The sequence below is a fragment of the Zingiber officinale genome, chromosome 4A (genome assembly GCF_018446385.1).
Source record: "Zingiber officinale cultivar Zhangliang chromosome 4A, Zo_v1.1, whole genome shotgun sequence".
NCBI lineage: Eukaryota > Viridiplantae > Streptophyta > Magnoliopsida > Zingiberales > Zingiberaceae > Zingiber > Zingiber officinale.
In genome coordinates this window covers 54,510,577-54,582,665 of record NC_055992.1, presented here as the reverse complement: position 1 = coordinate 54,582,665, position 72,089 = coordinate 54,510,577, and the positions used below count along the sequence as shown (strand labels likewise).

The 72,089-nt window shown below is 38.0% G+C and overlaps 1 protein-coding gene and 1 long non-coding RNA gene across 6 annotated transcripts; both read left to right on the top strand.

Annotated features, from left to right (window-relative positions):
- The first annotated feature begins 14,417 nt into the window (after positions 1-14,417).
- On the top strand, positions 14,418-15,081 carry LOC121973303. Its single transcript, XR_006109490.1, has 3 exons — positions 14,418-14,556; positions 14,629-14,721; positions 14,973-15,081. It is a non-coding gene; the product is annotated as an uncharacterized LOC121973303 (long non-coding RNA).
- Positions 15,082-33,717: 18,636 nt separating this feature from the next.
- On the top strand, positions 33,718-69,777 carry LOC121969918 (GLABROUS1 enhancer-binding protein-like 1). 5 transcript variants are annotated; one of them, XR_006108735.1, is made up of 4 exons: positions 33,718-34,167; positions 34,229-34,824; positions 66,379-66,593; positions 69,491-69,777. XR_006108735.1 is itself a non-coding variant. In XM_042520238.1 (3 exons), exons 1-3 carry the CDS (start codon positions 33,773-33,775, stop codon positions 69,538-69,540), a joined length of 1,041 nt encoding a protein of 346 aa, XP_042376172.1. In that variant the 5' UTR covers positions 33,718-33,772; the 3' UTR covers positions 69,541-69,777. The 5 variants fall into 5 exon arrangements, 1 of the variants encoding a protein (XP_042376172.1); XR_006108732.1 differs by having other exon boundaries at positions 66,361-66,593; XR_006108733.1 differs by having other exon boundaries at positions 66,361-66,641.
- Positions 69,778-72,089: the final 2,312 nt, after the last annotated feature.

The following is a 72,089-nucleotide window of genomic DNA, read 5'->3' as shown; positions in this document are numbered from 1 at the left end:
ATCATCATGGTTGCTTAAGTGGGATGCCACCTCATGGGAGTTACCAAGAGTTGTGACTCTTGGCATCCCATGGAGGTTACAATCTCTCTTAAAGTGGCCAGCCACTTTAGATGAGGGAGTTAGTGCATTTGTGTGCTTTGGTGAGTAACTCCTTCTTCTTCCTCAAGCTCTTCTCTTCTCTCCCTCTCCTCCACCATTACTGATCTTCTAAGGTTGCTAGCACATCCTTAGAGGTTCTCTCCATCGAGTTATTCGTGTGGATACACATAGAGGAGTATCTACTTTGATACTCTCGAGATCCGGCGATGAACTTTGGACGAGCGAGATTGCGAAGAGCTTCGCATCAAGGGTAACCTTTCTAATCTTGTAGATCTAGGCTTAGAAACTCATACGTGAATGTTTTTCGAAATTTTATTTCTTCGCACGGATCCGTGGCATGGGGGTTTCGGGGTTTCCGCAACGCAAAAAGTGGTTTTTGCATCCCGAAAAACTCAACAGCCTCTAGCTCCTTTGCGCAGCCATCTCCTGCCTTGCACCCGAGGCGCCTCCAAGCTCCATGGAGGCGCCTCGGACACTGTTCATCCGAAACTTAAGGTTGCTCCTTTGCACCTATAAGATACGTTAGTCCCAAACAATACCCTGCAACACAAAGTTAGCACAAAATACCATAAATATGATAAATTGAATACTTGACAGTCACTGGATTGTCCGGTTCTAACTTCAGATTTCCAACCGAAAACCCTAGGTCGAACCGACGCCTATGTTCCCTCTACTGGGGAACGCGTCCTCACCTGCTCCACTTAGGAGAGTTACCTATTGCCAGTTCGGTCCTCCAGACCGACTGGACTTTTGCTCAACATTCGATGCTTCCAGTCTTCATGTTGGACGTCCGATCCTTAACCCATCCAGACTTCTACCCAGTTCGTGACACCAGGATTTTAACCTAGGGTTACCGCCCCCTAGGATTTTTGCCCGAAGCTCAGACCCGCCAAGGCTTTCCGCATAGGATTATCGCCCCCTAGGGTTTTCCCTTTGCCTAACCGCAGCTAGGACTTTTGCCTAAGTAAACTTATGGCTTTCCTGCAATGCTCATTCAAGATATCAGATAATAAAACACCTTAACTTTGAACCCTTTGACATAATCAAAACATAGGTTCGATCATTGATGCTTCCTGCACTAACAAACTCTACCCGCTTGGCTATTTTGCAATCCTAAAATTACAGCATATTGTCTCTCTAATCTGTCGAGGATTTGATTGAATCTGATTTCCATGCGTTCCAAGTGTTGTCTCAAGGCTCGTTGTTCAAGTGTTTCGCTTGGTTTTGCTTCCTCTCCACTTGTCACCATTAATGCAATCTATTGACACTCAATCACTCAACTTACTAATGTTAGCTCTTTAAAGAACTTAGAATGGTGGCAATTTCCCTATAAGCGTTCGTTGACTAATTTAAACTCCCAAGGGTATTAGGATAAAAGATAGGAATTGATATAAAAATACAAGTTGCAGAATTGAAAACTGATATTAACAACTAAAAGGAAATTTGCCAAAATTAAGTCTTGGCAGAACTTAAATGGAAAATATGGAATTGGAAAATACAAGTATACTAGGCAAGACTTTAAATGAGATGCGGAGTATACTAGGCAAGACTTTAAAGAAAATATGGAATTGGAAAATGCAAGTATACTAGACAAGATTTTAAAGGAGATACGGAGTATACTAGGCAAGATTTTAAAGAAAATACGGAATTGGAAAACGCAAGTATACTAGACAAGACTTTAAAGGAGATGTGGAGTATACTAGGCAAGACTTTAAAGAAAGATATGAAATTGGAAAACGTAAGTATACTAGGCAAGACTTTAAAAGAAATGCAGAATTAGAGAATGCAAGTATAGAAATAACAATTCTCTATATCCACCTTCTTTTTTTTCTTTCTTTTTTTTAAATTTTCGGCCTTTTTTTGCTGAAAATATTTTTTTCTTTTTTTTTTTTGAATTTTGGCCTTTTTATTTTTGATAGCAACAAGATGACTAAAAACTCACTAAGATTGAGATGATATCGATAAGTAGATAATGTTGAACAAAATAAACAAAGATTCAAGCATAAAAGAAAAAGGATAACGAAATCAATTTAGAAAAACCAAAGCTCTGATACCAAATGATGTGAACCCAAAGAGAAAGATATCTTAAGAACCCACAACAAATGGAAGACCCATAATCGATTCCCTCTTTCTGAGTATACCCTTTTGCAACAAGCCTTGGTTTGAAAGTTTCCACCTTCCCGTCTGTCCCTCTTTTTCTTTTGTAGACTCATTTACACCCAATGGCTTTTATACCATTTGGTCATTCTACAAGCTCCCAGAACTGATTAGAATACATAGATTCTATTTTAGAGTTCATTGCACTTTGCCAAGATCCTGCATCTTTATCTTGGAATGCTTCATTATATGTGTAGGGATCAGGTTCATGTTCACGATCAAGTCCAAAGACTCTCCTAAAAACATGAATCTATCATGTTGTCGAACAACCCTCCCACTACGACGTGGCATTGCTTGTAATTGTGCATCATTTGTGACACGTGTTACAATTTCTTGTGGTATCTCATCTTGTAATGTTGGTACTAAAATAGACGTGTCTTCTCTTATTTCTTCAAGAACAATTTTACTCATAGGTTTGTGGTTCATTACATAGTCTTCTTCTAAAAATCGGGCATTGGTGCTAACAATGACCTTCTGATATTTAGGACTATAAAATAAATCACCTTTCGTTCCTTTAGGATAACCCACAAACAAGCGAAATTCTGTTCATGATTCCAACTTATCAGTGTCTCCCTTCAGCACATGTGTTGGACTACCCCAAATCAGGATATGCTTCAGACTAGACTTACGCCAATTCCATAATTCCATGGGAGTAGAGGGTACTGACTTAGAATGTACCATGTTCAGAATGTATACTGCCGTTTCCAGAGCATATCCTCAAAACGAATTTGGTAATTCTGAATAACTCATCATTGAACTAACCATTTCCATAAGAGTCCTATTCTTTCGTTCTACTATACCATTCTATTGGGGTGTACCAGGTGCAGACAGTTGGGATTGAATCCCGACCTCTGATAAATAACTCCTAAACTCTCCTAAAAGGTACTCTCCACCACGATCAGATAGTAGTGTCTTGATACTTTTACCATGACGTTTCTCCACATCAGTCTTGTACTCTTTGAACTTATCAAAGCATTCAGACTTGCGGCGCATCAAGTAAATGCACTCATATCTCGAATAGTCATCTATAAAAGAGACGAAATATTCGAAACCACCTCTTTCCTGGATAGTCATAGGTCCACACAAATCAGAATGAATCAATTCCAATACATCTTTGGATCTATACCCCTTAGCCTTAAAAGGCCTTTTGGTAATTTTTCCTTCCAAGCAAGACTCACAGGTTGGAAAGTTTTCCACCATCAATAAACCCAAAAGTCCATCAACTATTAACCTTTGAATCCTACTCAAGTTAATATGACCTAGCCTTAGATGACAAAGATATATTTGGTTTATTTCTAAAGGTTCCTTTCTCTTATTAGAATTATAAGATGTGTTATTAATTTTCATTTGTTGCATCATGGGAGTTATTAGATTTAGAGTATATAAATTGCCAACCAACGTACCAGAACAGATAACTTCCCTATTTTTCTTGATAACAACTTTGTCATCAAAAGAGACAGAATATCCATCCTTAAATAGTTTAGAAACTGAAATCAAGTTCTTTCTATAACTTGGTACGTAAAGACAATTTCTCAAAATCAATGTTTTATTCATATCAAAAGATATCTCCCACTGCAACAGCCGCCACTTTCGTAACATTGCCTATGTAGACGATGATTTCCCCTTCATTTAGTCGTCGGGTTTCCTAGAACCCCTGCAATGAATTGCAAACATGATCAGTGGCTTCCGTATCTACACACCAAATACCGGTAAATAACACCACTAAACATGTTTCAACAACTAATGAATAGGATACACATTTGTTGTTCTCAATTTTGCGAGGACAACCCACCTTTTGTTTCCAATCAATATAATTGGGACTAGTAAATTTGTTTTCTTCTAATATAATAGCTAAGGGATTGAAATTCATTTGAAATCCTAAGAATTACAAAATATTTGGTCAAGACCTTAAAATAATATTGATTCCTCAATATCATTTAAATTCACCAACACCTCAAAACACTGTGAATTTTGTATGTCACCTTAGTGTGGACATATACAAATTCAAACATTGTAAGAGGAGGTTTTACCCATTAATTTTATTATCTTGTCAACTTAACTTTATGACAAATAAAATTAATAGTTGGCATGTCTTCGATCAAATATTTAGTCAAAATTTTAGAATTTAAAATAATATTGATTCCTCAAACAATATCATTTAAATTCACCAACACCTCAAAACACCGTGAATTTTGTATGCCACGTTAGTGTGGACGTATACAAATTCAAACATTTGTAAGAGAAGGTTTTACCCATTAATTTTATTATCTTGTCATCCTAACTTTATGACAAATAAAATTAATAGTTGATTTTTCTTCAGTCACACAAATAATAGCAGTGACTCCGTTGGGGAGGATATTATTAAATGCGCCTAAGTGTATACCATTACTTGATACTTAATCCATTAAATAGGATTGTGCCCCTTCAGTTGGAGAAGATCACACACACCCAAATAACTTCCTATAATCATCTATAAAGGAAGTTTGATCTAATGATCCGCAAACAAACTCATCCGATGTGGAGGAAGACACTCAAAGCCAACACGCAAGTTTGAATGCATCACTTACAAACCAAAAATGGAGACCATGGAATTTAAATAATTCCTCTCCCACTTAGTTATTTAGAAACGAGGAATTTTAACATGCAAACAAACATAGCACACACATCACAGCCTAAAAGGCAATAAATATGAAAACTAATTTCCAACTATTATGGCCTCATCCATAGCTATCCTCCGTATGTCGCTAACCCTAGCCGCCGGCTCTAGGGTTTATGTCGTTGCACCATTCTTGCTTCCTTTTCCGCTGCGCCTCAGGTCTTCAAATAGCACCATGTCTTGCAAGGATACGATCCGCAATAAAATAAAATTTTACATTTATCGATCCTATATTCCACGAAGGAATGTACATGTAATCTAGATCGAACAAAAATGTAAAATCCTAAAACTAATACAACTCATGCTGTATTTAATAATTATAATCATGCATATATATAAAATGCCCTCGACATGTCCGAGGGTCCAATCACACACAAACACAATAGGGTCATAATAGTTGGAATTAGGATGTCTGCAACCACGGAGTTAATCTATTTGCACATCCTACTATTATCTTACCTAAATTTATGTATGAACCGTGCATAATTTAACTGAAAACCAAACACACAGAGGCAGAAAACTAGCTCTGATACCAATTGTTGGTTGCTACACTTGGATTCCATTCTGCTTCCCCTGTATGAAAATTTGTACAAGCACAGAACTTTCCTAACAACCTATGTGTTCCTCATGAGTTAAACTTGAATTGGAAATAAAATTTAACATTCTTACTTCAAGTTCAACTCATGTGTTCTTCAGTAGTTAAAACTTGGATTACAAACGATACTTAACATTATTAATCCAATTTCATCCTATGTTACAGAAGTTAATTAAATATCTATTTCAAGGATTGACTTCCAAGTTAAACATAGCGAGACACTTGACCTTCTTGGGTATGGTATCATCCACCACTTCCTAGATAAAGCCTTTTAAAGAAATAGGATATTTAAACTTCCTACAGTAATCTCAGGTTTAATTACAAAGACCTCAATAGAAGCACAAGATCAAAACACTAAATCGAAACACAAAAACAAAACACGAAATCGCTAGCTTCCTGTGTTCGCCCCAACACCCAATTCAAGTTCATCAATAATAACTTATACCACTAAAGAGTTATTATTGAACTACCGCACCAAACCCATATTACATTATGGGCTCCTTCTTATTATGAGTGTGTTAATCTCCCTGTGTTTAAGATATCGAATGACCATTAATTAAATGAGTTACTGACACTCACTTAATTAACATCTAGCTCCGAGAGTAGTACCATTCAACTTTATTGTCATACCGGACTAGGTCCATCTGTAAGGTTTACATGACAATCCTTATGAGCTCCTTAAGGGGACATCATCAACCTAGATTATTAGGACATAATTTTCTTCTATAATCAACAACACACCATATAAATAATATTATTTCTCAACTTATCGGGCCTATTGATCCAACTGAATAAATCTCACCCATTGATAAGTTAAAGAAATAAATACAAAGTATATGTGCTTGTTATTATATCGGGATTAAGAGCATACACTTCCATAATAACAGAGGTCCTGTTCTTTTTATGTAGTTAGTATAAAAAGAACAACCTCAAATGGTCCTGCTCAATACACTCATAGTGTACTAGTGTAATTTTATAATTAAGATAAACTAATACCAAATTACACTACAACCATTCCAATGGTTTGTCTCAATCCATCTTGGTTATGAGCTACTATTTATAATTTATAAGGAACTGATAACATGATCTTATGTGTGACACCACACACCATGTTATCTACAATATAAATTAAATGGATAACTACATTTAACATAAATACAGACATTTAACCAATGTGATTCTTATTTCAAAATAAATGTTCATACAAAATCTAGACTTTTAGTATACATCCTAACATGTTTCACTCACCAAGACTCAACATTGGATCAACCCACTAGGGATTCAATATTGGATGCTCCAGACCTATCAAATCTACCTGGCTTCCATGATTTATCAAGATTTCCCTTGCCTAGTCACAATTAGAACTTTCCTTGCCTAACTACAATTAGGATTAGTCACTCGGTTGACTTCTCACCCTTACCTAGCTGCGACTAGGACTTCCTTTGATTAAGCTCCACTAAACATATTTGTCAAACATTAAAACCTTGGAGGTCAATTGCACCAACATAAGCCTCCTTCGACTAGACTCACTACAAAAAAATTGGACATTAGGACCGTAATATTAGCAGTGGTTGATAAAGCGCTTGTAAAAGCATACCTAATAGAATCGATCAAGTTTAACCGCTCTTAAAACCGCTTCAGTTGAGTTTTTTGAAGTGGTTAGTAAACTGTTGCTATTTGATATATATAGAACCGGTAATTAGAACCATTCCTATAAGTTTCTTTTAGGAGCGGTTCGAAATCGCTTCTAAAGGTTACTTACGACCGCTTCTAAAGGGTACATACGAGATTAATAAAAAAAACATGCTCACATCTCATATTATTTTCACAATTCCAGCAAACCTTTCTATTTCGGCGACCCTCTTTGTTCCAGCTACCTTCTCTTTTCTATCGACCATCTATGTTCCAGCGATCCTCTCTATTCTAGCGACACATCAGATTAATTGCACCCTAGCATCATCCTTCGACATCAACATCATAAATCATCTTTGATTTTTGTTTCTCGAGGTAATTTCTTGGTTTAGTTTTCGTACGGTGACAATGTTTTTATATGTTAATGGTGATAAAAATTATAATCGATTATGTTTTTATTTGTGTTGGTCGGTAGATTTGTAAATTTTTTCAATAAATCCCTTAATTTAATTTGTCTTTTTCTGTAAGTTATCTGTATTATCTTTCAAGTTTATTATTGTAGTTTGCTTACAGCGTGTCTATGATGCTAAGCTTCATTTTTATATTAGGAATTGTATTTATATATATGTTTATTGAGTTCTTTGAAATTTTATCTACGAAGTTTCTTTAATTTTGATAAATCTTGCTTCAATGTGTTAACTTTTATAAATTATTGAACAACATCAAATTATGCAGAAGCAATGGATGGCTGCGTCACATGGTAGTCTTGAGTATCGGGTGGGAATCCTATATTTTTTACGTTATGCATTTGGTGATGCGGCTCCAGATGTCACGAGACCATGTCCTTGTTGCAAATGCATAAACTCATTGAGTCATGATCGTGATACAGTACACGAGCATCTGATGATAAATGATATCTTACAAGATTATCGCATCTGGAATTTTCATGGAGAAAAACTAATTGTACAAGATCATGATAACAAAGAACTTCATGATTCGGTGCGACAAGTTTCTGAAGTAACTAGCCATGAACCCATGATACAAGAAATGTTACATGATGCATTTGGAATGCATGAAGGATCTACAAGTAATGAAAATTACATTGGAGCATCAATGAGTCATACACCGATGAATTCTAATGTGAAAGATTTCTATCAACTAATAGAGGAAGGGAAACAACAGCTATATACCGGATGCACAGAGTTTTCTAAACTGTCATTCCTTGTTGAGTTATTTCAATTGAAAGTGAATGGAAAATGGAGTGATAAGTCATTTACAGCATTGTTGGACTTCCTTTGTCGAGTAATTCCATCTGAAGCTCAAGTGCCTAAGTCATTTTATGAAGCAAAGAAATTAATTTCTAGTTTAGGATTTCATTATGAAAAAATACACGCTTGTCCAAATGATTGCATGATTTATTGGGGGGAAAGTGAGAATGAACAGGTTTGCAAAGTGTGTAACCTTCCAAGATGGAAAAATTTACAGAAATCATCAAGAAGATCATATAAAGGTGGAAAAAAAAATGTCTCGAGGTTAAAATTCCAGCCAAAGTCTTTTGGTATTTTCCGTTAAACCCAAGATTGCAACGGTTATTCATGTCATCCAAGACGTCTGAAAATATGCAGTGGCATTTCAAAAAATGTGTTTCGGATGGAAATCTAAGGCATCCAACTGATTCTCGTGCATGGAAGGAATTTGATGATCATTATTATGAATTTGCATCTGATCCTAGAAACGTACGCTTGGGACTCGTTGCTGATGGGTTTAATCCATTTAAAAATCAAAGCACTTCACATAGTACTTGGCCTATTGTCCTGATGCCTTACAATTTACCACCTTGGGAATGCATGAAGCCTTATTCTATTATTTTATCCACCCTTATTCCAGGTCCAAAAGCACCTGGAAATGATATCGATATATATTTGTGCCCCTTATTGACTGAATTGAAAGATTTATGGGAAAATGGGATTGCCACATTTGATTCTTATGACAAAAAAATGTTTCAACTGCGGGTTGCATTACTTTGGACAGTCAGTGATTTTCCTGGCTTAGGTTGTTTGTCTGGATGGAATACATATGCCAAGAATGCATGTCCAACTTGTGCTGATAATACAGATGCAGTGTACCTAAAATATGGCAAAAAGTGGTCATTCAGAGGGCATCGTCGTTTTCTACCACCAGATTCAGAACTGCGAACAATGTCAAGTTATGGCAAACCAGAGCAACGTGAGTTGGATTTGGTGCCATTGTCGGGATCTGACGTTCTACGAATGACCTTAAATAAGAATGTGATTTTTGGTAAGAGTAATGCATCAAAACCAAATGTGAGAATAAAAACATGATCAATTGAACAAATGTGGAGAAAACAAAGCATATTTTTTAGCCTTCCATACTGGGAATTTAATTTGATTCGACATAATTTGGACCCTATGCATATTGAAAAAAATGTTTGTGACAACATTGTTGGAACACTTTTAGATAATTCCAACAAGAGCAAAGATAATTATGCAACACGTAGAGATTTAAAGAATTTGGGTATTATGAAACAATTATGGTCCCGGGCACAATCAGATGGTAGAGAGTATTTGCCACCTGCATGTTACTCTATGTCTAAAGATGAAAAAAAGATATTTTGTTCTGTATTAAAAGATATTCATGTTCCTAATGGTATGCCATCTGATATCTCAAAGTGTGTGGATGTTGGACGTTGTAGGATTATGGACTTAAAAAGTCATGCTTGTCATATTATGATGGAACAATTCCTTCCAATTGCTCTTCATCGCGTGTTGTCAAAAAAGGTAACTGCTCCACTTATTATTTTGTGTGAATATTTTAAAATAGTGTGTGCAAAGACCCTACAAGAAGAAGAATTACAGAAGGCTGAAGAAGGAGTTATTTTTATTTTATGTCAATTAGAGAGAATATTTCCACCATCTTTTTTCACAATAATGGTTCATTTGGTGGTGCATTTAGCATATGAAGCAAGATTTGCTGGGCCTGTACATTATCGGTGGATGTACCCAATAGAAAGATATCTGGGGAAACTTAAAAATTTTGTTAGAAATAAAGCACGACCAGAGGCCAACATTGCAGAGGCATATTTAGCAGATGAATGTGTTGTGTTTTGTTCTCGTTATGTAGATGGTAACAACTCATTAAACAATCCCGGAACACGACATAAAGAGACACCAAATGATGAGTTTCCCACACTACCGATGTTTCCACATGTAGGGTGACCAACAAAAGGGCTTCAAGTAGTTACCTTGGATGACAAAACTCTAAGTCAAGCTCATAGATATATTCTCTCTAATTGTACAGTGTTGCAACCATATTGTGAGTAAGTATTACTATTTTTTTAATTTTTGGCATAATGTTTTATTGTTTTATGATCAATTATTTTTTCTAATTATATATTAATGTTGATATTGAACAGTGAAATAAAAAATAAACTGAAGAGAAGACATAGATATGACCAACGCCCAAGTAATTCTCAGTTGGATGACATGGTTAGAATGCAATTTCCAGAATGAGTTGCAAGACGAGTAAGTAATATATGTGATTTATTTTATACTATAAAATTTTAATAAATAGACTTGCTAATTTTTTTTACTGTAAAAATTATATGTGTATCTTATAGGTTGATTGAGTAAATGAAAGAATCGATGACTTAGATCTTAGGGTGCTTTCGCATGGTCCAAATCCAGTAGCATTTAGTTATCATGGGTTCAGAATAGCGGAGTTATGGTGCAGGTGATGCATGATAATGATGATCATGAATCAATCTATTATGGTCGACTAACTGATATCATCTCACTTGATTATGGTGGTTGTGGACGAATTGTTCTTTTTCGATGTGATTGGGTTAACACTGCTACAGGTTTCAAAATTGATCCATTTGGATTTTCAATGCTAAATTTTTCATGCTTGATACATACGGGAGAACGTGAGGAACATGAACCTTTTATTTTGGCTACGCAAGCTCAAATGGTTCATTATGTTCGTGATCCAAAGGAGGAAGATTGGTACTGTGCCATTCGTCACACACCAAGAGATACATACAACATGGGCAATGAAGATGATATGGATATGATGCATTTTATTCATAATAATTTTTCTAATATGGAATCGATATTGGGTGATGTAAATAGAGTAGATGTTGAATTAATTAGAACTGATGTAGAGGGCTCAATAGTTGATGTTCTTCCAGTTGTGAACAATGAAACAGATGATGAAAGCTTTAGCTGATTTTTGTATTGTCGTTCATTATGTTGAAACTATCTTTAGAATTCTAAAGCTCTATCAACAGGAATTGTTACTTAAAAAAAAGAACAAGAATCTTTACTTCATGTGTTAGCTCTCTTAGGTTGTGTGTCATGTGCTAGTTACAAGTAATTGATCATAAACAAATCTAAATAAATACATGTGCTGTCAATTAAGAGAGTTGACAAATATATTAACTAACAGTAAACTTGGAATTCAGTCAAAGAGTTCTGAATCTGTGTTAGAAAAGAAAAAAACCATTTGATACAAAATCCAAGTGTTTCTGATTAGCAATAACTAGAATTCAATGTCCTATTATTTCAGTGCTAAATGGGATTATTTGCTGAGCTCCACTCTCCATGAACTAAGCTATAATCACCTGGAAATCAAAATTCTGAAACTGAAGTGAAGGTATTCTGCTGGGTTTTATTTCAATAGTGACATTTTAGGAAGATGAATGCAGGAATTAGAACCTGAATTCTAATTTCTGAATGTGGTTTTTGAGCAATTGTAATTCAGGAATTGAGAAGCATGTTTACAAAATGTTGCTGTTGTTGAGTTACCTTTGTGCCAATTTGGAGGAATGTGTGCAAGAACTAAACTATGCAATTAATGAATTCCAAACATTATATGAAGCTCAATTCTAAATTCTGAATTCAAATTTCTTTCACACCGTCTCCTGGAATCAGTAGCTTCAGCAACAGCAAATGCAGAATTTGAATTCCTTAGTTCAGCTTTTACAGTATCAGAAAATGACAATGAGGATTTGACTACTACTTAGATTTTTCTCAATTAGAAATATTCTCTTCCTCCTTTTCATTGCAGAATCAGCTTTGAGTTTCAAAAAATGACACTTGAAGGAATTTAAGTTTGGATCATGTAGTGTCAAGTTTAAGAGAGAACTTCAGTTTAAGATTAAAAATCAGAATGTAGGATTCAGAGTGCAGTTTTATTTCTGAAACTCAAGCTTGATTTTTGATCTTCAGTTTTAAAATTGATAATTCAAGGAAATCTCAGTTTAAGTCAAAATTGATAATTCAAGGAAATCTTAATTTATGATCTCAGTTTATTTCAACAACATCCTTGATCACATAATTCAGCAACAGATTCTATGATTCTTTTTCCCAATCTGGCACCATATGAATCAACAACACTTGTTCCAAATAAATCTCACAAATTCATAATTCAAGACCCCATTCAGAATGTCCAGATTTGAGAATCCAGTTCAAAATTCAGATTCAGACTCAAGCTTGAAAAATTCCTGCATATCTTAACTTAAGAAACAAATTCAGCAACAGAATCCAGTAAAATAGTTTGAGAAATTTAGTTTCAGTTCTAATTTCTGGATGCCAGATTCCAGCTCCATACTTTTGCCCTTTAATGAAGATAATCTTCTATAATCCAATCTGTTTCATGCTCCTGTTCCTTAGGCATATCAGCTTACTGATTCTTAGGCTTATCAACTTTTGACTTCAGAAATTTAATTCTGTTCTTGGCAAGTAAATTTCTGCATCTAACTTGCTAAGTTAAGCTGCCACAGATTTCAGAAATTACATCCACTGAAATTTCATGCTTTAAACCATGAAAATGAAATCTTCTCCATTGCCTTTAGTTTCACTTAGATTTTAACAGTGACCAAGTGGCCATCTTGGAGTGAACCATTGAATACAGAACCATAACCACCATTCCCAAGCTTATCGCTGCAGGACGTTGTCATTTGATTTCAGTGTAAGTGTATCTCTTCGGAGTTGTGGATTCGTACTGAAGTATGACACCTTGAATAGCTTGGTCTTTTTTCTCGTTTGGCTGTCTAAAACATAGAAGGTAGCTTGAGATAAAACATGCAAGTATAAAGCCAACCATTGTCCCTGCAGTTTTCCATGTTCATTAGGATTATAAAAAATGGACAAACTATATATGTGTGTCATGTGTGTGATTGAACCCAATATAAGAAATTCTGGATATGATTTAGCTATTTTGGAAATTCACTACTTGTATTTTGTCCATTAGTAATCATTGAATAAAAGATTTTCATAGCTACCGCAAACTTAAATAAGAATATTGATTAAATTTGAGCCAACTGTTTACTTGCCTATTACAATTCCAATTATCAATTTTGTATGCTTCTTCTTTTGAGCACCTGCAGGAGGCCTTCCAGCACCTGCAAGAGACAATCAGAAATTTTTTTTTGAGAACATCAAAAATAATAAGGTCGATTGAGAAGAATGCTAACATTATTCTTTTGTAATTCAATGAAAGGCTCTATATAGTCAATCTTATTGGCCACCAACCATGCATTATACCTCCCTATTGATCCATTTGTAATCTATTTGACTATATTGATGATGGATGTTCACTTATATTTCTATATTGTGTTATGTAGGTAACTTTTGAAAATGGCAAACAAAAGAATGCGAAAGCTAATCCAAATAGCCAAAGACGATCTAGGAGAGAAGAATCAAGTAACAGAGGAGTTGATGATGAAAATGAATCACAATATACAACATCCCATTCACCATTGGAGATACAAAATGAGGAGGTTAATGAGCAAAGTGAAAAATATTTTTGGATATGGACAGTAAATTATTTTTGCAACACTAAGTGCAAATTATTTTTTTCAGTTGAAAATGAGGTCATGTCTTCATCCCAAAGTCAGCAAAGAAAACGTGGCAAGACTATCATGAGAGATATTCATGCATTACATCCTGATCATGTGCTCGTTGTTGAATTCAATGAAAGGGGACAACCTTACGGTGATTTACAACTGACGCTTGCAAATTTTATTGGGACTATTGCACGGAATGGACTTGTGTTGCCCCTACATTTTTTAGATTGGAGAAAAATGCCGACAAATCGCTTGAATGATGCATGGAAACTTGTTACCGTAAGTTTACAAGAGTTTAGCTTCAATTTTAAATTTAAAGCATGAACATATTTCATTTTATGTTTATAGGCACGTTTCTATATTCCCAATCACCATAGAAGAGTTATAATGCAAATGATGGGGGTCACATGGAGACGGTGGAGGATTGAAGTGAAAGCTACATCTTATGATTCAAATACTCCACTAGAAGAGCTTGTTGCAATACAACTCATTCCTCATGGATTGACACCTCAAACTTGGGAAGTTTTATGTAACTATTGGAAGTCTACTGAGGTACTACTAGTATGAATTATTTTTGACATAAGTTTATAAATGTTATAATTTCATTATAAATTTTTGTGCCAGAAAACTTCAAAAATCAATAGAGAAAATGCAAACAAAAAGAAAGGGACTCATGCACAGGGACACACTAATATTCCGTCATTGGAATATAAATTTGTAAGAATCAAATTTTTTCTTTTCTTCTTTATAGTTAGTTTCTCAATGTTTATTTATTGTTTTACACTTTAATGCTCTTATCGTTGAAGTTCCAAGGTTTTATGAGATTCTAAACATTGATTACAAGCAATGTAATTTATATTAGTTAGCTTTTGATGAAATGTATAAATTAGTAATATAAGTTGTTGCACATATAGAATAATTTATTCTATTAATATTTTGTGTTAAATGTGGATTTCTTATCTTGTTAGTCTCAAGAGAATGGTAGAAAACCAAGTCGTATTGAAATACAACAATTGAGTCGGAGAAGTAGAAAGAAAGGAGGTGCCGCTATTGACGATGAGGCAATACGAATTGAGGTAATAAAATTTTACTTTTTAAGTTAACTTTTATATATTTTTTATTTATAGTAACAAATTATTTTCTTGTTAGAATTTACTTAAAGAGGCTGTAGATCGTCTCCTCCAAGATAAACCTGAAGGAACACAACCATTGGAAGTCCATGAGGAGGCATTTCGGTAACAATTTACTTATAATTTCATTTCATTTTTGTAAAAGTTGTTACATATGGTTCGACTTTAATTATATTCTTTATATAGTGAGGTTTTTGGACCTGAGCATTCTGGTCGGGTACGATGTTTAGGAGCTGGTGCGCTACCTAGCCAAGTTTTCCCAAAGCAATGTAAACGCAGCTCAATGTATTGGCAAGATTATCACTCAAATTCAGATTTGACAGACAAATTTAATGAAATGAGAGAGAAAATTAAAGATATGGAGTTGCGAGAAGCACAACGACAAACAGAAATAGAGCTAATGAAAAAACAAATGCAAGATAATGATCAGTTCCAAAATTTTGCACGAGTAATGTTAAGTATGATGTCGGGAAGTGTTGGGGGCTCTCGTTGACCCAAATTATTACCGGCACAAGTAATAACATTTCTCACTAAAAAATAATTATTTAAAATTATTTGTATTGTTAAGTACATTAATAGCAAATTTATTTGTTTTTGTAGATGGAATTTATGTTTGCAAATATTATGTAACAACAAGTTCCATCACCTGCGGAAGAAGATAGGTGTAGATCCTCCCCACCATCAGAATCAGATAATAACTAGAGAGGTTGGTTTTTAATTACACAAGCTTTTACTTTGTACATGCTATATAGTATATACTGTACTGTTGCCAAGCTTTTACTTTGTACACAATTCTTCCTATAGGAGTATATAAAACTGTGTTAATTAGAGCTTAAGCTCTCAGTGAAAGTTATTGTGATACCTGGCCCAAAACCTATAAACATAAAGCTCGAAGAACTCGTTCTTCTAGGTCTACTGAATGTTCCTTCTTGCATTATAGTGGGAACAATAAAGACAAGCCACACATTGTTGAAAAGATTTTATATTGATGCCATGAAGATAGCTGACAAAATAAATAGATATCTAGATGTTTTTTTCAGCATTTCTTGTCTAGTTGACAGTTTCATAGCTTTTGAAGTTTTAATTTGGTACAAGCTTTGGTTAAATATTTTTTTCATAGGGTAGAGTATTTATGGATGGATGGATGGACGAATCATTAATTAATCAACCTCTTAGCTTCCTCCCAGCTCCCAATTCATGTTGCCAATATCAGGGCACAAGAAGTTGTTGTATCAACCCTACTGGTGCGTGCACAGTTTATACTTCCAAGCGTGCCAAGACCCCACTCGCAGAGGACAACAAAACTTGTCTTCTGTTACTAATATATATCTTTTGGCATATATATTGGCATGATAATCTAACAAGGGTGAATTGCTTAATTTAGTTTAGATTTTTATCCTAAGTTTCAGTAAACATCAATTTCATCCAAAGTTAGAATTTGATAACAAATCTAGGCAATTGTTTATTCCCTCCTAATTCATCATTAGTTTTCTATCTCCATGTTACAATTGCAAATTTGAATTTTGCTTAATCAGCAAGCTCATTCACAATGTCCCAGTTAAACTTATTGAATTTAGCTCTCTACTGTGGCATGAGGTTTGGTGACCTAGTATAGGTTTTATTTTGGTTAAACTTTATTAGTTTTTAAACTAATTTAGTTGGGTTATTGATTGGTGATGATTGAACATACTAACTAAAGAAAAGTCTACAACAAAACTGCCATCTTGTTAAATATTTAATTGTCTTCTTGTTTGGTACAAGCTTTTGTTAAATATTTTTTTCATTATATATTGAAATATGTTGATAGAATATAATTTGGTGGTTCTATTGAAGGTTGCTATTGAAGGTTGGAGCAAATGTCTTTTGTCGCTTGAAGCATATGTCTTTTATCGTTTGGAGCGCATGCCTTTTGTTGTTTGGAGGACATGCCTTTTGATGTTTTTTTTTGTAGAGAAAACTTGTTATTGAAAGTTGTATATATTTTGGAGATTGAAGAAAATATTATGTTTGTGTTATAGTGTGGAGTTAAATGTTATATGTCATGAATATTTTGAAATGAAATACAAATTCTATGTGTTGATTTGGTAATCAAATTTATATTTATGTGTTATGGAAATAAATTAGATTTGTGAAATGAAATATGAATATTGTCAATTGATTTAATTTGAGCATTTGATTTGGAATTCTACAGGTACAATAGAAAATATGATTTTTTTTTGTAAAATTGTTAATTCAATAATAGTAGCGGTTTTAACCGTTCCTATAATTACACCTTTAGAACCGGTTATAACCGCTTCGAAAGAGTAGTTTTCTAGAATGAAAAATTCTATAGAGATGATCATTAACCACTTCTATAGGCATCCATCAGGATCAGTCGTTACCCGCTTCTATAGGTATACATCAGGATCGGTCGTTACCCGCTTATATAGGTATACATCAGGATCGATCATTAACCGCTTCTATAGGTATACATCAGAATCGGCTCTTAGTCATGAACCACCGGTCAACTTTACCGCATCTGTTGGCTTCAGCGTCGCCAACATCTGCGAACCGGTGCAATAGATTTAGCAGCGGTTTTCAACCACTGCTATAGGTGTCTACTGCTTCTAAAGATTTTTTTTTGTAGTGACTTAAAAGGGAAGCTTGTGATATGACATATAATGGAGGGCCCTAGTAATATGGGGAGGTCAATACTTAATATAACATGGTGGTCAAAAGTTAAGGAGAGGAGGCAATCAAGGCTTAGAAGTTCCTGGCCTGGTCTAAAAATGGAAGCAACAGTCAAGGCCGGGAAACTCCTCTAGGACTTGGCTCTCCCACCTCATAAGCACGACTCTTGATATACTCTTGGTCGACTTTTTAAATGGTCGGGCCCTTGGGCTCAATCCCCTAATTTCTCCTAAGCACTACCTCAGTCTACTTCCGGTTGGTTTCTTAGTTGGTCGGACTCTCAGGACTTAGTCCCCTTATTTCTCCTAGGCACCGCCCAAGTCTACTCTTGGTCGGCCCCAACACCGATCGAACTATTATTATGAGACAACATTGTTAGATAATCACAATGACTTGTCAAAGAATAATAATTATTCGTTAGAGAATATTTCGATACTCTGCTACACGCATAATGCGAAACCTTCCTCTACCCAATGAGAATCTGTCGTACTTTATCCATCACTGACATACCTTGATACCCGACATTCTCTAATACCTCATCATTACGAAGATTATGAGAGACAGTATAAAAAGGGAGGTCCTCACTGTTGGTGCAATATCCCCTTGGTCAAGGTTGACTAAGCTTGAGTTAGCTCAAGTTAGAGTCTTGATTTGGTTTCGATATTTGACAATATATAGAGATTGTAGGAGCAATCATCTTATTAGGGATATTGTTGGTGCAATTCCCCTCTGGTCAAGGTATGACCAGTTTGATGTGAAGAAGAATCAAGTAGGTCAAAGTTGACTAGATACTTGACTGGAAAAGTCCTAACTGGAGGTTAGGCAAGGGGAAGTCCTAGTGAGTGAAGCCAGGTAGTTGAGAAATCCTGGTGAGTGAAGTTAGGTGAAAGACCTAGTGAGTGAAGCTAGGCAGTTGGAAAATCCTGGTGAGTGAAACTAAGTGAAAGACCTAGTGAGTGAAGCTAGACACATGAAAGTCCTGGTGAGTAAAGCCATGTAAATGAAAAGACCTAGTGAGTGAAGCTAAGCAGTTGGGAAATCCTAGTGAGTTAAGTCAGGTGAAACACCAAGTGAGTGAAGCTAGGCAGGTGAAAGACCTAGTGAGTGAAGCTAGGTAGTGAGAAAATCCTAGTGAGTAAAGCTAAGTGAAAGCCCTGGTGAGTGAAGTCAGACAGATGAAAAATCCTAGTTAGTGAAGCTAGGTGAAAGTCCCGGTGAGTGAAGCTAGGTAGTTGGAAAGTCCTAGTGAGTGAGCTAGGCAGATGGAAAGACCTGGTGAGTGAAGTTAGGCATGTGGATATCCAGATGGGTCAAGGGTGACCAGACATCTGGTGGAAGGAAGTCTAAGTGAATCATGGAGGACCGGGCAATTGGCACGAGACGATAAGTCCAAGTGGATCACGGTTGACAGGTCACTTGGCGCGAGGAGAAAAGTACAAGTGGGTCAAAGCATTGACCAGACACTTGGTGAAGAAGTCCCAGTAGGTCAAGGTTGACCGGTGCTAGGCATGGGGAGTTCCAACAGGTCAATAGGTCACTGTTGACCAGATGTTGGATTTGGAGACCCTAGACTTGAGATTAGGCAAGTTAGGGTTGGTCAATTTGATCAGATGATCAAATTAGACCAAGCCCAATCGATCAGTCGATCGATTGGGAGAGTGCTACGATAAACAACAGCTCAATCGATCGATCGATCAATTGGGAGCCTGAATCGTGAGCACAGAAGTTTCCTCAATCAATCAACCGATCGATTAGGCACTGCTAATTGATTAGCCGATCGATTGAGGCTGGAATTCTCACGCGATACGAGGAAGACTGAATCGATCGGGCGATTAATTCAAGCCTTTTCTAGTAGAGTACAGAGGTGCTCTGAATTGATCAGCCGATCTATTCAAGGCTCCCCAATTGATTGGGATATGACTGTTACGAAGGAATCGCACAGTTAAAGTCGTGGTGAGCCTTCTTCATTCGTAACTCTCCACCTCTTCTCTCACAATTCTCTTAGGTAATCTTGCCAATTCTTGAAGCTTCTTGGAGCAAAGTATTGCTACACTTCCAAGGTCAAGAGGAATTCCCCACAAGAAGAAGAAGTTAGCTAGGGTTTTATTTGTGTAAATCTTGTAAGATTTTCTTTGCATTTGCTTCTTCTTTTTTCTTGTCGTATTGAGAGTTTGTACAAGGCTTCTCCACCTTTGGTAGTTACTGAGGAGTGTTTTTCTTAGTGGAGAGCGTGTCGTGTGTGGATCTTTGGATTAGTCACCCCTTCTTGAGGTGGATACCAAGTAAATCCTTGTGTTAGGGTTGTGAGTCTTGTTTCAAGTTTATTCTGCTGCAAATCAACAACACCGAAGCAAGCAAACAAAGTGTGACGAGCTATTCACTGCCCCCTTAGCTACAATCGACCCTAACAAGTGGTATCAGAGCGAGGTCGCTCTTCACCGGAATCATTGCTGGAAAGGGCAATGAACTAGAGGGAGAAGAGCTCAACTTCAAATGGAATTCCAAGATGGACTTGGATATGACACAAGGGTGCCTCCACCATTCACAATGATAAGCTTCGATTCTTGAAAATCAAGAATCGAAATTTTTTTCATGATGGAGATAGAGCAATGGTTTGCTCTCATGGAATGCTTTGAAGCTCCAAAGATTTCAAAAGGCAAAATTCTCAAGAAAAGAAAATGGAGCCAAGAATAAATCCAAAGATGTGAGGCTAATGATAAAGTGACTAAGCTATTGGTCAATCTATTGTTAAACAATATCATGGAGCAAGTGGGAGAATTTGAAGATGCTAAAGAGCTATGGAGTAAATTGGCTAAAATCCATGAGGTCCCCTCCACTGCACCAAACCAAGAAGAATCCAAAGAGGGTGACTCATTGGATCAAGTCCAAGGGGAAGAAGAATCCGAAGTTGAGAGGTGCTCAACATTAGAAGAAGAAGAAGAAGAAGGTCCATCCTCAAGAGAGTATGAAGACGAAGGCAAAGGAGTATACTCCTTATTTCATGTGCAAGAGGATGAAGATGAAGAGGCATCCACCTCTAAGATTGAGGGGGAGCATCTTTCATTGACATCAGAGAAAGAAGAAGCCTCCACTTTCGGGTCAAATGAAGAGGGAGATGATGTCACCTTCACAAGTCAAGAAAAATCAAATGGAGGATCATGTGTCACCCCTACATGCAAAGGTATAATAATTTCAATTGTTAATAATAAAAATCACATTATATGCTTTGAGTATAAGGAAAAAGGACACTATATGAGTAAGTGCCCTAAATTAGTTAAGAAGAAGGGTCAAGTGACACTCAAGGCTAAGGAGAAGGCCAAGGAGGTCAGCTCCATAACAAAGAAGAGCAAGGAACACATCATGTGTTTCTTGTGCAATCAAAGAAGGCATTACCAGAGTCAATGCCCTAAGGGGAAGAAATCGGCCAAAGCTAAGGGAGGAAGCTCAACTCAAGGGGGAGCTCTCAAGAGCAAACCCAAGGTATCATTTATTGAGCATATTCCTTTAAGTCATGATAAAAAACATACTAGGTTTAGTTTATATCATTTTAATGCAATTTATCATGAAAATAGGAATCATGATAGAGTTAAGGACAAATATGTTGCTTATCATGCCAAGTCCACTTCACCTAAGATTAGGAAGGTAGATAACAATCTAGGCAAAAATTCTATGTCTAAGGATTTAAGGAAAAATTCAAATCTAAGGATTTAATGATTGAAAACCAAGCCTTAAGGTCAAGGCTTGATAAATTAGAGAGGTCCCTAAAGAAAATAAAAAATATTCTAAAAGGGCAAAACGAGCATTACCTAAGTCTATGAACACAAAAGTCATCAAATGACCATAGAAGTTTGGGATACAAACCTAAGGTTAAGAAGGATGTGGCTTCATACCATAGGATTCCATATAATTATGGAACTAACCCTAGGTCTAATGGTTAAATCAAAAATACAAGGGAAGTTATCCCTAAGAGTATTTTTGGAAAGACTATTGTGACTAAGACTTATAAGAAGTCTAAGCAAGTCACCAAGAAGGTCACAAGGGAAGCTATCCCTAGATTTAACCTAAGTGAGTCAAGTGTGACTAAGACTTCTAAGAAGCTTAGAAAGGTCACTAAGAAGGTATCTAAGGAAGTCATCCCTAGTGAATACCTAGAGCATCCAAGGAGTACCAATAGGTTTTGGGTTTCTAGGAGCATATTCTCTACACCCTAGATGAGTTTAGAGAGTGTCAACTCTAAATGGGTAAGGGTGGTTAACCCAACCTTGATAAAGTTGACACTCGAAGGTATTTTCAAGATTTTTGTTAACGTTTGAAAATATAAAGGATTAATTGATTACTCTTTGGAGGAGTAAATGTGCCAAAATTTGAGGAATTATACTTGATTTAAATTGGCATAACTAATCAAGAGTAAAAGAAACGTCAAGTTGGATTTTGACATTTTCTTGAGAAAATATGGGCAATCAAGGATTAGATTTTAATTAAGCTAAGGCTTAAGGATACTTAGATAGATTATCTAGGTATATTTTATCTATGCAAATTTGTCATGAGTGTTTGTACATCATATACCATGACATCATATTTTACATTTTTGCCTATTATGAAAAACAAATAAAAATACCATGTCATGTCATACATACATCATGTAGCTATAGTATGTTTTCTTTTAAAAATTATTTATTTTGATATATGCCATAAAATCATCATGCACTAGTTTTAAATTCCTTATAATTAAGAACAATGATATTTACTAACATGTGATATCCTAGGTGAATGTTCATAAATTAAAATGTCTAGATAGATATGCATGATCTCTAGTTTAGGGCGAAACCAAAATCTACATCTCACAAAGACTATAAGATGACTTGTATGTATTTTAGTGCACATTAGATACAAGTGAGATATTAGGATGATGAACAAAACTCAAGATGTTGATTTAGTGCATCTAATTGAGTTTTGATTTCACCAAAATATATAGTTATGTGTCCTCCAATTATTGGGAAAGTTAATATACAAGTCATGTGCATTGAGACCAAAGAACATGGTTGGAAATTGATTTTGAAAATCATTTTAAATTTACTTTGGAAAATCTTGATGAAGGATATCTTTTGATAGTAATCATCATTGAAAAGTTATACATAAAAATTGGAAGAAACATTGAAGTTTTTACAAGTTTCCAATTTTGTGTCAATCTTTGAAAATAAAGTATATTTTTATAGAAAACTATTTTTCTATAATAGTATATACCCTAAATAATGTCTATAAGAATTTTCATGATTTTTAGAATTTTGTAAAATTTTTAGGACATTTCTGAATTTCACTGAAATTGGATTTCAGGAAATCGAAGCTTCAATCTATCAGCCGATCGATTGAGATAGGGTTTCTCGCGAGCAGAAGCTCGCATAATCGATTCAAGCAGTTTCTTCACGAACAGAAACTCGTAGAATCGATTGAAATGACCTCAATCGATTGAGTCCCAACCCTAATATATTGAAAAAGTTGATTTTGGCTACACAAGTATGATTTCAGCACTTTAAGCCATTTTTAGTCTCATTAATCATTCCTAATCCCTTGGAATATATTTATATACATTTAAGGATGATATTCTTATTGAAACAAGAATAGTTTGGTTAAAAGTAAACTAAGTTGAAGTCTAGGTTAAGATTTGCATTTAAATATTGATACTTGAACCTCAAAACTTCAAGTTTTAGATTTCCTAAAGATTTAGGGATTCCAAATCATTGTTGGTGCAATGATAGAAGTTTGGACTATATCTTTAAAGGGAGTCACTATTTAAGAACATGAAAATTATTTTTCAAACACCATGGAAGGTGGTAAACCTTCGTTAGAATGAATGCTTAAGGGTGAGCATTGAAGATAATGAAGTGTATAAGATCTTCATTGTGGTGTTGTGAACAACATGAGAGGTTGTGAACAATGAGTGAGTAACTCTTTAGGAGGAGAGTTTTTGACCTGTGCCAAAGGGGGAAAATGTAGGGTTTAAGTTAGGCCTTCATTACCTAAAGAGGGAGTTTACCCTTTAGGAAAGAGAGAGAATGAAGGAAATCCTCATTCATGTTTTAGCATGAAGGGAAGTCGAGGCTATGAGATTAACTTAACTTAAAAGTATTGTCAAACATCAAAAAGGGGGAAATTGTTAGTGCAATATCTCTTAGGTCAAGGTTAATTAGGTTGACTAAGCTTGAGTTGACTCAAGTTTGAGTCTTGATTTGGTTTTGATGTTTGACAATATATAGAGATTGTAGGAGCAATCATCTGATTGGGGATATCGTTGATGCAATTCCCCTCTAGTCAATGTCTGACTAGTTTGATGTAAAGAAGAGTCAAGTAGATCAAAGTTGACCGGATACTTAACTAGGAAAGTCTTAACTAGAGGTTAGACAAAGGGAAGCCCTAGTGAATGAAGCAGACAGTTGGGAAATCCTGGTGAGTGAAGCCATGTGAAAGACCTAGTGAGTGAAGCTAGGCAGGTGGAAGACCTAGTGAGTGAAGCTAAACAGTTGGAAAATTCTGGTGAGTGAAGCCAGGTGAAAGACCTGATGAGAAAAGCTAGGCACGTGAAAGTCCTGGTGAGTGAAGTCAGGCAGATGGAAAGACCTAGTGTGTGAAGCTAGGTAGTTGGGAAATCCTTGTGAGTGAAGTCAGGAGAAAGACCTAGTGAGTGAAGCTAGGCAAGTGAAAGACATAGTGAGTGAAGCTAGGCAGTGGGAAAATCCTAGTGAGTAAAACTAGGTGAAAGCCCTGGTGAGTAAAGCCAGGCAGATTGAAAATCCTAGTGAGTGAAGCTATGTGAAAGCCCTGGTGAGTGAAGTCAGGTAGATGGAAAGTCCTAGTAAGTGAAGCTAGGCAGATGGAAAGACCTGGTGAGTGAAGCCAGACACATGGATATCCAGATGGGTTAAGGGTGACCGGACATCTGGTCATAGGAAGTCCAAGTGGATCATGGAGGACTGGACATTTGGCACGAGACGGGTAAGTCCAAATGGGTCAAGGTTGACCGGTCACTTGGCACGAGGAGAAAAGTCCAAGTGGGTCAAAGGATTGACTAGATACTTGGTGAAGAAGTTCCAACAGGTCAAGGTTGACCGGATGCTAGGCATGAGGAGTTCCAACACGTCACAGTTGACCGGATGTTGGATTTGAGGACCCTAGACTTGAGATTAGGTAAGTTAAGGTTGGTCAATTTGATCAGATGATCAAATTAGACCAAGCCTAATCGATCAGTCGATCGATTGGGAGAGTGCTGCAATAAACAACAACCCAATCGATCGATTGATCGATTGGGAGCCTGAATCGCGAGCACAGAAGTTTTCCCAATTAATCAGTCGATCGATTGGGCACTGCTAATCGATTTGTCTATCGATTAGAGCTGGAATTCTCGCGAGACGCGAGGAAGGCTGAATCAATCGGGTGATCGATTCAGGCCTTTTCCAGCAGAGCACAGAGGCGCTCTGAATCGATCAACCGATCGATTCAAGCCTCCCCAATTGATTGGTCAATCGATTGAGATATGATTGCTGCGAAGGAAGTGTACAGTTAAAGCCATGGTGAGCCTTCTTCGTTCGTAACTCTCCACCTCTTCTCTCACGATTCTCTCAGGCGATCTCGCCAGTTCTTGATGCTTCTTGGAGTAAAGTGTTGTTGCAATTCCAAGTGTTGAGATGTATACTATAAGCCTAGCTTTTGTATGAACATTTGTTTTGAAATATTTTAAAATGAGAATCACTTTGGTCAAATGTTTACATTTTATATTTATATATATGTCAATGCAGTTGTCCATTTAATTTATATTGTAGATAACATGGTGTGTGGTGTCACACAGAAGATCATGTTATTTACTCCTTATAAATTATAAATAGTAGCTCACCACCAAGATGGATTGGGATAAATCATTGGAACAGTTGTAGTGTAATTTGATATTAGTCTATCTTGACTATAAAATTACGCTAGTACACTATGTGTGTATTGAGCAAGACCGTTTAAGGTTGTTTGATTTGTACTGACTACATAAAAGAACAGAACCTCTATTATTATGGATGTGCGTCCTCTTAATCCTTATATAATAATAAATACGTATACTTAGTATTTATTTCTTTAACTTATCAATGGGTGAGATTTATTCATTAAATCAATAGGTTCGATGAGTTGGGAAATAGTACTGTTTATATGGTGTATTGTTAATTATAGAAGGAATCTGTGCCCTAATTATTTAGGCTGATGATGTCCCTTTGAGAAGCTCATAAGGATTATCATATAAACCCTGTAGGTGAACTTAGTCTGGCATGATAATAAAGTTGAGTGGTACTACTCTTGGAATCAGATGTTAATTAATTGGGTTGTCAGTAACTCAATTAATTAATGGGCATACGATATCTTAAACACAGGGAGATTAACGCACTCATCATAAGAAGGAGCACATATTGTAATATGGGATTGGTGTGATAATTCAATAATAACCCTTTAGTGGTATGAGTTATTATTGATGGACTTGAGTTGAGTGTTTGGGTCGAACACAGGAAACCCAAGCCCATCAGGAGGCCTAAACCAATTCCTCTTCTAGGTCCTTGTTGTAGCCTCTATATAAAGCCTCGCATCCACCCATCCACGAGTAGTTATTTTTAGTTTTCGGTGCCACCTTCTTGCTAGGGCTGGCGCCACCTCCCTCCTTTCTTAGGGTCGGCGCCACCTCCCTCCTTTCCTAGGGTCGGCGCCACTTCCATCCCTTTCTAGGGCTGGCGCCACCTCCATCCCTTGCTAGGGTCGGCGCCACCTCCACCTTGCTAGGGTCAGCGGTTCCTCCACCTTGCTAAGGTCGGCGGCTCCTCCTCCTTGCTAGGGTCGGTGGCTCTTACTTTCCTTGGTGGCGATGGCTTGTAAAAGAAGAAGAAGAGGAGAAGGTGCCTTATCTTAGAGCTTCTCTTGGTGGTCGGCGGTTTGGAAACAACGAAGGGAAGGGTTTGGAAACAACGAAGGGACTGATGGACAGACAGAGCGAGTGAATCAGATTTTAGAAGATATGCTCAGAGCTTGTGCGCTGGATTTCAAGGAAAGTTGGTGCAAGTATCTGTGCTTAGCTGAATTCGCCTACAACAATAGCTATCAGGCCACCATCAAGATGGCACCTTATGAGGCACTATATGGCAGGAAATGCAGATCACCCATATGCTGGCAAGAAGTAGGAGAGAGAAAAGAAATGGAAATAGAGCTGGGTATTCAGACAGAGCTGATAGACAAGACCACTCAGGCAATCCAGAAAATCAGACAGAGAATTGAGACTGCCCAAAGCAGACAGAAGAGTTATGCTGACACACGCCGTAGGCCACTGGAATTCCAAGTAGGAGATTCAATTTTCCTCAAGGTCGCTCCTATGAAGGGAGTGATGAGATTTGGCAAGAAGGGCAAATTCAGTCCTTGCTATGTAGGACCTTACCTGATCATAGAGAGGATTGGGAAAGTAGCTTACAGGCTGGACTTACCACAAGACATGTCAGCAATGCACAATGTATTTCATGTCTCCATGCTAAGGAAGTGTCTCCATGACCCGAGCCAAGTGATTCAGCCTCAGTCAGTGCAGATCTAAGAGGATCTTAGTTATGAGAGCAGACCTACACAGATAGTGGACAGAGCAGTCAAGAGATTGAGAAACAAAGAAGTACCACTAGTGAAGGTCGTCTGGCAGAACCAGAAGCACGAGGAAATCACTTGGGAGCGGGAGGACAGCATGAGACAAAAGTATCCAGAGCTATTCTAAGTTCGAGGATGAACTTTTTATAAGGTATGGGGGATTGTAACGACCCAATTTTCCCTATTTCGAGTTCTAAAAGTCCATAAAAATATTTGGAAATGCTTTTAAAATATTCTAGAGATTTTTAGAAATTTTTAGAGTATTTTTATGTAATTTTTGGAGGTCGTTTAGTATGGTTACAAAAAGAAAGAAGTTTTGACCAAAAATTTGTGGAAGGTGAGACTCGAACCCAAGACCTCCGGCCGAACCGGACTTAACCGAACACAGCCAACCAACTGGGCTACGCGTGTTTTGTTAATCAAGTATGAAGCGAGATGTATTTAAGTTATAGTAAGGATCAGAAATAAAACCTAGGTTATAAAGGGTTAATTTCTTTTACCCGAACCCTAACTCCTTCTCTCCTCCTCACACGCGACACACAGCGCGATTCTTCTCCTCTCACGGTGGAAACGAAGAAAGCCGGCTTAGGGCTTAACTCCGGCGGCCGGCGAGCTTCTTCCTCCGAGGGTTCGGCACACATCCGAGCTTCTCTCGGCAAGGTGAACGCACGGACGAGAAGGGACCAAGATCTTCAAGCTCCATCCGAACCCCTAAATTTCCTCTTCTCGGTTGTAAGTCCAAGAAAGCAAGTAAGTACTACTCACCTGCGGTAGGAGTTGCTCCGAGCTTCGATTTGATGTCCTTGCTTCCGGATTTCACAGTGCCGAGTAGAATTTTGTGCTAGGGTTTTTCCTTCCTTGCTCTGTTTGTCAAGACGAACGGTTATACCTAATTGCATGAGAGTTTTGAGTTTTGTAATGGAGATGCTCCAATTGTAGCAGACCGAACAACCCTTGTTTGAGGTTTTGTTTCTCCTTGTGATTAGAACTGTCGAGAGTTTTCAAGGCTTAGAGGTGTTCGGTTGGGGAAATATAGCACTCCCTGTTGGTGCCATTAGTTCCTTGATTATGATATTGGTTCATGCTGTTAGTTTAAATTTATGCTATTACAGAATTGAAGCTCTTTATACCGGGTAGATTAGAGCATCTCTTGCATGGAATTTCTGTTTTGAATTCTTGTTAAACCGGACAACCCTGATTTCAGCCTATGGTTGTCTTTTAAGCGTGCCTTTAGTTCTTAAATGTGGTACCCGTGTAAGTCTAATTGCTGCCATAAATTCCAGCAAAAAGGGATTCCTTTGCCCTGTTTTTACAGCATGATAGAAAGTGTAAAGTTACATTCTTTTGCTTTTATCACAGCATGTTTAGGAAATCTAAATAAGCTCTCTTTTGGTTTATTTTACAGCATGTTTAGTAAGTCTAAGTTAGCTTTCTTTTGCTCTATTTTACAGCATGTGTAGAAAGTCTAAATTAGCTCTCTTTTGCTCTATTTTATAGCATGATTAACAAATTTGAATTAGCTTACTTTTGCTCTATTTTATAGCATGATTAGTAAGATTAGATTAGCTTTCTTTGCTCTTATCACAGCATGTTTTAAAAGTTCAAACTAGCTCTCTTTTGCTCTATTCTAGAGCATGATTAGTAAGTTCAGATGTGCTTTCTTTTCCTTTGTTTTACAGCATGTTTAGGAAGTTCAGATTTGCTTTTCTGTTGCTTTGTTATATAACATGCTTAGAGAGAGTCTAGATTTGTTTCCCTTGTATTGTTTTTATATAGCATACTTAGTTAATTGTAATCCTACACTTGTCAGGTATATCTAAAGGATTCCAATAAACTCTAATAAAGGATTATGAGAAAACTGAGTAAAAAGAAAAAAAGGACCAAGGTCTAGTTAAAAAGAGATAACAAGTAAACTAAAGTAAGAGGCTAGTACCCGACTTCCGAGGTTGTCGTTAAACAAATCCAGGTGACCAATTCCGATGTCTTGGCCCTGGTAAGACCGAGGTCTTTATCCTCATAGGGCTGGAGGCTCGCTACCCCAGTCACTATTAGAGAGCGTGCAAAACAAAGATGGTACTAAGCCTAGGCCCAAAGAAGAAAAAAAAAAAGAAGAAAAGAAAAGTTAAAAAGAAGAAAGAAAGTAAAAGATGGAAATTAAAGATTAATTTCTGTTACAAGGATATAGGAAATTGAAACAAGTTTTATGCTTAGATTAAATAAAAAAGTTAGTTTCTTTAATTCTAAGCTTACAGTGTTCATTTCTTATTATCCTGTTAGATAGTGAGCATGTTTAGTATTCAGTTTCATTTTCTGTATACCATGAGCACATGTAGATTTGCTTTAGCATTTCAGTTTCAGTGTTATTGCATTATTTTTTATGCACTTTGAGTTTTTGTGAGATAGATTAGTACTTACTAAGCATTTCGCTTATAGATCTATTTTCTTTCCTCCTACTGCAGATAAAGGAAAGCTAAGATATGAAGGGAGGCGACAGGGTGGTGGTGATGATGAATGTGTGTGGTGATTGGACTATGGAGAGATCCAGAGAGTGCTAGCAAACTTGCAGGACTAATGATTAGAGTTTATGCTTTAGTTCTTTTCTTTAAATACTGTTATGAAATTTATGTGATTGTGATTGAGTTTGATTCGTACTGTAGCTTATTTCTGTCCTATTCTGGGAGTTGTGTTTAGTTCTTGTTGCTAGTCTAGTCTTTTGGTTATAGTATGAATTTATTACTGCGTGGTTGTGAATAAAATGTGTTCTAGCCGCATATGGCTGCGTATATATCTTGTGTATTATAGATTTGGTCACAGGTATAGGGGAGACTCTGCCAGAATTTTTCGGTAGGAATTCCTCTGAACCGTGATAAATCTAAGTATTGCTAATAATAGCGTCAGTGACACTAGATAGAGAGTTGTAGTTAGGTAACATTCGCCCTTAAAGAGTAGAAGTAAGAAGGGTGAGTTGTTATAGATACCATCGGTAACCTTCATTCACCACCACCACACCCTATTAGAAGGTGAAAAGCCTACAATGCTCATGCTGACCCTAGATCCAGGTCTTGTTTTCATCAACATTCTTACCCTCATCATCGACTCTCCCCATCTGACTTAGCTTCTGGACAAGATCACCAGGCAAGAAGTCCAGATGGGTCAAGTATAACTCACATCTAGCAGGTGGACTCGGTAGGTCTAGAGGACCCGATATCGAGTCTAGTGGAAGCCCTGGTAGCCGCTTTGATGTTGAGCGGTTAAGTTCAAACAGGTTTAGAGGCCCCGATGTTTGGTAGATGAGTTGAGGTAAGCTACTGGAGGTAGTGTGGTGAGGTCGTATTCCTGAAGGGACAAACCTTAGGCGCTGATCAAATTGAAGAAGTTGAAGGAGATTTCAAATTTAAGATCATGACAGTTTTTACAATCTTGTTCATACATTAATATATTTGTTTAATTTTGTTTTACAGGAGCACTATTATTATTGTATTTGTGTTAACTCTATTTTGCATATAAAACTGAGTTCTAGGTTGACCATGGTTTGGTCGACCGAACCATAGGATCGGTCGATCAATCAAGTAGAAATGGCAGAACTCGCGAACTTGGTAAACAAGTGGATCAGTCGATCGATAATGGAGATCAGTTGACCAAACCTAAAATGGAAGTTACAGATGATCAGATCAAATCTTCACTAGAATGGTAATTCAGGGGTTCGGTTGACTGATAGACTTAGTTAGTTGATCGAATAGCGAAAATCACGGGATAAGCCGATTCAGATTAATATAAAGAAGAAAGGTGCAAGTTCAGTTGACTGATAGAAGAATCAGTTGACCTAAAGAATCAATCGATCGAACGATTTTTCGGTAGATCGAACAATGTCTATAAAAGAAGCTCTTAAGCATCGAGCCAAACACAACTCTCTGATCCGATCTACTATGCTCTTGTTGTGACTGTCCGTGCAAGCTTCGACAACTCTACTTTGAGAAGTTCTTGAACAACCGTGCTACATCTCTACTAAATTATTGTTGGTAAATTTAATTTTGTCTTGTACTTATTTCTTGAAGATAGTAGGACTGTTATTATCATTATATCATACTTGTACGATCTTGCTTCTTTGGAAGAACTAATATTAGTATTATTCAACAAAAACGGTTAATGATCACAGACCTTGGAGTAGGAGTCGATTGAGATCCGAACCAAATAAAAATAACTGAGTCCTTAGTTTTACTTTCTTTTTATTTTCACTGCACTTCTTACTCTGATTCAATTTTACCTTAATGATAAAGAAAAGATTTTTAATGAACGAGATTCACCCTCTCTCTCTCGTCTATCACAATCCAACAAGATTGACCTATACCGTTAAATAATTTAAGAGAAATGAATTAAAATTTTATCAATACATTTAAAAACGAGCCTAAATGGGCCAGCCAGCGTAGGTTACAAGTCCAGGTGGGGTGACTCTTGGCAAGATGGGGTTGGTTCGCGAGTTGAGAAGAATTTTTTTTTCTTCAAAATTTAAAACTAAAATAGAAAACTAAATGAGCTCGTGGGCTGTCTACCTAATCTACAATCCAAACTTAAAAATTTCAACCTTAGGGTATATATATATATATATATTATAGTGAGTTTATGGGTTGACGTACCTAATCCACAATTTACCTTAGGTTGAGAATTTTCTAGTCTGCCCTCGCCCCTCGCCCCTCGCCTTGCCACAACTCGACCATTGATTGCCCGTGTGACAACTCTAATGTGCAGTAGTCAACTTTGATCAAATTATTTTTGGTCGAATTTACTTATTAAAATTATTTAAAATTGATCAAAGTAGTTATAATTTAAATAAAATCGCTTATTATTATTATAGTAATTATAATTCATAACTATTACCATTATAATAATTATGATATGTAGTTATGATCCATAATTGCTATAATAGTAGCTAAGTGATTTTAATTAAGTTGGAATGATTTTAATTAAATTTGAATATTTTTAAATAAATTAGTGAAAACATTTTAATATAAAAAATATTTTATGGGTGATAATTTTAAGGGGCGTTTGGTATGTGCATGGGAATGAGAATCAGAATGAGAATCATTGTATTGTGGAATGAGAATGAGTATGAACATGAATATCACTCTTAAAAACAATGTTTGGTTGGTTACATACTTTCTATCGGAATAAATCAATATTTCCTTTTTTACCTTTAAAGGAAAATAAGAGAAAAAATTAGATGTGAAAGAAAAATGAATATGAGAGAAAAATATGATGAAAGAGAATGTATGATGAGAGAAAAAATATGATGAGAAAGAATGAAGAGAGAGAAAGTGTGATGAGAGAAAATGAGAAAAGAGAATGTGATAGAAGAGAGCATGATGAGAGAAGATGAGAGATAAAATATGATGTGAGAGAAATTATGATGGGAGAGATGAAGAGATAGAAAATGTAATGAGAAAAAATGAGGGGAGAGAGAATGTGTGATGAGAGAGATTGAGGAGAGAGAAAGTATGATGAGAGAAAAAGTGTGATGAGAAAAAAAGAGAACAGTGAGTGTGATAGGAGAGATGATGAAAGAGAAAGTATGATGAGAGAGAAAGTGTGTTGAGGAAAAAAAAAGGAGGGAGTGTGACAAGAGAGATTGAGGAGAGAGAAAGTGTGATGAGAAAAAAAAAAGAAAAGAGTGTGATGGGAGAGATTGAGGAGAGAGAAAGTATGATGAAAAAAGAAGGAAGAGAGTGTGATGAAAGAAATTGAAGAGAGTGAAAATATAATGAGAAAAAAAGAGTAAAGAGAGTGTGACAGGAGAGAGAAAGTGTGTGATAAAATGATGAGAGAGAAAATATGATGAGAGAGAACAAGGAGAGAGAAGTGATATGAAGAAAAAATAAATAAATAAATTTTGATATTTGATATTAAGGGAGAAAATTTTAGTTTTAGGTCAAGGGTATTTTTGGAATAAAAGAATATTTTGATTGATGAAAATTGAGTAATGACTTATTGAAGGAGAGGTACATGAGAATGCGTTATTACCTAATTTCAAGTATTCATTCCCTTATTCCTATTCCTATTCCTATAATCCAAACATTAACAATGACAATCAATGATTCCCATTCCCATTCCCATTCCTCACTCCTATTTCCCTAAACCAAACGCCCTCTTAATTAAATGGGATGATTTAATAATGATCACAATTGATCATGATGTAGTATTTTAAAAATAAAATATAGGATTAAATATGCTTTTAATATTAATTAAAAACATTTTTTTTTAATATGGCTGTTTCATTTCGCATTCTAAAACCCTAACTTTGGGGTCTGACCGTCTCGTATCCTATCCTTGATATGGCCCCCGGAACTTCCTTCGCTGTTGGAGGCGTCGATCCATCCCCGGCCAAAAGGAAGCGACAACGGGTTAGAGGAGACGACTCTAATTCTTCTCAGCGATCTTCCAAGTCAGATCATGTGGCCATCCTCCGTGCCGCAATCGAGTTTCGGAACCAGACTGGAGAGAACCCAACTAAGGCTAAAATGCCCGCTTTCTACGAGTTCGTTAAAACTTCTCTCGCAGAACCGCTCTCGCAGGAGCAGATCAGCAACAGGTTGCGCCATATCCGCCATAGGTTCATTCATTCGGACATGGATAACACCGAAGACACTGTCCTCAAGCTAGCCGGGCAGCTTTGGTATGAGGAGAAAGATATGGACAAGGGGAAGGAGGAGAAGACGGGACCGAAGAGGTAAGTTTTTGGTAGAGTTTGGTTATATTAAAATGGCTTAAGGAAAATTTTCATTGTGCAACAGTAAAGAGAGAAGACAGAAGAATTCCATTGCAGTTGACAGCAATCCACATGTGGAAAAACGATACAGTGAGCAGGGAGTGGATAACACAGTGGAAAAGAGCCACAATAAAGAGAGAAGACAGAAGAATTCCATCGCAGTTGAGGGATATCAGAATGCGGAGAAAGAAGACAATGAGAAAGGAAAGATGGGAGTGGGGAACACGGTGGAAAAGAACCACCAGCATAAGTGCAGCAGCAAATCTATCACTGAGTTGGACAGAAATGCTGAGAAAGAAAGTGGTAAGAAGAACATCAAAAAAACAATCAACAATCCACAAGACTTTGATGCTGTTGAAGAAGAGAATCAAGAAAAGAAAAGAGGGATTCAAGCAGAGCCCAAATTTTCTTATTTAGCTCATATTGTCAAAGACTATTGGAAGACTTACGGATTGAGCAAAACATTGTTGGAAATAGGGATAAAAAATGTTGACCCACAAAAGGCTGGTTTTTTGGAGGAGAAATGGGAAAAACAATTACAAGAAGAGATGAGATTTCAGTCGGAATGGAGGAAGACCTGTGGGGAACTTTTAGCCATGTTGTTGAAAGCGCATAAAGGTATGATTTTGTTAAGTCATTGTGTTGCTAAAATCCAAAATTCATAGTTCTTACCTTTTTTAGTTGCATTTTAGATAACTAGATGGATTGTTTTTTCCCCTTAATAACAGATATCTTTTAACCAAGTGATAAGTACTAGTATAAAATTTTGTATAAATATTTCAGCATGAGATATTTTTCTAATGGTTCGTTGAATGCTTTGTTTTGTTTTGTGTTTTTTTTTTTTTTACTTTGAAGACATAACATTAAACATCCTTTGGATTTTCTTTTTAATGTTTGTAACTTTATTTACTAACATCGTATTCTCTTTGCACAAGTTAAAGTTTCCTAATTCTTTTCATTTGACTACCTCAACCTTAACTATGAATTATTATATCTTAATATTTTATCTGGCTTCATTGACCTTTTAATCCTCGTCACATATTGAGTTGATGACTAACAAGTGATGAATGAAATACATCCATTTAATTAGTGATGAGGTGAAATTTTACTATTACTAGCAGTCTTGAACTCATCCACAAAGGTATGATTGTGATGAAACTTCCTATCTTGAGTGATAGAGATGCCAAGAACAAGGAAAAAATGAGTTGACTGGTTTCTTTAATGATGATATAGTTAGTCTATTAGTAATGTTCTTTCAATCTATTAATTAGTGTTATTAAGAATGTTTCCATGTATGCCTCTCTTCTTCAAATATTTAACTCTTGTAGAGACCTGCATTTTCTCCTTTAAGTATTACAACTAGTTAATAAGAAGCCTAAAGTTCAACTCTAGGTTAGACACTTTTTTTTTTTTTATCAAGGGATCCATTAAATGAGATAAATTATAGACTGATTAGTTCTAGTGGTGGCTTAGAGGTCTGCAAGTCAATTTTTATGGGTAAAATATGTTTACCAAGTGAATAAACAATCGTATGCCACATCAACTTGTTCATTCTTGATGCTCATTGCTATCACATGTTTGCCTTTTAGTTTATATCATCAATGTTAGGATAATTTGTGCATATCAACGGTAAAAAATGGTGTTAGATGTTTCGTTAAAAGTTTTGATTTGTTTTTTTTAAGACATTACATGAAACAACTTTTGATTTTTTTCCCTTTATGTTTGTAACTTTATTAAATAGCATAGTATTCTCTTTCTTTACCTTAACCAGATGGTATTTTAATTATGAATTATTTTATTTATAATTCTCCTATATTAATAATTGTTAAGATAGGAGATGATAAATTATCTATAATTGAGAGTCATTTTTGTAAAAGGATGAAGGGGTTGATAGAGATATTGTATAAAGGATATAAAAAAGATTGTTGAAATGGTGGATAACGTCAATCTAGCACAGGGCATGCTTTGTTATATAGAGTTGAGTTTTGGACTATTAATCTAGCACAAGAGCAAAATATGAGAGTTACAGAGATGAGAATGTTAAAGTGAATACAGATATATGAGGATGGACAAATAAGAAATGAGAACATTAAAGTCGGGGTTGTGTCTATTAAGGAAAAGCTTTGAGAGATGTATTTAAGATGGTATAAATATGTACTTAAATAACTAATAAATGTTCTAGTCAGACAATGTGAGATCATGATAAATATGCATATTAATTGAAGAAGAGAGATCAAAGAAGACTTGATTAATAATGATAAAATAAGATAAAATTCATTAAATTATAAATGAGAACATTGTAGGATATTGAGCTCAATGATGTAGGAGGATCCATATAGCTGACTTTACTTAGTGGGATAAAGTCTTGCCTGTTGTATTTATTAATTTAAATATCCTTATCATATCTACTTTAGATGCATTTGAAGGGGAGCCTTGGTGCAATAATAAAGTTGCTCAGAAAAGCCTCTTGCAAAGTAGGGTAAAGTTGCGTAGACCTTTTCTCGAGACCTCGCATGTCCATCATATCTACTTCATTTGATTATATTGTGAGGAAGATTGATTATAGTGCTAAATTATTTAATTTTTCAACTTATTTAAACTTAAGTCTAATTTAGGTGATTACTAGGTAATCACATAACTTTCACATAACTAAGGTTATGAGAAATAAAACATAACTTAATGTTTTTTTTTTCAATCCTAGATAATGCTATAACCTATTTTAACATTTACTATATTACTCTTGATTCAATTACACAACAACCAACAACAACCAAGCCTTATCCTACTAGGTGAGGTTGACTACTCTTGGTTCAATTATATTTAGGATAATATAATTTAGGGTTTGAGAAAGCTTATTTAAATTATCCTATTATGTTAGGAGTTGATTGAATCAATTAATTAAAATTTAAATTAAAAAACTAAAGTTCAATTATCATTTCACTATGCCGTCGTCTTGACCTTCGCCGTCCTTCGCCCCCTGCACTCATAACCGCCGGTCGCGCCTCAAAAATCAGCAACACCTGTTCGTGTGCCCCCTCCCCCTTCCTCGGGTCCTTCCTCTTCACTGTGCCATCCTTTGTCTGCCATCACCGCTGTGTTGTCACAATCGCCGACTGTTGGGAATCATGTGACGCTCACAAAAAAAGTTTGGATTTTATGAGGTGTATAATATGACGTTAAACTGCTAGTTGCTGGGAAGTCGGATCTATTTGTGGTCTTCTTGATAAAGTCCTTGAATTGCCGGTTCAACTCGTCATCGATTGTCGGGGCGGCGACTCATTCGTTTCTTCTTTCAACTTGACCCTCCATTGGCTCGTCCTCGGGTCTCTTTTGCCATTATCTTCGTCGACTGATTCCCACTCCTCTGGGCGATTCTAAGACCGCTTCTAGCTAGAGAGTTTCTAGAGGGTGAGAATGATGAAATACACGGCCGCGAAGAGGTACACCGATGCAATCCACGAGCAAAGGGAGGCCCGGGGAGGAAAGAAGAGTGTGCATCGGAAGCGGGAGAGGCAACTGGCGACGCAAAACGAGCCGTGAGGATAATTTTGGGAACATCTTTCTATTAACCTCGGAATTCCCACATTTCGATAGTAATCGCATTTCGAGTTTTGTTAACGATAGTTGATGTGGTGGGCATGATTGATTACTTGAGAATCGTTTATTACCTAAACCAAATAGGGTTAAACGATAGTCAAGGTTATCAACGATAACCTCAACCAAACGCACCCTTATTATTGTCACTTACTTATGATATTTGTTGACTAAGAAAAAACTTATGATAGAGTCTTAAGGGAAATTATGTCACGCCCCATAGAAGTCCGGCAGCATCTCTCCTGTACCGATGACAATCTGAAGCATACATACATATCCATATAATCATCAGTTACACGGCTGGAACAAAAATGATAACAACCACACAGTTAATATATTCAGCCTACCCTAGACAAAAATGAAAACAACCATGCAGTTAATATACTCAGCATACTCGGCTGGACAAAAATGAAAACAATCACGCAGTTTATATTCAACCCACGCGTCTGTATCAAAAACACAGCGGAAAAATGAAGAGGAACACATACAATGCTAAAGCCACTGAACTCAAAAACACAAATAGAGCGGAAATAAAACCGATAAAATCCTCAAATATGATGTGGAACCGGCAGAGCAGCATACTCCAAGCAACTCCATATCAACTATTTGCTATCTGAAATAAAAGTATAAATGTGGTAATGAGCATAGGTAATTCAGCGGGTAATAGACAGATTAAGCATAGTTTATATAATGATATAGGAATCAAAGTATACAACCTCCATAGGGAAATAAAGAATAAGATCATGCTGTCAAAATATAACACACCTTACCATATCTGATATCATACCTGACGTAATAAATGCACATACTCGACCAGAATCAATACTATGATACTGATCCGGCGGTAAGAACAGGGGACCCCCGTTCTGGGGAGTCAACGTCACGTGGAAGTCAAAGGGCCAGGTGGCCGGTCGAACGCCCGGCCGGCTGACCGGTGTCTGACTGATGGCAGAAGGCGCCCCAGCAAGAAGCTGGGCCCCGACGCTCAGGGTACAGGATTGTAGGGCCGAGCGGAGGGCACGCTCGGCTGAAGACATGAGGTAGCATACTGCTAACAGTCTCCACAAAGCACATTACCGAGAATCTCCCAAGTAGACCACTATAGGTGTCCGGATGCCCGGCCGGGAGCAAGAGGAAAAGGACAAGGGACATCTTTTTCTCGATATACGTTTATGCTTAGTCGACTCCAAACCTTACGATGTGGGGTTCCACCGTCCCATCAAGACGTGTTTGGATCAGAGCAAGATGGGGTCGTAAGCTCACCGACAGTTCTTATCGGGCCGAGGACACGGTACACCCTTGATGCAGGCACCCGCCTCCGCAGCCTCTATATAAAGGCCTCATCCTTCGCCGAGGTACGATTCTACGATTCTTGAGCTACTTTGCTGAAGCTACCGACTCGAAGGCCGGAGGGTCGCCGCCGGAATCCTTCCCGGCTCGACTTCGCGCAGTTCACCGAGGTCCCGGATAGTTAGTAGATTTACGCCAACCGCTGAGAGCGCCACCGCCCGCCGATTCAAATTTTCGGACAGATCAATTGCCGCCGCTGGAACGCTCATCCGAACGAAGCAACGGACGGCCGACGACAAAGACACGCGACGCTTCCACGGAGGAACTCGACGCCCGATCGAGCCGAGGCCGCCAAGTCAGGATAAAATCAAGGCATCACCGAGCCCGAGCAAAGAAGCAACATCAAGATCCGTGGCCGAGCGAAGCACCTCGTGCCACCGCCGCATTCCATCGACCTATTCCGCACTCAAAGCAAAGAACTAATCGAGATCGGGATCTTCTTAAATGCCAAGACGAGATAATGTAAGGGAAAGCCCCGAGCGACGATCGCCGAGCGGATCAATCGCCAATTTTCGCAGGCTATTCTACGAGACCCCCAAGCACTACGTGCCTCCGACGATCGGTGAATACAACGGAACCACCGATCCGGACGATCATTGTAAGTTTGATAACACCGCAACCCCGCATCAATACGTACGGGTGAAGTGTCGAGTTTTCCTCACCACCTTCTCTGGATCGGCTCAACGGTGGTTTCGGAGGTTGCCGGTCGGATCTATCACAAGCTTCAAAGACTTCCGTACGACCTTCCTCCACCACTTCGCAAGCAGTCGGCGCTATCAGAAGACTAGTGTTAGTCTGTTTGCCATCAAACAAGAAGCCCGCGAATCGCTTCGAGCTTACATCCAGCGGTTCAATAGGGTGGCCATGGACATTCCTACAGCCACCTCAGAGACCATGATGAATGCCTTCACACAAGGCCTCGTGGATGGGGATTTCTTCCGATCACTCATTCGGAAGCCGCCCCGAGACTATGACCACATGCTACACCGGGCCAACGAATACATCAACGTGGAGGAAGCCCAAGCAGCCCGAAGGAAGGAAGCTCCAACCGAGCGGGCTCCTCTTGCCGAGCGGAAGCCTCACACTGCTCATCAGCCGCCCAGAAGACCGAGGGCCGAAGCGATCCGCTCCCCCCATGCGAGGACCCATGTGCAAGAGGTAGCTGCCACGCGGTCCAAGCCAAAGAAGAAATGGACCCCAATGTTCTGCTCCTTCCACCGGACGGACACCCATAACACTAGGGATTGCCGGAGTCTTCCTCTAATCGCCCACCCCGTTCCCAGTGGTGGCGGTTGTCGATTGCCATCAGCTGACAGTCGACAGAGGCCTCGTGAAACCGATCGGACGATAGCTGACAGGCGACAACAACCGACTCCCGAGCGATATCGCTCTCCGAGGCGGGAGAATCTCCGGATGTCTAGGGAACGGCCCCGACCGTCCGCTCGGGAAGAAGAAAATAGAAGTAATACTTCCCGAGGCGAGATCAACATCATAGCTGGTGGTCCGACCGGAGGAGATTCCAACCGAGCAAGGAAGGCGAGCGTCCGGCAGCTCCAGATCCATGCGGCCTACCGCAGCCAGAACGGCGAAGCGGATCCGAAATCGCCGCCCCGACTCGAAGGGTCAAGTTCCCACGACGACGCTCTTCTCATCAAAGCGTAATAGCCAATTACATTATTCACCGCGTTTTATCGATACAGGAAGCTCGGTCAATATTATATTCAAAGGCATTCGATCAATCGCAAATCGATCGAGCCGAGTCCGCCTACGACAACCCCTTACGGTTTACGGCAACGAAGTTCACCGGCCTGACAGATCCGCCAGCCATATCACTGGAGAGGAGCCGTAAGGACGCCAGATCGCAAATTTCGTCGGTGGACTCTCCGTCAAGATACAACGTCATATCGGCGACCACCTCTGAATTCCGAGCTGCCGCTTCCACTTTCTACCGAAGATCAAGTTCCCCGTCGAGACAAAGTGGGAGAAGTACGAGGATCAACCGGCATGCGATGTTACGCCGAGATGGTCCAGCAGAAGCCAATGCCGATCGGAAGACGCCTGATCGAGGTGAACGCTATCATCGAAAAGCCACCCTTTGATTATGAAGAAAAGAGGAAGTGCAGATTCACCCGACTAATCGGAGGCCACGACATTCATCGCGTCCGATCCGGAGGTGAGCCGAAGGAGGAGGTGATCCAACGCCTCCAAAAACCATGATGTCTTCGTCTGGTCGACGACGAGTCGCTCAAATTTCACCAAGTATAACAGAAGATGAGCTCCACGTCCGACCGACGCCTACCAAGGCAGAAAGAGGGATTTCAGCAATGTAATGTCATAACCGAGCGAGGTCGAGAAACTTCGAGGCCGCCATATACGCGAAGTTCGGCCCCGAGCTGGTTGGCAAACGTGGTGCTAGTCTCCTGCCGTGCAACAAGTGGAGAGCGATCGATCGGACCTTAACAAGGCGTGCCTAAAAGATTTTATCCCCGCCCGGATCGATCAATCGGTGGACTCTACGGCCATCGTGAAGTTGATACGCATGCCGACGCTTATCGTGATATCATCGCCGCCGCCGTGGAAGATCAAGAAAAGTCACTACGACCGACGACACCCATCGTTATAATGCGATGCCGCTCGATCGAAGAACGCGGAGCCACTTATCAACGCCATGAACAAAGTGTTCAAGGAGCGGATCGGCGAAATCTGGAAGTATATGTGGATGACATTCTTATCAAACCGTCCGAGCGGTCGACCTCTTTAAAGATATGGAGGAGACTTTCCGAACGCGGAAATACGGCGTAAGTTAAACTCACAAGTGCCTGCTCGAGCAAAAGGAGGGCGCTGGTTACATAGTGACCGAAGGGCATCAAGCAAATCCCAAGCAAAGTGAAAGCCTTACAAGATATGCCCCCCAAGAAATCTGAGGGAAGTGCAGCGCTTGCTTTGTCCAGATTCATCTCCAAGATCGCCGATCGGAGCCTGCCTTTTTCAAAATTCGCAAAGCCACCAAGTTTCACTGGACGAAGAATGCGACGGCGCTCAAGATCCAAGACATATCTGAATTCTTCCTAGATTAGCTAAGCCACCGCGGTGAGCCATTTTGTATCTACTTGTCTTCAACCGAAAAGCCATTGGCTCGGCACTAGTAAGGGCGAGCGGAGAAGAGCCTGATATTTTCCGAGTCATATTTTAAAGATGCCGAATCTCGCCACACGGCTCGAGAAACTGGCTGCTGTCCTCGCTACGCCGGCCCGTCCCTATTTCTGGCTCATACTATCATCGTCCGGACGAATGCCCTATGGAAGAGTACTTAAACCAAGCGTCCGCGGCTCATCAAACGGACAACGGAGGGAGCGACTGACATTCAATACCAGCCCTGCTCGCGATAAAGGCGCAGCCTCGCGATTTTCACCAAGTACAAAGGCCGTAACCCGGCCACGGAAGATATTTCAGACGGATCATCTACTCACGGAGCGGAGTTGATACCGCCTCCCCAAGGAGAAAAGACGACTTATCCGCTCGGCCGATTACAAAGCTACAAATAATGAGATGTATACGAGGCCCTTATAGCCGGTTTACAGGCAGCCCGACGCCGGACGGGTGACGCCGCATTCAGATTCTCAATCGGCCAACAACTTTCTGGTACTTTTGAGATTAACAACGCGCGGCTCAAACTTTATGCTGAAGCCTTCGAAAAGCTCAAAGCCAATTTCAGAGAAGTCACTATCCAGAAGATACCCCGAGCGGAAAACCAAGCGGCCGATGAGTTGGCTAAACTCGCGAGCTCGATAACGCTAGTCGCCATCCAGCAGCCAATTGAACAAGTATCTTTGGTGGCGCACGTCGATTGGATGGAGGGCCTCTCGTTTTCGAGCGACTGGAGGACACCCATCATGGAGTTTCTCCGCTCGGGTGCTATACCGTCCGATCGGGATGAAGCCCAGCTACTAAGGAGGAGAGCCGGTCGGTTCACGCTCATTGGAGATCAATTATACAAGAAGACTTTCTCTCGCCCACTGTTGAAATGCGTGAGCTCGGAAGACGCGGCGTACATCCTCCAAGAAGTGCATCAAGGATCCTGCGGAGGGCATCGGGCAGACGATCGCTGGCTAAGAAAATCCTGCTGGCCGGATACTTCTGGCCAACCTTACAAGCAGACGCCGCTCGGACCGTCGCGACGTGCCTTTCTTATCAAAGGTATCATAATTTCTCTCACCGACCGGCCAAGAAAAAGGCGCCATCGTGGTTCGTCTGCTCGACCAACGGGAATGGATATCGGGTCCGCTTCCCGACGGACAAAGGGAAATTTTATCGTGGCGGTTGATTATTTTTCCAAGTGGGTGGAGGCCGAGTCGCTAGCCAAGATCACCGAGCGTATGGTCAAGAAATTTATGCAACATATCATCTCGCCGATTCTAAGATCCCCGCCGACTTGCTTCGCATAACGGCCGGCAATCACATGAAAGTTGCTCAAGATCGTGCGTGGTTACGGCATCGAGCAACACTTCACGCCCGTGGCGTATCCTCAAAGCAACGGTCGAAGTAGCCAATCGGGAAATTCTTCAGATTCGCGCGCTCGGCTCGACCATTGGGAGCCGGGTGAAGTGGCGGGCGTCCTATGGGCCATCCGCACGACCCCAAAGGAAGGAACGGCGCCACGCCTTTCCATCCGTGTACGGCGCGGCGGTGATTCCCGTCAAGTCACGAGTCCGTCCCGATCCAAAATTACGATGATGGCAACGCCGAGCGAAGGAACATGGAGTCGGATTTGGTCGACGAGGAGCGAGCCAAGGCGTCCGTCCTGCTGATGGCGTATCGGCAGCGGATGAAGCAAAACTACAATCGGCGCATAATCCCCGATCATTCCAGGTCGGCGATCTTGTCTGGAAGAAAGTGAAGCCGGTTGGAAGCTCCTTGGGTGGGCCCCTTCAAAATCATCGAAAGCTCCGGACGCTTATTATTCGAAGACGAAGACGGCAGCATTGATCTACGTGGAGCGAATCATCTTCACCGCATCGAGCCGGTAAGAGGTGCGCCGATGTAATTTCGTGATACGCTTTGCTTAGCCAAAATAATCAAGGATGACAAATAGCTTCACGAACTACGTGCTGTTAGCCTTAAAGGCCGCCGAGTCGATGTTAAAATCGAGAGACGAGCTGGCGTCTATAAACCCGAAGGAAGACCGTCGAGCTCCGACGTTAAAAATCGAGAGACGAGCCGGCGTCTATAAACCCTCCGAGCGGAAGACCGTCGAGCTCCGACGTTAAAAATCGAGAGACGAGCCGGCGTCTATAAACCCTCCGAGCGAAGACCGTCGAGCTTCGACGTTAAAAATCGAGAGACGAGCCGGCGTCTATAAACCCTCCGAGCGGAAGACCGTCGAGCTTCGACGTTAAAAATCGAGAGACGAGACGACGTCTATAAACCCTCCGAGCGGATGAGGCCAATAAAAAGGATGCAATTGTCCAAGAAACTCTCCGTCAATATCGTTCGATCGTCTCTACGTGCCGCTCGGCCCAGCACCCAAAGGTACTTCATCGGTGTCTAGCGAGCGATCTCTGCTATCAAAGCGGAATGTTACGTATTCGAAATATTACATATTTAGCCGAGCGGAAGGGCAACGCCAAATACTTCGTAAAAATCCCTTTCGAATACTAGAGGTGTGATAATAGGTGAGCAGACAACACACATTAACTAGCAAAAGGACAAAGTACGCGAAAGGAAAACATTGCATTAAAATTAAAACTTTAGGCCGAGCGGCCTAAGTACAAAAAAGGATCATTTTTTGGCTTAGCGGCCTAACTACATATAAAGACGTCTACTCAATGTAATCATAAAGGTCCTTGGGGATGTTGTCCAGGAGCGCCACTTGATCGCCGGCCGGAATAGTAGTGGACTCCGGAAGAAGACCCTTAGACTTCAGATACGTGGTGGTGGCGGTCATAGCCAAGTCGAAAGCTGTGTACATCCGCTCGCAGATTTTCTCCGAGAATTCAAGAGAGCGGATGTAGCTCTGTCTTAGGGCAGCGACCCGATTCGGCTCGGCCTCTTGATATTCTTTAAGGGCCGCCTGGGAGGCAGTAAGGGCCTCCTTCAGATTTTGAAGCTTGTCCGCATCAGCCGAGCGACCCGCCTTCTCTCTATCAAGCTGCTCCATCAGCTCCTTTACCTTCAGCTCCAGGCTTCGAGCCTCCACGTTCTTCTTCTCCAAGTCGGAAATGGCTGTGTTTTTTCGAGTGGTGGCCAAGGTTATTTTTGTGTCGAGCGACTTGACTTGTCGCTCGGACTCGACCAAGGCATGGGCCTGATCGGCCGTCTTTTTCTGCTCGGCCGCCAGTAAATCTTGAGCTTCACCTCGCATACGAAGGGCCTCGAGGGCCGGACGGACCGATCCGCCTTGCCGCCTCGCTTCATCTACTAAGGCCAAAGCGGTCGAGACAGAATCTCCTCCACCCATCTCTCGATAAAATAAGAAGTCATATCGTCGATCGGACGGAATGCATACCAAACTCGAGAGAAAATAAACTTACCCCGGCTCACGTGATACGGCTATCGCCAAATTTCTGAGGGGATCAGCATGACGTGCCGAGGCCAACCCACATCTCGCCTAGTGGACCCTTCAGAGTGAGGGTACGCCCACAGAGGTTGGTCGGCTCGCGCAGCCTCTTCACTGAAGACGAAGAGTGACTCAGATCGCGGCCACGACTGGTCGCCTCGACCGGCCAAGAGGATCGAGGCCACCAAAACCGAGATCGATGGTTGAACGCTGGACTGGTCGAGGAGCTGCCAAGGGAGCCGATCGAACGGCTCAATAGGGACCGCTTGCTCATCCCATTCAAGGAGTTCGACGGACGAATGGCTTCGACCTCCGAGCCTTTCCGCGAGCACACGCAGCGGGTTCAGGCGAGGGTCGAACAGACGTGGCCGAGCGGATCGGAGTCTCCACTCACCTTTTCGGTGAGGTCGCTTTCTTCCGAGCCGAGCCACCCCAAGCCGAGGGCTCGGTCGATGGTCGCCCTACCGGCTCTGGAGAGAAGCCCGAGCGACGACTTGCTGCCCCGCTTCTTCTTCACGCGAGTCGACCGCCTGGATGCCGAGCGCCCATTTCTCGGGCAGAGGAAAGGAGAAAATCGCTAGCAATCAAAGCAAACGCCTAAGTAAAATTCTTACCGAAGCCGCTTGAGGAGACTCAGACCGAAGATGTACGTCACTCCTTCGTGAAGAAGCTTATTGATGTCGAGCCGTAGACCGGCTAGCATATTTGCAGCATGGAGGTAGTCCGGTCGGGTTTTGAACTTCTTCAGCTCAGGAGTGGGGGGGGGTAGGTCGACCTGCCACTTGGTCCGGAAATTGGCCTGATCGGGCATACGAATATAGAAAAAATACTCCTTCCAATGTTTATTGGAAGAAGGCAGTTTGTTAAAGAAGACTAGGCCGGGCCGAGCTTGGAACATGAAGGTGCCCGGCTCGGACTGCTTGGGGTAATAGAAATAAAAAAAGACGTCCGGTCGGAGGGGGATGTTGTGGATTTTGAACAAAACAACAACCCCACAGAGAAGGCGAAAAGTGTTGGGTACTAGACTGCCGAGCGGAACACCGAAAAAATTACAAACATCTATAATAAAAGGATATACAGGGAAACGCAGACCAGCAGCGAACTGGTCATGGAAGACATAGAAAGCTCCGCGTGGCGGCCTATGTGGCCGAGCGGAGGGACCGACTAAAAGAAGTTCAAAGTCGTCGGGGATTTCAAAATTATCTGTCAGAACATCAAAGTCACGCTTGTCGAATCGTGACTGCATGGTAGTGTACCATGGGCCGAGAGACTGGTCTTCAGGATGAGAAGAACTAGCCATGGTCCGAGCGGGAGAAATCAAAAAGGCAAAAAGGCAGAAGAAAGACGACAACAAGCGAAAGGAGTATCCTGGAAGCGAAAACTGGGGAAAGAAATGTAAAGAAAGCACCGGAAACGAGAAAGAAAAGAGGAGAATCTTACGGGAAAAAGGAGGATCGAAGGAAGAACACTTGGGATCGACGGAAGCAGGAGAATACGATCGCCGGAGCTCTAGAACGCGAGGGATAACCGGGAGCACGCGAAAGAAGGAGTAAGGCGATGGGGGAGAAAACGAAGATTTTATAGGGTGGAGGCCGGGCGGCCTCCACCGTTGGATCCAGGTCACGGGAATCAAAGCGCGCATCGCGCCGTTCATTTCGAACCGCTTCGATCCCATCAAAGCACCATGTCGCCGTCGCCGTACGATGACGACAGTGCGCCACGTGGCAGTCAGCCATTCGAAGCATTTAATGAGCGCATGCTCAGTCTTAATATCGAAGATTGTCGCAGATTACGAGGAGGTTCAAGGAATGTTGCTGTTGACTACAAGGCCATCCCTGCGGTCGGCCGAGTGGAGGATAATGGCACGAAAGCGCCGCTTGGCTAAATTCGCAGTCCAGTCAGTCGGGCTAATCGCCTCCTTCGACTAGACTTGAAGGGGAGGCAAGTGATCCGGCGGTAAGAACAGGGGACCCCCGTTCTGGGAAGTCAACGCTATGTGGAAGTCAAAGGGCCAGGTGGCCGACCGGAAATGGGTGGGTCGAACGCCTGACCGGCTGACCGGTGTCTGACTGATGGCAGAAGGCGCCCCAGCAAGAAGCTGGGCCCTGACGCTCAGGGTACAGGATTGTAGGGCCGAGCGGAGTCTGCTAACAGTCTCCACAAAGCACATTACCGAGAATCTCCCAAGTAGACCACTATAGGTGTCCGGCTGGACGTAAGGCAGAGGCTGGCCGGCCGGATGCCCGGCCGGGAGCAAGAGGAAAAGGACAAGAGACATCTTTTTCTGACAGCGGGCATGTTCTATGTTTAGGTCGTACTCCAAACCTTACGACAGGGGGTTCCGCTGTCCCATCGAAGACGTGCTTGGACTGTAGCAGTATGGGGTCAGGTAAGCTCACTGACAGGCCCTTACTGGCGTTTGGGCTGAGGACACGTGTACACCTCGGTATGTGTGCACCCGCTTCTCCGCAGCCCTATATAAAGGCCCTCATCCTTCGCCGGAGGTACGCATTCTACGATTCTTGGAGCCACTTTCTTGTTGAGCTTTGCCTGACTTGAGCGTCGGAGGGTCGTCGCCAGGAACCCCTTCCCGGCTCGACTTCTGTGCAGGTTCACCGGAGGTCCGGGCGGGTAGTTAGTAGATCTACGTCAGCCGCTTGGAGAGCGCCACGTGCTTAGCGTCCGTTGATTTAGCTTTCGGACAGGATCAGATACCATGATCAGTAAACTCACCGAGTTAGCAGCAAATCTACTTGTGACACCTGTGTAATCTATATACGACTGCATATACATGTAAAATGCATGACATGTATGAAGTATGACAACCAAATATAGCATTCATAGCTCAAACGAGTGCAACATCTCACAATCACATGTAATTAATATCTAGGCATGTATGCAAATATATCTCCACAGATGCACCACGCATCGTATGCAAATGCGTATGCATGCCATATGGTCACTCCCGCCACCTCTCCAGACACCACGACTCCTGTATGATGGAGAGGCTTGAGTCCGTGACAAACCGTACTAGCCTCCAGTACATGCACTGTTATAGGGCGGCCGAAGCAGACGGTTCGCTAAGTAGTTATATAACTATATAGTGTAAGGGTCCCTGACCACTCACATCTCTAGCCCTCTGACTGCTGTACCCTCAAGACCCACTATTCCAGAGTGGTCGAGACTGACAGAGTATAAACATTGAGCGACCGAGTAAGCGTGACAGGACTAGCTCCACTCCTAGCTACCACTCTCCATCAGTGGTCGAATGGACAACTATAAATGACTGATGACTCTCTCACACCACAAGGGAGACAATAGTCGTCAGTATGCAATGAATGATGAACATGATGTGAATAATCACAATATAGACACTATCATCAATTATGCAACAACCGAAAACGCCTTCAATAACCACAACAAACGTATATGCATACACCACAATGCAAATGGTCAATTAATCATGTGACTCTAACAACACATACCAATCATGTGTATACTCAACATCAATATGCCTAATTAACGTGCTAACCGAATAAACCGGACATCCCTATAATACAAACTCTACATGTGTATATGCTATAGAGTTCAGATAACAAGAGTCGAGACTGTATCGAATTAAACTAGATTACATCAAAGGTCAAATAGAAGTGACAAGTAGGAAAGTAACAAATATATAGATTTAAGGTAATAACAACCTAAACATCCAAATATAGCCATGCTTTAAATTTCAAAGAACTAAATAGGAAGCAAGAAAGAAATACCCGCCTCGATCTCGTATCAACAGAACCACCCACGTCACGCGGCTCGTCTCTGATTAAGGTCCTGTGTTATATATACAATTTATGTAATTATATGTATACACTATAAATAGATAAATCTCCTACAAATAAATAACCAACTCTCAAGTAATAGCTAACCATGGTTACTACCCCTTTCCCTTGGTAAGACTAGATTAAATTTCAACCTAGCTTAACCCATCTAAGAACTAAAATTCTCATTAGATTCTTAATCGTCATTTAACCTTCCATTATTACCTAAAACATTGCAATCCTAAACATCCCAATAATCACTATAGGTTAAATCTATACATTCACTTACTACTAATAAATCTAAGCAAGAACAAAACCCTATACCCATTAGAAAACCTAATTTAACAACCTACTAATGGGGATAACAGTGATACCTCACTGGAAAAATCACTTACCTTGAGGTATAGCAGCGAATCAAGAGTTCACAACCCTACCAGCCTCTGCCCGACAGCTATCCAAGAACATCCATACATCAATTTTTCCAAGAATTAGTCCAGGAAGCAATTGTACAGTAATGAATTTGCTGGAACCCTAACAAACAAAACCTTACTCACCTCAAACAGACCTCTACCTCTTCTCCCGAAACCTTAACAATCATAAGAAATGGAGAAGGCAATGATCTGTCAGAGAAATCTGTCACTAGGTTGATCCAATGCTTTCCCTAGTCCAAAACAAGAGGAATATCGAAAATTGGAACCCATAAAATCGGATCCTTGAATCTACAGATTTTCTCGTTGATGGCTTACCCCAATCGGTCGTCTCCAATGGTGTTGCGCGATCCACTCCAGTTGGTGACGAATCTGGATCACTCTCCTGCGAACAGATCGAGGAGGAGGAGAAACGAAGCAGATTGATTGGCTGGAGACAACGCGAGTCCAATACCTCGCGGTGCCCTAGATGTCGAACCGCTGCCGATCGCGTGCAAGAAACTGTCGAGGAGACGATCGCTCAGTCGGAGATGGTCGGTACCGTCGAGATATGGTGACGTTCCCTCAGGCGACGCGGTGAGGACGATATTGTAGGTGGAGAAGGCTCTCCGTCAGTGTCGGGGTATTCGCGTGTGAGAGAGAAAGAGGAAGAAGAGAGGAAGATCGGGTCGGTAATGGGTTCGGGTGAGGGGTGAAGCCCGATTATATAACCCACTTAGGGTTAAGGAAACTAAACCCTAGATAACTCCTCAATCAAACCTACTAATGCGTATCTATTTAAACATGCTTCTTCCCGCTCGATATGTCTATCCCCTTAACCGGCTCATACGAGCTCTATTTAAATCCTAGAAATTCCCACATGGTTATTTCTTCAACAACATTTTTTGTTATATATTTTATTTTTTTTTAAATTTGCATATCTTACAAATTATATGCAGAATTGTAGAAAAGAGAGGTGTTAACATAACATATATTGACTAATTAAGGATAAGTACGAGAATGTAATAACAAGAGTGAAGATTTTAGGTTGATTAACCGAAGGATTTCTCATAAGAATAGAGTTACACCAAAGATCAATTCTAAGTCCTTATCTTATTACACTATCCACAGACGAACTCACCGGCTAAGATATGGTATCGTGGTGCTTGTTGTTTGCAGATGATATTATTTTGATAGATGAGACATGTGAAGGAGTAAATGCTAAACTCGAATCATAGACAAAAAACGCTAGAAGTGAAAGGTTTTAGACTTAGTATAGTAAAGACGAAATATATGAAATTTAAATTTAATAATATTAGATATAATGAGACAATTATTAGGATAAGAAATATGAGAGAGTTTTAAGTATTTAGGATCATTTTTGTAAAAGGATGGAGGTATTGAGAAGCCCCACTTAGTGGAATAAAGCTTGATTGATTGTTGTTGTTGTATGGAGGGATTGAGAAAAATATCTTACAATATTAGCAAGATGGTTGAAATGGAGGAGAGTGTTCTTTGTGATCATAAATTATCTCTAAGATTAAAAGAAAAGTTTTACAAAACGACAGTTAGACGTGCTATGTTATATGGAGTTGAATGCTGGACTATAGCTCGAGCACATAAATAGAAGATGAGAGTTATAGAGATGAGGATGTTAAGGTAAATTTATGGACATAAGACAAGATAAGAAATGAAAATATGAGAGAAAAAGTAGGGGTTGTACTTATTGAGAGAACTCTGGGAGACATGTTTAAGATGATATATACATGTATGTAGATGACCAATAGATGTTCTAATTAGACGATGTGAAATTATGACAAATGTAAATATTAAACGAGAAAGAGGAAGACTAAAGAAGATTTGATTAGCAACAATCAAATAAGATAAAATTTATTTAAATATAAATGATATAATAGAGGATAAAACCTAATGGTGTAGAGGATTCATATAACCGACCCCACTTAGTGGGATAAGATTTGATTGTTATTATTATTGTACTCATTATTATCACCTTCACATCACATGATTTTAATGGAAGTATAAACATCATCTCATTATACAATAAACGCAAACATTTCCTTATGTTTTTTTTTTTTTGGGAAAAGATGATGAAAAGGGAATATGTTAGAGTTATAATGCAAAAATAGAAAAAAGTGTATCTATTTCTTTCTTATTAGAAGTACATCTAAAGAACAAAAATAATAAAAAAACATTGCTAGACAAAGTTATCAAAATAATTTTCTCTATGCCTAGAAAAGAAGACCCAAGAAGAAAAGTCAACAACTTGCTTAGAGTTCAATTCTCTTCAATGGAGGAGAATAATTGAAACAAGGAAATAAATTGACATAAAAGGCAAATGATGGAAGAAATAAATAAATAACTTTTCGATTTGGCTAAAGAGATGTTTTCGCATTGAGTTCTCTTCGGTTGAGGAGAATAGCGCAGTCAAGAATTTTAATTCTATTTAAAATTGTTTAAAGTGATTTGGACCACTCCACCTCCTCACTAGGGATGTAAACGAGCCGAACTGAGCCGAATAGTATTAGGCTCGAGCTCGGCTCGTTTAAGTTATATTCGGGCTCAAGCTCAGCTCGAGCTCGAATCGAGCTTTTATCACAAGGCTTGAGCTCGGCTCGTTTTAGAATTATCAAGCTCGCGAACAGTTCGAGCTCGGCTCGTTATTAGCTCGACTATCAAAGTTAACGAGCCTAACTCGTTAAGCGAGCACGGGCTCATTTTCGGGCTCGTTTAGAACTCATTTTGGCTCGTTTTAGACCTCATTTTTTGACTCATTTTAAAGCTCATTTTAAGGCTCTTTTTAAGCTCGTTTTTTTACTCGTTTTAGAGCTCGTTTTTTGGCTCGTTTTTTTGGCTCGTGAGCCTATAAACAAACATGTTCGCGAGCTCACGAGTCGAATATCCTTAAGCTCGAGCTCGACTCGATAAAACTGTCGAGCTCGAAATCGAGCTTGAGCTCGGCTCGATAAGATAAACGAACGAACTCGAACGAGCTTTTTACTAAATCGAGCTCCGAATAGTTCGCGAACCGTTTGGTTCATTTACATCCCTACTCCTCACGACCTGACTTGACGCAGTTGAGCTTTCTTCCGTTGAGGAGAATAATATAGTCAAGAATTTTAATTTTATTTAAAATTGTTAATTTTTATAATTTATTTTAGTTTTTTTAAAAGGATTTTTTTTTGTTTTTATATTTTAGAAATAAGTGGAGATATTTTAAGAAAGGTTGTTTAGTTTTTTTTTAAGAAAAATTTGGTAGAGCTTTTATCAAGATAATTAGGATTTTATTAGAAGAGCATTTCATTTTATGAAAATAAGTTATGCTATCAATGTATAAAATGGGGTTAGGATCTTATGCATTAAATAGTTTTTGAGTTAATATAATTTTTAATTTTGTTTTCTCTAGGTAACAATTATATCTTTATTCATCCACAATGCTACATCACTATGTTTAGTCACAACAATCCCCTATCGGAAAACCCTCTCTTGTGTCTTGTCCCCTCTTAGCTTCATTATAGCTTCTCCCATTAGTTTCATAGGCTTTGATGCATACTTCTGCTACTACCTTCCTATTCTGTAGCTTCATGAAAGTTGCTACCTTGTATCATATCTTACCATCGCTCTAGAAATCCACTAAATATGTGGTGGCCTAGGCAGTGTGTACTTGCTTTGTAGTTCATTGTTACCATTTTTATTCTTACATCCACACCTAGTAACAAAGCTATTGCTTGTTTTGGATATTGTTTGATAAGGATGCAAATTCAAAATTTATTTGTTATTCAAAAATGAATTGTGGCAATGGTACATGCATATATTAACACTTAACCAAATAAGTTTTACTACTGTTTTGTTTTTTGAAGTTTGCAAGAATGGATTACCATACTCCTACTGTTGGATCGAAATAGAGGCTAGAAATGGCATGTGAATAGCTAGCTGTTTAACTTCTACAAAAGATTAGTGTGCAACAACAAACAACTAACAAATTCAAATATGGAAGCAATAATGAAGACAATGCAAACAAGAGAGGTTTTACGTGGTTTGGAATCCTTGACTCCTATTATATGACTTATGACCATTCGACGAGTCACTCCACGAAATCAACTAGCTCTTTCCTTCTCGGATACCTTTCGAAGATGGAGTAATCTCTTGCAAAAACTCTTTCTTACAAATAAAACTTTTGGCACAAGGGAAGATTTACAATTAGGGCAAGAAAAATAGAGTGGAAGTCGAGAGAATTAGTAGAGTATAAGTACTTTATTAAATCCTTTCGTAGCTCTTTGAACCCTATTTGTAGCCGTTGTTCAAATCCTATTTAACCTACATAATATATTCTTTACAACATCTCTATCGACTTCTTTTATCATTCAATTGATCTGGCTAAAGCTTTAGGAATACCACCGTTACATGTTAACCGTTCTGTTGTAATTGTATAACTGTTTGATATTCAATTATCAGTCAGTTGTTCCTGCAGAAGCTTCAAAATCATCAACCTTATGAACAAATTAACCATTCCGATGGATCCCAGTGGTGTGGTGCAGTGGTAAAACATTTAGGCGAACAAATAAGAGGACTGAGTTCAAATCCCAGTAGGGACGAATATCTTGGAGCTCAGCCTTTAAGTGTGCATAAGCTGTGCTCCAGATTTACTAAGTAGGCAAACCAGGGGGTGGGTTGTCTACCTCCAGGATTAGTTGGAGTTGGGTGAAGTTGGAGTTGGGTGAAGCCTAGACACCTAGATTATTAAAAAAAAAAAACAAAAAACCATTCCGATGTAATAACAAAACCGTTTCTTGAGTCGACTCAAATCATCATCAGTCCACTAATCAACCCACTTGCTTATGCATAAGCTGTGCTCCAGATTTACTAAGTAGGCAAACCAAGGGTTGTGTTGTCTACCTCCAGGATTAGTTGGGTGAAGCCTAGACACCTAGATTATTAAAAAAAAAACAAAAAACCATTCCGATGTAATAACAAAACCGTTTCTTGAGTCGACTCAAATCATCATCAGTCCACTAATCAACCCACTTGCTTACAAACAAAGGCGAAGCATTCTATTCCCTTTTCATTTAACCTAAATTTACTGGCCGGTCAACTCAAGCATTAGTCAACTGAAAATCACATATATTTAAATCTCACTGACTAAAGTCATTTATGGGTTTAGTTTTGTGCTTAATCTTTCCCATGGTAAACCTTTTGTATAAAATGCGTTCACACCCAACTTTGTATAAAATAAAAATGCCAAGAGTATCCTTCTAAGGGACCTTGTATATCAAGAAACCTTCTTAGTCTTCTTTTTCTTGCCAAACATCTAGTCACTCTTAACCTATTGAAACTTCCATTTGTAAGCATTTGGTCACCTTCTGCTGGGACTACCTCTATTACACCTACAATAAACTACACTTGCTCACTTGGCACACCTCATTAGTAAGCACAATTTTCTTATTTAAATCTTTCTCCAAACATTAAAACTATTTAAAGACAATTGCACCAACCCCTACTTCCAAATGTGATAGTGATGTTGTATATATGTTTATTGTGATTCATTCTTTAGGAGTTATTCTATTGGGCATATGTTTCTTTGACAATTTTTCTTTAGGAGGGCGCATTCTTAATCTTTGCTAAATTGAAATGTTTCATCTAGATTTGGCTGCTTGAATAAACATATCATAATGAACATTTCTAAAACCACTTGAATTGATTATGATATTTTGTCATTTTAAAATTGATTATTCATCACTTTTTTTCTTTGCTAGTTTGCAAAATGTAATCAAGAATATGCAGAATTTTTTATGGGATCAGTTCGTGTCAAAGTTGTTTCTCTAGTATATTTTTGTATTAAAAAAATCCATCACTATTAGGTATGTATTTATGCACTGAATCCACTTCATTTGGAACAATTTTGCTCCAAAATTGCAGAATTTAATTAAAATTCACTGATAAAAAATAAATTCAATCATTTAAACATGGTCTCTTGAGCAAGATTTTAGTTCATTGTTATAAATTTTCTAATTTTCAATAAATTATATGGGTTTGCATATTTGGTAAAGATATCAAAATCCAGGGAAATAACAGATTGAATTCGGTATGTAGTTCATCTCCATGGAACAAAATGGAATTTTTAAAGAGCAAGAAATATGCCTAAATGTGAAATTGATTTGAGAGTTTCAATCATCTTTGTATATTATATGGATTTTCTACATTGCTTAATCCACTTGAGTAAATACTACTTCCTAATTTATTCTTATGTTTGAGGTCATGAGCATTTACAGTTTCTTTGCATTAAAATGGAAGTCATCCAATTTCATGTTGGCATAAATTATTTGGTACTTCCATTTCCATACTTGGATTTTTAAAATTGGTTCAATCAAGACGATTTTGCCATGTAGCGCTGGTAGAAACCTTAGGATGTGTTTGGCATGATCTTGGGTTTGAGAGTTACTTTGGTTAAAAGATATGGAAATAGAGGCTCAAGGGCTTTCATATATCCATATATTTATATCTATCTATATATAGACGATTGTGCCTTGTATTGCATGGCATAACACGACCATAGTGAGCTCACTAGTATGTTCTTGAGAGACATTCCATGTGGACATTATGACGAGATGAATTAAAGTTATGGTTTACAATTTCGTTCCGTACTAGTGAAGTTTACCATTTCGCCTACTCTCAGCACTAGTGCCCGCCTGACAACCACAGGTCGCCATGAGGTCTCGGAGACATCGAGATCCCATAGCAATCTCTACAAGGTCATTGAAGCATCAACGAACTCTACGGGGCCGTGAAGGGTCTTATGGCGAACTTCGTGGGGTCGCAAAGGTCATTGTGGGCCATGACGGAGATGCCTGCGACCTTCCCAGGATTACAGAGGCCACCGCGACCTCTGTTGATTGTGGCGGGGACATCCGTGACCTCCACGGGTCGTGGCGGGGATGCCCGTGACCTTAGTGGGCCATGTTAGGGACGCTCATGAGTGCGCTATAGGGATGAAAATTTAGGTGTATAAACTTTAGGTTAATAATTTCAAACAACTCCTAGTTTTAAATAGAATAATTTAAATAGACTTAATCAAATTCTAATAAAACTATCCTATTAATTATATATAATTAATTTATTTAAATTTCAAAAATATATAATAAAATTTTTATTTAAAAAATATTGATATCATATCAACACGACACGATATATATCAAAATCCAGTTATAAATTGAAACTCCGATACAATTTGAAATTTTAAACCATGATTAAGTTTTAGTGAAATAAATTACAAAATACAAATAATTTTGATGGATCGTGAAAGACGAGAGGGGGAGGGGGTTGAATTTTATTACTTTGAAATCTTTTTCTTTTTCGTATTAGTAAAATTGAATCAAAGTATAGTTTGCAACGGTATACAAAGGAGACAAAATTTTAGAGATACAATTAGTTTTACTTAGTTCGTAGTCCAGTGACTACTACTCCAAGGCCTGCGATCGCTGATCGCTTTCGATGAACCATTCTAATATAGTTCTTTCGAAGAAGTCAAATTATATAGGTATAAAAAGATGATAGTAACAATCCTACTATCTCCAATGAATAAGTGCGAGTATAAAAAGAGATTATAACAACACTAATAAGAAGAATGAGCGAAGTTGTTAGAGAGCTTTTCGGAGCAGAACTGTTAGCGCTTGCCAGAACAGTAACAGTGGAAGCAGAATTAATTAGAGAAGAAAGTTGTACTGAGCTCGGACCTCGAGGCCTTTTTTTATAGACACCGTTCGATTGATTGAAAAATCATTCAGTTAACTGATCAATTACTGAACCCTGCGTCTTTCCTTGTCTGCTGTGATTCGAATTGGCCTATCTGTCTTTCCTTGTTTTTATCGATCGACTGATCTTGATCAGTCGACGGAACTCTATTTTCTTATTTTGTCTTTTGCGATTACCAAATATGGTTTGATCGATTGATATAATATATTAGTTGATGGATAATCCTATATTTCCAATTTTTGCAAAACTCTGATCGGTACTATGCCATGCTTGCCGTATCGGTGATTGATCTTGCTTATCAGTCGATCGAACCCACGATCAACCCAGTTTTTACTTATTTGCAACACAGTTAGCACATGTAATAGTTATAAAGCCTGCTAAACAAGATTACTACAAATAGGTAGTATGCATGATAAAGACAATAAAGACGGTATTGATCTCAACTTAGAAATTTCTGTTGGTTTCTTTAGTTGGATCAGCGTCTAGGGTTTGTTCCGATCAGGACACAACCTCTCTGCACTCCTTCCAAGAGCTTACCTCAACTTACCTGCCCAACATCGGGTCCTCCAGACCTATTTGGACTTTAACTGCTCAACATCGGATTGGCCTACCAGGCTTCCACTTGATTCGATATCGGGCCTCCGACCTATTGAATCCACCTACCAGATGTAGGTGTACTTCCCATTTGAACTTCCTGCCCAGTTTTTATGATCTGTTTAGACTTTCCTGGCCTAGTATTTGGTCCCGACCTACTAGGACTTTCTAGGTTAAGTATCCTGCACACTTAGTCAATTCATTAGATAATAACAAGACTTAACTTGAACCTTGATAATATCAAAACATAGATATTTGGCAACCTGGTTCAACGTTAAGTTAAAAAATATGATAACTTGAAATAATTTCCCCTTAAGTCAAACTCCCTCTGATTCAATCTTTCTCCCTTTGACACATCAAAAAATAGGGTCATAGCGATAACAACAGTTTTTTTTTGAAAAACTTTCATGGTGAAAACTAAGGTAATAGTTTTGAAAATTTTCTAAGGTAAAATAAATAAAAATCAGATTAAGAATTTTCTAAGGAAGAGTTTTGGAAAGGTAAACATTTTCATAAATTTTGAAGACTCAAAAGTGTTTGACAATTTTAAAAATAACTTTTGAAAATTTTCAAAGAAAATTTTTTGAAACAAATTCAAAATAAGTTTTGAAAACTCATTAAGATAAGTGTATAAATTTTGAAAATTTTCTAACAAAAATTAACACAAATTTTGGAAATACATTAGTGTAAAATTTAAGGGAGAGTTTTGAAGTAATTTTTTTCTAAAAATGTCTAAGGTTTTTTTTTTAAAAAAATAAGTTTTGAGATAGATTTTAAAAATGATGTTAATGTTCTCTAAAAAATATCCTAAGTTCAAGCATGTATAGGTTAAAAAAAATGCTTAAAGAAACATCTAGACAATTGTCCTTATTTGGAAATGTCTAATTTTAACTTTTAGTTGTTTGTCACAAGATATTAGCTTTTTGACTAAAGTTAGTTAAGTTGGGTGTGAGTTCCAGTTAATTTTTGACTAAATAATATCACTCAACTTGATCATGTATGTTTAAAGCCCGGATTTATGTCATAGCACTGATAAAAGAATCTGAAATCTAGGCTAAATCCTAAGAATCTCACCCCATTCTAAGTTTTAAAATACACAAACAAGCTGTGTTGTTAAAGGCACGCCTGAGGCGTGCTCGAGGCGGTAGGCGCACAAGGTGCTGGGAAAAATTCCTTTTCCCACGCGAGGAGGGCGTTGTTCGTCAGGCACGCGGCTGGGCGCGCCTAGGGCGCCTTCGTGCCTCAATTGAGGCGCGATCGAGGCGATATCATGAACGTGAATCATTTCTAGATTTTTAATTAAAAAAAAGATTTCAAACCAATTTGGTTTAGAATTAGGGAACGGAGAAGAAAATGATAGAAGGGAAGAAGAAAAGAACGCAAAAAGAAGAAACCTGAATTTGAAGAAGAGTCAGTGCCATCGCCCAGGTATTTCCTCCGTCGTCGTCATTGCTGAGTCGCACCATCACCCAGGTTGTTGAGTTGCGCCGTCGCCCAGGTTGTTGAGTTGTGCCGTCGCCCAAGTATGTGTTTTTTTTTTTTTTTTTTCTTTCTGTTCTTCACTTCATCTTCTTCTTCTCTTCTTCTTTTTCTTCTGTTATTTTTTTCTTTTTCTCCTCTTCGTTTTCACTGAACAATTTTTCTTCATTTCTTCACCTTCTTTTCTTCTCTTTGTTCTAGTATTTCTTTTCTTTTCTTTGCTTCCTCTTTTTTTTTGTTGAGTTGCTGGTTCATGTCCTCACTACTGTCCGATTTTGTTTGTTTGTTTTCTTGTTTTTTCATTTTTGCAGGTTGTGTTCTTGTTGCCGACTGCTGCCATTGTTTTCCTATTTTTTTATTGTTTTTCCTATTTTGTTTTTTGTTTTTTCTTGTTTTTCTATTGCTGGTTGCTTGGTACAGACTTTTCTATTGCTAGTACAGTAATTTTCCATTAAACTACTTTTTTATTTTGTTTTTGATTTTTCAGACTATTTTCTTGTTCAATTATCATAGAAGGTAGTAGTGATACTGTAACATATATATCAAAAGATCCGGGATGGATTATTTTCAAAGAGTTAATTCGGATAACAAAAATGATTTGATTTGTAACTCTTGTTAAAAAATTATAAAAGGAGTATCTATCATGCAAAACATCTTGTTGGGGGGTTTCGAAATACTACGACTTGCAAAAGATGTTCGCCTTGAGTTCGCGAAGAAATTAAAAATTTCATAGAGAAAAAGATGGAGAAAAGTAATCTTTCTAAACTTGCGACATTGGACTTTGAGGATGTAGACCCTCTTGGTGATGATATTGATATGAATGATATTGGAGCTAAAGTTGTGTCGCTAGTACAAGTTCTAGATCAGTGAATATGCAAAAAAAGGTCAAGACAAATGAGTCCAATGGATACGTATTTTGCTCCTAATGTGAAAAAAAATGTTGAAAATAGAAAGGGTAAAGACCTACGATAAATGAGGCATACAAGAAAGAATTGAGGGAAAAGCTTGTATGACCATAACTGAGTGGATTTATGATGCGGCAATTCCTTTTAACGTCGTTAACTATTCAAGCTTTTAAAAGATGTTGGACTTAGTTGGCCAATATGGTGTAGGTCTAAAAGGACCTAGTTATCATGAGATGCGGGTTCCTTTTCTAAAAGATGCTATTGATAATGTGACAAATGATTACATTAAATCGTGTGAAACAGAATGGGCCAAGTATGATTGTAGTTTAATGGCAGATGGGTGGATAGATAAAAGGTTGTGGACATTGATTAAATTTTTAGTGAATTCTCTTAAAGGTTCAATTTTTATCAAATTACATTCAAGTTGTTACGGATAGTGCAAGTAACAATGTGCTTGCTGGTAAGAATCTATTTAATTCTTTCTTATCATTATGCTTTTTCATATATATGTTAAACTTATCTAGTTTTCTAATTTTTTTTTTAGGAAAATTATTAGAAGCAAAAAGACCACACTTGTATTGGACTCCTTGTGCTGCTCATTGCGTCAACTTAATCTTAGAAGATATTTGGAAATTGTCTGATTTTAAAACAACATTGAAGAAGGCAATGAGTGTGAATATTTTACATTTATGTTCGTCTCGACATGATAAATATGTTGAGACAATTTACAAGACAAAAAAAAGCTTTGTCGGGCGGGTGTCACAAGAATTGCTACTGCTTTTCTCACACTTAAAAGGATGTACTTACAAAAGTAAAATTTAAGAAAAATGTTCATTTCAAAGGATTGGAGAGAGTAAATGGGCAAAAGAAGCGGCGGGGAAGAAAGTAGCTAAAAGCTTCATGACACTTAGATTTTGGAGCAGTATTGTGCATATTTTAAAGATATATGACCCTTTAGTCCGTATTCTGAGAATGATTGATGATGAAAGAAAACCTGCAATGAGCTATATTTATGAGGCTATTGATAGGGCAAAAAAAAAACAATTATGAAGGCCAAGGAGAAAGAAGAGAAATACAAAAAAGTGTTTGAGATTATTGATAAGAGATGAGAATGTCAACTTCATCGGCCTCTGCATATTGCAGGATATTATTTGAATCTAGAATATTTTTATTCATACACAGATTCAAATATCTGTGGAGAAGTGGTGAATGATTTGTTTGAAACTACGGAGAGATTGGTTTTAAGTGCTGTTGAGCAAGATAAAATCACTACTCAGCTCTCTATATATCGAAAGGTAGAAGAGTTATTTGGGAGGAATATGATAATTAGACATAGAAGAGCATTATCTCCAGCAGAATGGTGGGAATGCTATGAAGCAAATATCCCAGAATTTCAAAAGTTTGCTATTAAAGTGCTTAGCCTCACTTGTAGTGCTTCCGGTTGTGAGCATAATTGGAGTTTATTTGAGAAGGTATGTAATAAATATAAATGTATAATACTATTAGTATGTTACTTTTATAAGTAGAAAATATTCTTTGCTATTTTATTATACTTTTTGTGATTTTTGACATTTTGTAGATTCACATAAAAAAAGGAATAGGTTAGTTCAGCAACGCTTAAATGATTTGGTATTTGTGAAATATAATCGTGCCTTAACACTTCGGTATGATGCCGTGATAAGATTGACTCCATCTCTTTGACAGATATTGATGACAGTAATGAATGGTTGATTGGTAGAATGGATAGAGAAAGTGATCATAAAGAAGATGAGTTGGTTTTTGAAAGTGATGATTTGACATGGGATGTCGTTGCTAGGCTAGTTTAGCTAAAGAGCTTGAATATTGTACTAGAGGAAAAAACATTACATCCATGACCTCTAATTCACATGCTAGGCCTAAACAAGTTGAGAAGGGAAATACATCTTCCTCTATGAGACACTCATCTCTAAGAATAGAGGAGAAGAAGAAGAAGAAGAAGAAGAATAAGAAGAAGAAGAATACAATGAGGATGATCTTTAACTTGATGATTAATTTGACTTATTATATTTGTTTTGATGAACTAAGTTAGTTTAGATTAGAAAGTTGAAACTTGAAATTTGAAACTTTTATTAATTTTATTATGGTGTTGTTTTGCTTGTTATGATATTTGTGTGTGTGGAATATTAATAGTTATCATGTTTGACATATTATATGAGTGTGAGTGTGTTAGTAGTTTAGTAATCAACCTCATGTTCAAGAGGCATGCGCCTTGGGAGCGCCTCGGGAGCGCCTCGACCCTTTACGCCTCGGTGCGCCTTTAACAACATTGCAAATAAGAAATCTTAGTGTGTTTGTGAGATGCTGGCTTCCTATAGCTATAGATTCATGCTTTCTACGGTATAACCTAGGCTAGTTCTAGCTTGACATTTTTGAAACTCTAAGTTTTGTAAATCATGTCTAAAAAAAAATATTAGTTTTTGAAAACTATCATTTTAAAAATACCATAAAAATAGACACCTATTTTATAAGGCACGTCCCTAATTGCCGTCTTAGATTACTAAATTCTGATTCAAGTAAAGGTTTAGTAAATATATCTGCTAAATTTGACTTAGATTCAATGTAGTTGAGTTCAATGTTTCCTTTTATAACATGATCTCTAACAAAATGATGTTTAACTTCTATGTGTTTTGTTCTAAAGTGATGTATTGGATTTTTAGTTAGATTTATTGAACTTATGTTATCAATGAGTGTTTTAACATTTTTATAGTCTAACTTAAAATCTTTAAGGTGTGGGACATCCATAATAGTTGTGCAACATATTCATCCATGGCTATATATTTGGCTTTAGTGGTTGATAGTGCAATGTAGTGTTACTTTCTACTAAACCAACTTACTAATCAGGATTAACCTCTACTTGTGTTTTTTTAATCTAACTTACATCCAACATAGTCTGAGTCAGAATATAACCAACTCAAAACTTGTAGATCTAAGATACCACATTCCTACATTGATTTTTCATTTTAGATACCTAAAAATTCTTTTAACATTTGTTAAGTTATCACAAGTTTGGTATTTAGCACACATACTGTAAAGAATATATCAGGTCTGTTTGCAGTTAAGTATAGTAAACTATTGATCGCACATCTATAATATTTTAGATCTACTAGCTTACTACTGTGGTTATTGTTTAATATTATGTCTGTTGCCATAGAAGTTTTTAATTCTTTAGCATTTTCTATTTCAAATCATCTGTTTGCAGTTAGGTAAGTTGTATTCATTTAATATTGACCTAGTTGTTTTTTACTAAGCCATTTTGTTTGGGTTTAGGACATAAAAATTCACGGTGATATCCATTTTCTAGCAGAGGTTTGTAAAATTCTAATTTTTAAAATTGCTACCATTATCACTTCTAATTTTCTTAATTTTTAGATTTTTTTTTCATTTTATATTTGTTTGCAAAAATTGTTAAATATTTGAATGATTTTATTTTTATGCTTTATGAATTTTACTCAGGTATACCTTAAATAGTCATCAATTATAACCAAGTAGTATAGACTTCTATTTTTTGATTTGACTTCATGAGAGTCAAATAGGTTTAAGTGTAGTAGTTCAAGTATTGTATTAGTTCATCCTTGGTTAGTTGATTTGTTCGTTGACTTGGTTTATTTTCCTTTATTATCTATGATTTCTAGTTTGGGTAATCCTTTTACTAATCCAAGTTTGTTTATTTTTAGTATGTTCCTTATATGGATGCGAGCTAATTCTTTATGTCATAACTATGTTTTCTCTTGTTGTGTCAAATGACATTTAAATAAGGTTCTAGATAAACTTTTTGAGTAGATGTTGCTTTTTCTAAGTCCTCTTAGACTTGTGTTTGAATATTTAGTGTGATTTAATAAGCATACAGATGATAAAAACTTAACTACAAAGCCATTATCATATAGTTGACTTATGCTAAACAGGTTAAAAGTTAAAATTTCAACAAGTAAAACTTTTCTAATTAAAAACTTTGATTCTAATTGAATATCACCTATTCCAATTACCTTAAATTTGTTATTGTTATCGAAGGCAATTGATCCTAGATTCTTAAACTTTATGTTTGTGAATTTTTGTCTATCTTCAATCATATATCTGGAGTATTCACTATCCAGTATCCATTGATCTAAATCTTTGGTTCCTACCCACAAAATAGGAGTTAGATTAAAATTTTGATTTGATAGATTTATTTTATTACTTAATTCATCTTACTAATTTTAAGTTATAAAATAACGAAAATCTTATAGTTGTGTGAGATAATTTGTTAAAATTAAATTTGATTATTTGATATTTTTGGATTAAGTTTTGAATTAATTAAGATTTAATTGGTTCAAATTATTAAGATTGATTAAAGATTATTTTAAGGTTAAATTCAACTAAGAGCATCCACATTGCCATTAACGCGTGAACGCATTAATGGCAATATGTTGTTTTTTTTAAAATTTTTTTTATCTGTAGACATTAACACGTTCAAAGAATTACATGCGTTAATGCTATAGTAGTTTAAAAGCATTTCATGTTGGCGTTAATGCTTCAAGCATTAACGCCATTGCAGAATCCCTAATTGGTATAAATTATTAAAATTAATTATTCTTTAACCTTTTTAATAAGTTGAAATTAATTTTATATTTTGAAATGTAATTATTGAGTTAAAATAAATTTGGATTAATTATTTACTTTGATTAAGTAATTTAGGTTTTAAATAATTGATTATTGATTTTAGATTTATGTTTTAAGCTTTAAGTTAAATTGGATTTAAATTTGATTGAAGTATTATCAAGTTTAATTTAGTTTTTCATCTCATCCGGTATAAGTTTTCAACTAAGGTAATTCTATAATTTTTATGAGATGAGTTATGTTAATTATCAGGAGTTGTTTTAATTTGTATTTGATTTAAGCGTAACTTTGGGTACCTCAAGCAAACTTCCTTGAATAAGCTTTCAGGCCGTGGTGAGTCATTTGGACATTATTAGATTAACCACGTGCCTTAGACAAAGCTTTCCAATTGGTCTCACCCAAAGAACTTAGTACTAAACTTTAATCTAACAAGTTAGAACTACTCCTGATTTATCTAGTCCTAAGTACCCATGTGGGTGGATCAAGTTATTGAGGTGACAACTAGTTTGTCGCCTTTCCTTGGGGCATAGATTTTTTGTTTTATGTTTAAGTAATGAATGTCATCTTTAGGTATATAGTATTGGTTTGATCTTTTTTGCTTTGTTAGATAAGTTTTTGGAACCCATGTTTGAACTTGGTTTATAACATTTTGACTTAATAAAGACACGTAAGGTTTGTTGAATGAGTTAGTTTTATATCCGAGTCTAGATTTATTGTACACATCTTGTTGAGATCCAAACATCATATTCAAACATTTGGAGCTCAAGTTGAACTTTTCCAATATTTTCTTAAATCCCTCCACTTAACCTTTCAAGGTGGAATTTTCTTCAAGTTTTGCAACTTGAATTGAAGATCCCTCTTGAACACATTAGTTGAGGGTTTCTAGTTTACTTGCTCCTTAAGGCGGTTAACTTCATTAAGTAGCAAATTAATCGAATCCTCATATTTTGTCAATTTTTTAAACAGACATTTAATAATTTTACGCATTTGAAATTCTGAAAGTAATCTCTTGTGGTCTTTTGAAACGGATATGGATTCAAGGCTTGACTTATACTCAGACTCGGATTCTAAATCAGACTCGGATTCGGATTCTACGTTCTTTGCCATAAGAGCTAAGTGACTTACTGCATTGGTTCTTCTGCATCCAACTCCTCCGATGATGCGTTCTTTGCCATAAGAGCTAAGTGACTTACTGCATTGGTTCTTCTGCATCCGACTCCTCCGATGATGATTCATTCCAAGTGACTTTGAGTGCTTTCCTTCTTGCAGACTTGGATTTCTTCTCTTTCAGGTTAGGGCACTCGTGCTTGTAGTGACCCTTTTTGTTACACCCTAGCAGGTTATCTCTAATTTTGGTATGATTGAGGTGTTTTGTGCTTCCTTTAGTTTTTTTTTGTTGAACTTTTTCTTAATAAACATCTTCGTATCTTGTTTACTATTTCTTCTTTTTTGTTTGAATTTGAGTCTGACTCGCTAGTAGATTCTTGTTTCGATTTAGACTTGGACTTAGCCTCTTTGTTTTTGTTTTGTCTTGCATGCAAAACTATATCCTTCTCGGTATGGCTAGAGTTAGTCTGCTTATGTAATTCTAACTCACAAAATAATTCGTCTAATTTAATAATGGAAAGATCTTTCGAAACTTTATAGGCATATGCTATAGATACCCACAATGCATTTCGAGGAAAGGAGTTTAGTGTGTACCTTATAACATCTTGATTTTTGAGTTGATGGACGATGAGATGAAGCCTGTTGATGATATCTTTTATTCTTGCGTGCAGTTGTGTTGCGGTTTTTCCATGTAACATTTTAATATTAAATAATCGATTCAAAGAAGATCTCACTTTATTACGTTAGCGTCGTTGGTTCTTTTGTGTAACTTGACTAGTCGATCCCAGAGTTCTTTAGAATTTTCGAAGGTCTGAGTCGGTTGAGCTCCTTCTTTGTTAGCCACACTAGAGGGTGTTCATTGCTTTATAGTCGATCTGAGCCTTTTTCTTTATCTTGGGATCCCACTTTTTTGGTTCTAGTGGTTCTCCATTTTCGCTTGGTGGTATGTACCCCTTTTTGATGCTAAGCCACATGTCGATGTCAAATTTCAAGAAACATTCCTTCCTCTTCTTCCGGTAACTAAAATCTTCTCCATTAAAAACAGGTAGACGAACAGTAGCCTTTTTGGTGAGAGCTTGCCATTTTTGCCACAAAAAACTAACCAAGATTTTCAAGATTTTGTCTTAGGATTAATAGTGTGAGAAAAAAAAACTAGTGTAAAGAAAAGAAGAAGATAAAAAATAGCTAGAATGAAAGATGCGAGGGGGGGGGGGGTTGAATCTCATTTATTTGAAATCTTTTTCTTTTTCGTATTAGTAAAATCGAGCAATAAAGAGGAGACAAATTCAGAGACAATCGGTTTTACTTGGTTCATAATCCAGTGACTACTATTTCAAGGTCCACGATCGTTGATCACTTTTGGTGAACAATTCTGATATAGTTCTTCTGAAGAAGGCAAATCATATAAGTATGAAAACATTATAGTAACAATCCTACTATCTATGTGGAAGTATAAAAAGAGATTACTAACAATACTAATAAGAAGATTGAGCGAAGTTGTTGGAGAGCTTTTCAGAGCAGAAGTATTGGCGCTTGCACTAACAATAACAGCGGAAGCATAATTAATCAGAGAAGAAAGTTGTACTGAGCTTGGGCCTCGAGGCCTTCCTTTATAGACACCGTTTGATCGATTGAACTGATTAGTTCGGTCGACCAATCTCTCTATTCGTCGACTGAACCCCACACCTTTTCTTATTTACTGTGATCCAAATCGGCTTGTCTGTCTTTCCTTATTTTTATCAGTCGACTGATCTTGCTGATCAGATGACGAAATTCTATTTTCTTTCTTGCCTCCTACGATTACCAAATATGGATCGATCGACTGATCTAATGTATCAGTCGACGAATAACTCGATATTTCCAATTTTTGTAAAGTTCTGATTGGTACTGTGCTATGCTGGCCGTATCGGTTGACTGATCCTGCTTATCAATCGATCGAACCCACAGTCACGGTTTTCGCTTATCTGCAACACAAAGTTGACACATGCAATAGTAATAAAATTTGCAAAATAAAATTTAGTACAAATAGGTAGTATGTATGATAAAGATAATAAGAACTGTCTTGATTTCAACTTAAAAATCTCTATTGGTTTTTTCAGTTAGATCAACGCTTAGGGTTTGTCTTGATCGGGATACCACCTCTCTGTACTCCTCCAAGAGCTTAGCTCAACTTACTTGTCAAATATCGGGTCATCCAGACCTGTTTGGATTTTAACTACTCAGCATCGGATCAACCTGCCAGGGCTTCCGCCTAATTTAATATCGGGTCTTTTAGACCTATCGAATCCACTTGTCAAATGTCAGACCCATTTGACCCATTTGAACTTCCTGCTTGATTTCCATGATTGAGATTTTCCTTACCTAGTATCGGGTGCTACTGACGTATTAAGACTTTATAAGTTGAGCATCCTGCATACTTAATCAATTCAATAAGACTTAACTTGAACGTTTGACAATATCAAATATAAGTTCGATTATGGTGCTCTCTGCACCAACAAATTTTAATTGATTATACATTATTAATATCAATATTTTCAAGTATATGCATTGTATTTTATAAGTTATAGCATATTTATATCTAAAAAATTGTATTTCATTTCACAACAGATCAATATTTTATGTCAATTTTAGATCTAAATTCTATATTATCATGGAGAAAGGGTACCTCTTAATTTAGCCCAAATCAAAGTAAAATGATTTCTACTCACTAGTGGCTTGAAATGACTTGAAAAATAAATTATGAAAGCACACAAGGAAAAGGACAATGACCTCTGACAGTTGCATTCTTGTAGGTTGTGATGGTTGGAGTATAGGTAAGAGATGAACATGGTTATTTATGGTGGCTTATTTTCTCTTACTGTTGCACCGTGATTGTATACTTTATGTTATGAGCAGTAATTGTTTGGGCCTTTATTTTATGATGTTACTTATGTGGCTTATTTTTTCTTTTAATTTTTTTTTAATAATCGCTTGTTTTCTCTTACTCGTTGCACCTTGATTATGCTTTTTATTATGAGCATTTATTATATGTTGATTACTTTTGGGACGTGATATTAACACCCACTTTTTTATGGCTTCCAGATTCACATGTCAGTGGCGGACACCCCACTATTGTTCTTAGAGGAGAATAACAATTCTTCCATCGGAGGCACGTTTGGTTGTTTATATTGGGGTTTCGGTTTGACTTGGAGATATATTCATAGTAGTTTTTTTGGTGTGGAACTTGATTTGTTGACAATTGCTGGGACAGCATGTCGGTGTTTAAATTTAACCATAGTTTGTTGTGGTGACATGGCATGTCGGTGTTTCTCTACTGATTTATGTCTGTTTAGTGAATACACTAATGTTTATCTTTTGTGATCTGAGTATAGTCATTGACTTTCATATAGTATTTATTTACGGTAGAACTGATTATAGAGGAGATGCTATCAAAATTTATAGAAAAACCCCTAATTTTGGATTAAGGAATCCTGTTCTTGGCATCCTAATAACAAGCATTTTCTTACTACTATATCAAGAGAACTAATGGCTTATCTACCCGGAAGGAATAGGAAGAGGATTAAGGAGGAAGTAATTTCTAATATCTTCATTGTGCTTGGAAGTATCCGGTTCAGATGGATATGGAAGGGCTTCCGAGCAATAGTTGGTTTTGTTTCTATTCATTTTCTAAAATTGGACTGAAGATGAGGACGGGGCTGTTGGAACTTGTGGGTAGAAGGATGGTGGGAGGAGTGCAATTGTTCATGTTTGTAAATAGAAAATCGATCTACTCTTGTTTTAATTTCAGCAAGATTATATAAAAATGTTAGCAATGGAAATCAAATTAGAGCACAAACACAAGCATACCACAATGCGAACACGAATTTTAACATGATTCGAGAATCTTTGAACTTATATTTCATGGCCTATTATTCTTTGGTTGATCACTTTTGGAATTCATTAGCTTCGTCTGATAAAGAGTTAGTGCAAAAAATTATTAATGCAAATACTAAGCTCCAAGCAACATCCGTTGTCTGAAATTTAGCTTACCTTTATGTACCTCTAGAATTTCGTCAAATGTTCAACTTTTAGCTGATTTATCTAGACTTTTACTGCCAAGACCTCAGCTCTCAGTTGATCTTCTTGGACTTTATCTGATTTCCGACTAGATTTTTGCATTCTATCAAGTTACCTACACCTGCAAACTTGACAACCTTATTAGATAAAAAAAATAAAAAAATCAAACTTTAAACTTAACTATGCATCAAAATATAGGTTCAATATGGTGTTCTCAACACCAACATACCTGACCTACTGGCCGTTCTCATTTGGTTAGAATTCACTTCTCTAAGACTTTCCTCAACTATAAGTTTAATCTTGTAAGGTTTTCCTTTTGCCAAACATTCAGTTACTTTGACTTGCTTGAGATTCTCATTACTAGGCATTCAACCATCCTTAACTTATTTGGCTTTCGCTAGCCTAGGCCAAGCTTGACCTCTCTCAACATTGACCTTTCAGAACTTATCACTTTCTCACTTGCTTAGGTCAACATTGACCTATCAAGATTTTTTATTCAATTGTCAAGTATCTGGTCACCTTAGATTTACTTGGACTTTTCTATAAACTTCCAAGCATCTGGTTAATCTTGACCTGTTTGGATCAATCCTTGGGAATCAATTGTACCAAAAATCTTCTTACTAAAACACATCTACTTGGTTAATCTTGACTAGATATAAACATATTATCAAACATCGAAATCCTAAAAATTGATTGCACCAACAAGGGTAAATCGAATGAACTCCAATATTTTTATGGATGGTGTTTACATAACTATGAGAGCTGAGTTGCTATTCAGGAGGTGGCATGCCCTTCATATACTTGGGGATTTCATTATCTATTGAGAAGCTCCTAGTTTCAAATTATGGCCCTCTACTAGACTCTTTGATCAGATAGGTCAATGCATGGCCAAGGCAGACTTTGTGCTTGCAGGTAACTCACCTCATCTCTATTATACTCAAAGGGTAAAGTGTTTCTATCTTTTAGTTCTTTCCCTACTTTGTCTTGATATACTTAAGTAAAATGTCTCCCCTTGCAATATAGTACAAAATGATGTTTGATTTCTATATGTTTGGTTCTCAAGTGATGTACGAGTTTTTTGATTATATTATTGTACTCATATTGTTATATATTACTTTAACTTTTTAATTCAAACCACCGTCTTCTAATATGCGCATCATGTTGGGGAGCCCGATGTGGGTATGTGCTAAAACATGGTTCATAAATATGTACAGTAAAAAATTAAAATTAATAATAAACTAATTTATTATAGTATACACACCATACACATACAAGGATACATCTTATGCAGACATGACTGTAATATAAAATTTTATAAAAATGAATTTATTCTAGGTATACTTAACGGATGATGCAGAGTGAAAAGGACATCAACCAAGTGACACTCGGATGCCTCTCCTTTATTTGTATCCATGTTGAGCGATTGTCGAGATGACTTCACAAAGTCATGAGTTATGTCTCTGTCTTTGGTACTAGCTGATGATCGGAAACAAAACAATCTAAGAGAAGGATCAAAATTTGATTCATGTTCGATGGCTAAAATAATTTGATGACACGAATCACCAAAGGAGAACAACCCTTAGCGGTTGCTATTCCGGTAGCATAGCAAGTCTATATCTATTGT

What these genes read in the sequence shown, in the direction of transcription:
- LOC121969918 (XM_042520238.1), top strand. Translation starts at nt 33,773, where the DNA reads ATGGCCCCCGGAACTTCCTTCGCTGTTGGAGGCGTCGATCCATCCCCG. An exon ending in GAGAAGACGGGACCGAAGAG is followed by an intron (nt 34,168 to 34,228) that starts GTAAGTTTTTGG and finishes TTCATTGTGCAA; the next exon opens with CAGTAAAGAGAGAAGACAGA. An exon ending in GTTGTTGAAAGCGCATAAAG is followed by an intron (nt 34,825 to 69,490) that starts GTATGATTTTGT and finishes TATGGCTTCCAG; the next exon opens with ATTCACATGTCAGTGGCGGA.